General features: G+C 49.9%; 4 protein-coding genes across 10 annotated transcripts in view; 3 read left to right on the plus strand and 1 right to left on the minus strand.

The window, feature by feature from the left end:
- The first annotated feature begins 4,259 nt into the window (after positions 1 to 4,259).
- On the plus strand, positions 4,260 to 9,184 carry LOC122371123 (ankyrin repeat and SOCS box protein 1-like). Of its 4 annotated transcripts, none has more exons than XM_043347231.1 (6): positions 4,260 to 4,307; positions 5,602 to 5,811; positions 7,264 to 7,384; positions 7,651 to 7,965; positions 8,449 to 8,579; positions 8,849 to 9,184. In XM_043347231.1, the coding sequence occupies exons 2-6, from the start codon at positions 5,628 to 5,630 to the stop codon at positions 9,016 to 9,018; spliced, it is 921 nt and encodes a 306-aa protein (XP_043203166.1). In that variant the 5' UTR covers positions 4,260 to 4,307; positions 5,602 to 5,627; the 3' UTR covers positions 9,019 to 9,184. The 4 variants fall into 4 exon arrangements, with proteins under 4 accessions (XP_043203166.1, XP_043203168.1, XP_043203165.1 ...); XM_043347233.1 differs by lacking the exon at positions 4,260 to 4,307 and adding an exon at positions 4,343 to 4,390; XM_043347230.1 differs by lacking the exon at positions 4,260 to 4,307 and adding an exon at positions 4,534 to 4,678.
- A 2,464-nt stretch (positions 9,185 to 11,648) lies between these two features.
- LOC122371127 (ankyrin repeat domain-containing protein 29-like) lies at positions 11,649 to 32,376 on the plus strand. Its single transcript, XM_043347240.1, has 9 exons — positions 11,649 to 11,729; positions 20,231 to 20,341; positions 22,291 to 22,389; positions 28,368 to 28,466; positions 28,891 to 28,989; positions 29,369 to 29,463; positions 30,814 to 30,916; positions 31,201 to 31,296; positions 31,621 to 32,376. The coding sequence occupies exons 1-9, from the start codon at positions 11,718 to 11,720 to the stop codon at positions 31,795 to 31,797; spliced, it is 891 nt and encodes a 296-aa protein (XP_043203175.1). The 5' UTR covers positions 11,649 to 11,717; the 3' UTR covers positions 31,798 to 32,376.
- Positions 32,377 to 32,415: 39 nt separating this feature from the next.
- LOC122371126 (casein kinase II subunit alpha) lies at positions 32,416 to 48,600 on the minus strand. Of its 3 annotated transcripts, none has more exons than XM_043347238.1 (8): positions 48,326 to 48,600; positions 45,108 to 45,413; positions 44,561 to 44,672; positions 44,075 to 44,287; positions 42,827 to 43,021; positions 41,324 to 41,526; positions 39,410 to 39,558; positions 32,416 to 33,431 (listed from the first exon to the last, which is right to left on the minus strand). In XM_043347238.1, the coding sequence occupies exons 2-8, from the start codon at positions 45,200 to 45,202 to the stop codon at positions 33,259 to 33,261; spliced, it is 1,140 nt and encodes a 379-aa protein (XP_043203173.1). In that variant the 5' UTR covers positions 45,203 to 45,413; positions 48,326 to 48,600; the 3' UTR covers positions 32,416 to 33,258. The 3 variants fall into 3 exon arrangements, with proteins under 3 accessions (XP_043203173.1, XP_043203172.1, XP_043203174.1); XM_043347237.1 differs by having other exon boundaries at positions 45,108 to 45,373; positions 48,326 to 48,476; XM_043347239.1 differs by lacking the exon at positions 48,326 to 48,600 and adding an exon at positions 46,889 to 47,154.
- A 13,156-nt stretch (positions 48,601 to 61,756) lies between these two features.
- Positions 61,757 to 70,311, plus strand: part of LOC122371129 (neither inactivation nor afterpotential protein C-like) — a 36,147-nt gene continuing 27,592 nt past the window's right edge. For both annotated transcript variants that reach the window (XR_006254669.1, XM_043347242.1), the window contains exons 1-10: positions 61,757 to 61,937; positions 62,466 to 62,643; positions 63,002 to 63,174; positions 63,472 to 63,576; positions 63,937 to 64,036; positions 64,848 to 64,988; positions 65,451 to 65,598; positions 65,938 to 66,121; positions 66,690 to 66,875; positions 67,259 to 67,447. Coding sequence is in view for 1 of the 2 variants with exons in the window: in XM_043347242.1 (XP_043203177.1) it covers positions 62,517 to 62,643; positions 63,002 to 63,174; positions 63,472 to 63,576; positions 63,937 to 64,036; positions 64,848 to 64,988; positions 65,451 to 65,598; positions 65,938 to 66,121; positions 66,690 to 66,875; positions 67,259 to 67,447 (1,353 nt within the window). In the remaining variant the exon portion in view is untranslated. The remainder of the gene's footprint in view (positions 61,938 to 62,465; positions 62,644 to 63,001; positions 63,175 to 63,471; positions 63,577 to 63,936; positions 64,037 to 64,847; positions 64,989 to 65,450; positions 65,599 to 65,937; positions 66,122 to 66,689; positions 66,876 to 67,258; positions 67,448 to 70,311) is intronic.

A 70,311-nucleotide genomic window follows, 5' to 3' on the forward strand; every position in this document is an offset into this window, starting at 1 on the left:
AACACTACCATATGTACATGGAATAATATGATACCAAACAATAGTGCAACCATTCTGGACAACAAAAGTGTATGATAAAATTAATTTAGAATACTTTGGCAGCATGATTTACGAGCACAGGCAGGTGTTACCTACCAGCCTTCTCAATGCTCGTAAAACCAACATTGTAGTTTTGATTTTACCTTACATGATAACACACTTGGCTGCAATGGCACATTTAATTTAACACTGTGAAAAGACCAGTTATAACCACTTCACAAGCACAATTGCACCTCATGCCGACATCCTTTTCCTAAGACAGTCAGCAGCATCTTTCGTCAAAACTGGAAGATCAATCCCCTTTCAACTGTTAACATCAAAAATATTTCTTCATGGTGTGATCTCCTATGGAAAACTTGCGGGAAAAGAATTAATGTCAATTGTCAGCTCTTCAAATTTCTTTGGACTTAAACTTGCAGTACCATATCAGTCCCACGCACAAGGGGGAAAAGCTCAAATTATTGAGCGCTCAAAATATTGAGCGTGTGACGTCAGAGGCTTCCATAGGCGTAATGCTGAGGGCTCAAAAAATTGAGCCGTTTCAGGAACACGTTTTGCAAAAGCAACTCGCAACACCTAGGGAGAAATGGCAACACCCTAGGAGAATCACTAATGGTGCAAAACAGATTAGGCTTTCATATTTTTCACTGCTCAAGCTTCAATGATTGGGGGAACACCACTTTATAGGTCGAAATCTTACGGCATACCAGGATGACTTAAAAACAGGCCAATATTTATGTCGAAATAAAAGTTATTTTTTGTCCATTCACGTTTTTTACTAGGGTTCTGTTGGAAAGAGCATTTTTCATACTACCCAAAATGATTGCGATTCAATTTCACATTACCCATATCGGAGAATATTTTTCATTTGGCGGCGCCGTTTGTTTATTTCGTCGCGACGTCTCCGGTCGCGTGGTTGTCGTCGTCCTTGTGTTGAAGGTAAGTTTTTATCGTTTTAGTTGTACTTAGATGTTAAAAGGTACACTGAAAAGTTTGAATATGCTGTAATTTTAAATTTGGAAACACGTAAACGTCAATCAAATCACGTTTTCCTCGATTTGCGTGCAGATAAGTAACTGTCGACGAAAGTGGCGCCATCCGATATGATGTTTTGAAGGAAGGAGACACAACATATTTACGTGAAAATTTTTGTTTTTTAGTGGTCTAAGTGCTTCAAAGAGGCTGTGAATGTTTTCTTCACACAATTTTTCATTAGTTATGACGAGGTAAAAGGTAGTTTCAGTCTTAACTTTCATATAATTGACATTAAAACATATGATAGTCCACTGCCATCAGTGATTGAGTACCTTGATATTTGGCATTTCTTATTAATTTGAATGTATTCTCTATCCATATGTCCTGATAGTAAGTGACAATACTCTGCCAATATGTTTCCATAGTTTTCACATTCATTTTCCAGTCCTTTACATAACATCACAATTTATAATCAACAAAACTCAACTCCTTCATTACTTCACAACACTGACAGCATGACAGACTGACAGTCAACTATTGTGTGGGTGAATGCTGAAACAGGATAGCCACTTTGCTAACTGGCTCGCTCATATGATCCTTTATATCATTTCCATCTGAAGGATCGGAGTCAACGGAAAAGGAAGGCCACTTTCAAGCCTCAAGGTCTAGGCCGCCAGACGCCAGTCGGCAGTCACCACCAAATTTATAATAGATTAATTCATTATTATACTTTGAGACCCTTAGGTCACTGCATCAGCATCACATTTTCAGTTTCAATATAGTAAAGGTTTTTATTTGTATGATGTGAAATATTTTCCTGAATCAGAATTTAATTATCCCTAGGTACCTGGTAGAGGTTTTGGATTTAATGCTCATTGTTGGTGTGCAGTCAGGATTTTTTGACAGGTCCAGATAGGGAATCCTGAGCAATTTTATAGTAAAGTGGTCTCCTTATAATCACCACACATTTTATCAAAAGCATTTGCAGAATTCATTCAATGAAGAATTTTATCAATGTTCACCCATTTCTTAGACGACCTAGGCTGCATCTTTTTTTAGTTCCTGTTGTATGACATAGTTTCCGTTTTGTTCCACTGCATAAAGAAAAAATCGTTTGAGATCACCAAACAGCTTTTCTTTTTCTGGCAGGTCTGCACAACCAAGCGGTCGCTGGCGAGGACGTCGGCCGTCCCTGTGGGTAAGGTCATCTGCTCAGCCTTTGTGGAGATCAGCAAGACGTCACCAAGATGAAGACTTCGCTGGAGCAGAAGCCACTGACCCGTGTCCGATCGGGCAGGTCATGCTCGACGGCACGAGCCACAACTCGAACGACTCGGTGACATCAACAACATGGTGGAGCAGGTGAATGAGTTTGGCGACGTGTTGTGCGACTGCAAGAAGGGTTGTCTGCGTGTTCTGGCCGGCGGAGCGGCGACGCTGCGCAGTCTGTGCTGGCGGTGAGCAGCTGGCCGTGGTGACCGCGCGCGCCCACATGCGCCGACAACCTGTGCGGCTTCGACGGCCCGGGACAGCCCGATGCCGCCCACTATGCGACGCCGACCGCGCACTGTCTGCACGGCCACATGGAGGTGTGCCCGCGCCTTTTGCCCGCACGCCGCTACCTCGCAGCTGGTCTGCAACCACGCCGTCGCCGCCTGTAGCCCGATAACAAAACGGCTGTCTGATAATGCCGCTTGTTCTTTGTGATGTTGCTACTGTGATCGTTGCTACTGCTGGTCTGAGACTCGATGTTTCCATTCGTCCTTTACATGTTAAGGATTTGATAATGATAAGCTTAGTCCGAGCTTAGGTTGTTTATATCATTTGTTATATGGCATATTTTGGATCAAAGCAGTACGACACTGCCTCCTGCTTTTGTGATGTATGCTGGCAAGACGCAGGTTCCGGTCGCAGGTCACCCGGACCCGGTTCCAATGTGGTTGGGCTGGCATGCGATAATGTGATGTTGTTTTGCTCGTCTCTGTGTTCCACACTTGATGTTTGTGAATCTAACCCACATTGTATACTGTATAGTATTTTTGTTTGTTTGCGGCCGATGGCCTTGTAAGTTGTAACCGTGGCAATACAGTTTTTCCTGCTATAATTCTCCAATATTCAAGCGTGGGTGGATATCTTTCTGTATTCACGTATTCCCTTCTCCCAGTACAGTCAGAGAATATCAATTACAGTATTCATACGGATTATTCAAGCCTTGTATAATTATTTGAGGTGTGCCGAATCCGAAAGACCGATAAAACTACTAGCGGAAATGTGACATGATGCCATGGGTTTGTGAAAAGTTTAGGTACCACGTAGCATTCAACTTCCTGCATTTCTGTTTCAACTCAGTTTAACGTATTTCAACGAACATAACATCAAAAATGGCAGCCAGTACCGGCTTCACCTGTCACGGAGAACGCTCAAAAAATTGAGTGTAGATGCTGGCCGGCACTCAATTTTTTGAGCGCCAGCTGACTGCCGTCTGTCGTGGCGCTCAATTTATTGAGTATCGCGGTCCCGAACGACAAGTGGCGCTCAAAAAGTTGAGCGTCTTTAGGGCATTTTCTTTCCAAAAACACCGATATAAATTATCACGGCGAGTGTTCGAGAAGAAACCTTGTTGCTCTCTCTTGCCATTGATACCTTATTTGGATACGATATTTGCCGTAGTGTGACGCTAAAGGCATTGTAAAATACCATCGTTTCGCCTATTCCTTCATAATGGGGCCCGCTCAATTTTTTGAGCGCTCAATTTTTTGAGCTTTTCCCCCTTGTGCGTGGGACTGATATCCAGTTTGCTTTGATATTTTGTTTTTCATTCCATGTTGAAGTTGAACACCAAGCTCCAGATATAGCAGGCAGCTTGATCATCTTCGGCCTTGGTATAATATCAGTCCAAGTTCCAGTGGTGGGTATCTTCTAATATTCAAATTAAAATGAAAAGCAATAGGCTTTCTCAGCGCCGACGACGGATTTCACGTTGATAAAAAAGGGAGCTCAAGGTCAGCAAAACTCGGGTTCAAGGAATGGCGGGCGTTGAAATGACTGCTGACGTCATCAACAAACCGCTAATGGTTAAGAGATAGGGACTAAGCTGGTCCCACCCTGCAAGTAAAGGGAAGAAATTTCTTGAACACCATAAAGCTGCGGGGGTTGCGACCAGGATAAATGGTGGTTTCTGAGCCTGGCCGCAAACTTGGCTATGTCAACTCAAAACTTATGTTAAGGTGGGATGGTCCCTTTAATTGTAGTTGAGTAGGTCGTACACAAAATCCATTTTGAGTTAAATCAAGGTAGTGGTAGGTATTGCTATATAAAAACACTGAGAAAAATATTCCTGCCTGAGTAGCAGGATCAGCTATTTTTAACTTATCAGGTGGTGATTGGGGGATCTATTTTTAACGCTGGTGGCAAAATAGGATCAACATTTAAGCTTATGTTTGAGACTGATTTCCTGGCTTTAAAAGCATTTTGATTTTATTTTTACTAGTGTATGATAATAGTTGATGAATTCTCTTTCTCTTGATACCATTCAGTGCCGGTCACAGAAGTGTTGCCTTGCTGCGTAAGGGCTGATAAAAGATCACACTTATGGGGTATTTCTTCAACTTGGAGCAGGATCATTAAATTAAATAGAATGCTCTAATTCTAGCTTATTTCCTTGGTAAGTCGCCAACTGATAACCTGCTGCAGTGCTTAGGATCTGATAAGATTTTTTCCAGACCGGCTCAAAATCCCATGAGGTCCCAGCCTTAATATTGATCTGTATCTCAAATACTGATTTCATGAGTGATGGCCAATGCTACTGAATATTTCAAGACCTAAGCACTTTGACTTAGCACAATGCATTTTAGTGGCCCTGTTTATCAGCATACTTGTTTCCGGCTTCTGCCATGTTCGAAATTTCCCATTACTAGAGTTTTGTTGCCTCTTACCGGTGAGCAGCATGCTCTTCTCCAAAGGGAGGTGGAGAAGTGCCAACTAGATGTCGGCAAACTGATTATACAGCATTGTTGTCGGCAAACTGATTATACAGCCAGCAAACAGTGATCCAGGTTTTTGCCACCAGAAATGTGATAATCTATCTAGACTGTCCATCCAGCTATGAAAGAGGTTTATGGTGTGCACCATGTGCAGTGAACAATGCATAGGTACCTACCTATAGAATGGATTGTGGCACAGTGTGGATTCTGTGTCTTTAGACACTTCTCACTGGCTAGTGCAGGCCACAGCCCACAGGGTTGTACTGTCACAGCATGCTGTGCTCAGCAAGGGTAAATCATGAAACCTGCTTGTGAAGTTTTTTATACTTACCCTTGCATAACTATTTTACTTGTTGCAATGTTTGCTCTATGAAGGCCATGCACAAATTTGGAGGCAATGGAATGAAGTGTTATTATTTATTAATAACTATAGGTAACTTTAAACCATTTTCTACTTTGGTATTTGATTATAAGGAGGCCATTGAAAAGTGTTGAACTGATTTGTATTTAACTTATTTTCCCCACATAAATTGGGATTTCTAGTTTGCTTGAGGTGGACAGTTGCACTGGGCTGTCACATCACGGATCCTGTGTCTGCCCGCAGTCTAAACCAGCCACTGCTTGTGCACAATGGACCTCTCCAGTCTGCTGCTGGACGAAGATGAGCCGGCCGAGGACATCGGGCTGCACCAGGCGGCCTACGCCGGGGACGCGGCCGAGCTGCGGCGGCTGCTGCAGCTGCCGCACTACCGGTCGGCCATCAACCGGCGGCTGCGGCTGCTGGGCGTCACGCCGCTCCGGCTGGCCGTCTCCGGTGGGTGCAGGCAGCGCGAGCTCGGAATGGTCGCTAATGGGTGCGGGGTGGGGTCGAGTTGTCTGTGGTGCAGGACGATCTCAGATTGTCTCAGGTGGAATTATCATTTTCAGTCTTGGTCCCAGAGAATAAAATCTGAGCGCAGAACAACAACTGGCTGGGCTAACTAGCAACCGGCCGCAAAACCATGCTTCTGCACATAGGTGGGCATCGTTAATCAAAAAGTTAGTTTCGTTAATCGTTAATCCGTTAACTAAAAAGTTAGTTCTGTTAAACGATAATCCGTTAATTCACAACAAAAGTAACGGAAGTTACTAAAGTCCGTTAATCGTTAATATTTTACACGGTAATAACCAATATGACAATGCTTGTGCATTTTTCTGAGGACAACTCGACCAACCTACGCTAACGGCTAGGCGCCACTCACTTGTCGTAGCGCGGTTCTGCTCTCGAAGACCTGCCAACAATTGCGCCTGCTCGATGACGGCACGAATAAGATATACCACATAGAGAAGTCTGTGGATATACCTATTTATAAATATAATACATGGTGATGATATGTGTGATGCGAGTTGCGACCGATTTCAACCTGCGTTACCGACGATTCAGCTCGCCTGACAAACAGCTCTCTGCTCTACCCTTTCTCTCCGCCTCTCAGCCAGGCAGCGTTCCAATGACAGGCGTGTGCATCACAATTTGCAACGTATATTGCCGCAACACACTGAATACCAGAGATGAGGCGCACACAAACAGCTCAAGAGGCGCACTCAAGTAACTTGTGTTCTTGTGTTCGCAGCCAGAAAGGAAAAACTTCGCCGCATGCAGGTTTCATACACACCAGCAACTTTACAGTAAACTTTTTGCTTCGAAATAAAAGTAACGATTAACGGATTAACGGACTTAATTTTAACGATTAACGGAGCCGAAAAGTAACGGAACTAAAACGGTCCGGTACACGTGGAAAAAATTAGCGAGTCCGTTAATCGTTAACCCAAAATTTAGTTCCGTTAATTAACGGATTAGCGATTTAACGGACTTGCCCACCTATGCTTCTGCATATATAAGATATATGTATTGACAAGTAATCGTTTTTTATCGCAAACTGGAAAAGCTTCGTAGAATCTTAGTTTCAGAGAATATTATTGCAGGAGAGTGTAAGTTCTTTTTCGCCCATTAGAGACCATGAAAGCGCAATCAGTGTTTCCAACGCCCAGCGGCGTCACCGGGCGCTGGGCAGACATTCTGCTTGTACTGGATGCTTCTTAGTATAATGGAAGTCGAATTGTGATGCCTTTATGTGGGTGCTGCTTGGTTTCAGTGTATCGCTTGTTGTAATATCCCTCAGAAGGCGTTGTGTGATGGTGAGGATCTCCGTTCTGTCATGTTATGCGATACACGTCGGATTTGCGCGCAGCCGACAGGTAGCTCTCACGGGTGTGTCTTTGCGCGCAGGCGACTCGCTCGAGTGCGTCTGCTGCCTGCTGGAGCACGGAGCTGAGGTGGATCTGACGGACATGAAGGGTCAGACGCCGCTCTTCGTGGCCGTCAAGGACCAGCACCTCGAGTGCGCCAGGTAGGTAGGTCCACATCGCGGCTCTGCAGCCGGTCACGATCACACCATCCGCTACCGTACAGAGCTTTATATTTTGTGGTATATCTACAGATTCTTGTATGCAAGCTGGATTATCATTGATGATTGAACTCACCCAATGATAACGCAAATTTTCTCGTTTTTTTTTCCAGCTGATATTGCTAAAGAACTGATGAACCTACATATCGGCAGTTGTCCTCCTGCCGATGAGCCGTGTGACGGCCAGTTCACCCTGTGTGCTCTCGCAGACTTCTGCTGCGGCGCGGCGCCTGTCCGGACGGCTCGGCTGACAACCTGTCCACGCCGCTGGGCCAGTGCTGCCAGTCGGGCTGGCTGCCGGGCGTGCAGCTGCTGCTGGCGGCCGGCGCGGACCCGGAGCGCGGCCTGCTGCGCGGCGGCCCGGTGCCGGCGCTGCCGCTGCACACGGCCGCCGTCTACCACCACCTGGACTGCTTCCTGGCCCTCCTGCTGGCCGGCAGCCAGGCCGACCCGGCACGGCGCCCGCGTGTGCCCGCCGACGCCGTCAGCAGGGTGTCGCTGCCGCACGCGCTGCTCAGACACAGGTCAGTCGCCGTGACCGCCAGAGTGGCACGCTCGCTGAGGAGGGTCGAATGTGACCCGCAGGCGGCCCAGCCCTTACAGACGGTCAGTCAATATACCTGCTAGGGCTAACGTGACCTCTGTGCAGACATCTGTGAAAATGATGCGATTTGTCTAGCATATTGGTTTGTCAGTGACCAGTGTTGAGCACACGGGACTCTAAGTGATTAACTGATAACTGATAAGATAAGTGGAACACGAATCTCTCATGCCTCAACTTCAATGGGCCTTTGTTCCGATGCATAGCTGAAAGTGGTTGGAGCCTGTTTCTCACCAGTCCTCTATGTGTGTCCGCTAAATTCCGTCTGTGATTGATTGTTTGCTTTGTCTGTTCACTATTATTGTTCGATCCGCTGACCCCTACCTATCTGCTGTGTCTGTCCTACAGGGGTTCTGTGGAATTTACCGAGCCGCTAACCCCAGTCTGTTGTCTGTCTCTCCGGCAGGTGCTCTGTGGAGTTTATCGAGCTTCTGTACGAGTTTGGCGGTAACCTGTGGCAGCTCAACGGCCGCGGCCTGCTCGCCTGGGAGGTCGAGCCAGACAGTCTGCTCGTCAAACCGCTCAAACAGCTAGCAGGTAGGGTACACGAGCCGATCTCTGCCCTGCTACAAACCCCTCGGGTTTTAAGAATGCTAGCTCAGGGTATCTGCCACTTGTGATGTAGCGTCCACCTTTGCTACTTGATGTTTAAGACATGCTACGACGTTGCTTTTCTGGCATCAGTCTGTTGGACTGGCCTTGTTTACTGTCAGTTGTAGGCCCCATGCTCCCCGTTCCCACTGTGTGCTGCCACTGCCAAGTGCCGGCCGTCGGGTACCGGTCCATGACCCTGCCCCGGTCCTCAGGTACGCCGCACTCTCTACAGAACCTGTGCCGACTCCGCGTACGCCGCTGGCTAGGCCGGCGCCGGCTGCCGCTGCTGGCCCGCCTGCCGCTGCCGCCGGCAGTCATCAGCTACCTCATCTACTCGGATACCATCCGACTCGTCAAGTTCGGCACCTTCCGCTTCAGCTAGGTGACAGTCCGCCGCCGTTTGGCAAGCGTTACGACTTCAGAAAGCTTCCTCCTGTGGTGTGACAATAGACTGTGTGGGAATGTGCAATGCTGATAGCTGCGCAGTGGAACTACTAGTCGTGACTTGCAACGCAGTCTGACGCACGGCTGAGGACTGCTGCCGAGATCTGAATAGGGGAGAGTGGGGCAAAGCGGCCACCCGGGGCAAAGCGGCCATCCATCGTTTTAGCCCTCCACAGCTGGCGTCAGTTCCAATTTATGATTTCCAATTATACTTCTCTTTGCGGTCGTTCGAATGAGCCAGACCGGGGTTTCAGGCCCATCGCCATTGTTCTGTGAAACACGGAAAAGCATTTCTTGCCAGGTTACCAATTATGTTTACAATTTTTAAATGTTATTTTATTCCATAACCGTTTGGAATTTTTATAAGCGTTTTTGTCCATGCATTGCGTGGTTATCGTACATGCCTTCTACCAATTTTAATGCTTTTTACCCCACTAATAGCTGAGCTGGAATATTTTTGTCTCGGACGGTATGCGCGGGGCAAAGTGGCCGGGGCAAAGTGGCCAGCCCCCAATTGGTCATAAGTTGTTTCCATCTGGATAAAAACATTATTTATATTCAAATGTGTCGTCATGCATTCATCTTGGCCACTTTTCGGTTACATGAGTTACCAAATTATGCAATTAAATGTTTTTCCAAGAAAATTCTTTCTTTGTTTAGCAATAGGTGGGAAGATAACAAAGTAAACATCCATCTTCCCTTAAACATTGTCACCATCAAATACCCTAGTCGTGCATGAGGCAACTATTCTGTTTCTCATATCGGGACTTGAGAAGTCGCCAGTGGCCGCTTTGCCTCAGGGATGGGGCAAAGTGGCCAATATGCTATAGGTTTAAAGTTTTGTCAATATCTCCCATATGTGAACGCCTTTGGAAATGAAACGCAGTTGGAATAAAAGACAATTTAATAGGGATCACATTGGTATAGAAAGAATCTTTCCAAGTTTAAAAATCAAGCGTCGGCATCGTTAGAAACGTTAGGGTGGCCGCTTTGCCCCACTCTCCCCTATTGGTAAAGACGCAGCGTGCGTTCTAGCGTGCTGTGGTGTGTGGCTCTGTCGTTGGATTTGCAGTGTCTCGGCTCTGTTACAGGCTGATTTGTGTTGCTGTGTTGAGACGCCGAGTGATGTCCATCGAGACACATCTTGAACCGCTTTTGGCGCCCAGCCGAGTTTGCCGGGATTGTGGCAGTCTGGTGCCTACAGGAATGTCCCATAGCCCCAATGAAACCCTGACCCAGCTGATATCCGTGCCTTCCAATCCCAAGAAGTGTTAATCACTGCTCGTGGTTTGATAACTACAATTGAGAGCTATTACCACAGACTGAATTGTGCTATATTGAGCTACCATTGCCGTCTTCCTGCAACGACTTTATGGAAAATACTTTATGCTTCAGGATTTTCTCGAGCTACGTGTTATCAGGATAGCCAGTCTTTCATCGGTCAATTGTTGATTGTTGTTGAGATTTTGTGACATATTTTAATTCGGCAGCTGAGATAGAATATTAGAGCGAAAAGGTGCTATGCGGAGCTTTATGCGCAACATTTATTGCAAAGTCTGTGAGGGTTTGAGCGTGCAAGCACCCTGTTATAGGAAGCGTTTGGTACCCGAATTAACCTGTAGCTTGCTATTTAGACCAGTGTAATGGCCAGTAGTTATGACTAAGCGGAGAGCTGTTGTTGAGCGAACTGTTATCGAAGTTGAAATGTTGCCAACAGATAGTCATACAAGAGACGATTGTTTTGCGGTTCATAGTGTACGGCTCGTCCCCGATATGGATGCTGCTCGAAACTTTACAGTGATATATAAACGTCATTGCTGTCTAAACTTCAGTGCATCTTTATTTTAATTTGAATATCGTTTTTGATGCCGCCACCTTGGGTTGCCGTATATGGGTGCTGTCGCGCTCTCTTTTCCGGCCTGTTCTTCCGTGACGTTCTCGCTCCTGTTTTGCGAGCCTGCCCGTCTGCTGGCTCTACCCCCGCCACAGACTGATCTGGAGTGAATTGTGTGCCCTGCTTATGTCGAAAAATAATGGTAATTCTCTAGCGATCACCCCAGTCATGTATTGTTCGTGTGACGGAAATACATGGGCTGATGGACAGCTAGAGCAAGCTTATTTGGACAGATTGTTGGATAAGTGTTCGAGGACTGGCCACAGCTGAGTATAATGGAATGATGGAAATTGTGCTGTTTATCGATTTTTATCTCGGATGTCAGTAGTACGATCTAGAAACAAACGAGCTTGTCTAAATTACGGCTGAAGATTGTAGCCAGCGTCTTCATCTTTTGATAACGCTGTCGAACTGTCGATTTGAACAAGTTAGTCTGCGTTAGGTATACAGTAAACCTTGATAAGAGGTGCCAACTGCCAGTCCCTATTGAATGTGGACGTGGTATATGTCTTTTCATAAAGAAAGGATGAGCGAGTCAGACGGTGCCGATGACGCTGATGCCAGAGAGCGGGACAGTCGCGCCAGGTGTCGCTGCCGTCGCCGACTCCGGGCCGGAGGTGGGACGGTGCCGGTGTGGGGCCGCAGGGTCGGGAGCAACTGACGGTATCAGACGCGCTCCAGCCGGTCCTGTAGACGGTGTGGTGACGGTGATACTCGGGAGACGGACAACGACGACGGACGGCATGTCGGTAAAGGTGAGGGACCTGCGTGCTGGATGCTGCAGCTGACGGCTGGACAGTACCAGTTATCATTCCATTTGTTTTGCCGTGTTTTGTAGATAAGTTGGCCTGTTTCGTTGTTGTTGGTGTTGTTTTGTTTGTTTTATTTTATTACCAAAACTTTACCAAATTTATGGCTTTTCGGATGACTTTTCTCTCAACCAAAGCTCATCGTATTTCTGTCATCAGATTTTAACCCTCGCCCTGGCAGAGGGGGGGGGGGTCGATGCGACCCCCCCCTAAGGTTTTTCGAAGATAGCGTAAAAACGGCGGCGCGCAGCGCCGCCAAATTTGGCACAGCCTATGGGGCAACCTTTTTACATATGACCTGAAAATTTCAGGTCCGGGTGACCTTGGGTCAGGTCACCAGGTCAGAAAAACCGGTACAAGGTCATGGTCAAATTTCAAATTTCTTTTCGCATCTGTCCAACTCACAGTTTTGAACTGATTTCCTTCAAACTTTCAGGATGTGCTAAGTTCACCGAGTTGTATAACATATAGTTCGGGTTTTTTGAGGTCACTGACCTGAGGTCAGTTAGAGGTCATTACGTCGTAATGTTAAGTCTATGGGAAAATACTAAATTCGGAAAATACTGGAGATATCCGCTTCGTTCTGTCACTTTTGTGCTTTGAAACCACAGTACTTAACAGCAGGTCACTTGGTGCCTCTTTGTTTGGTGTACTTATCCATGGGTCAGGTCAAATGAGGTCAACTGAGGTCAAATTACGTTTTTGCCAATAACTTGGCACATAATGACGCTAGAGCTTAAAAAATGGTATCATTGTGTTCCTGGTGATCAGCCGAATCGAATGATATGCGATATGACGCAATTTGGTTAACTTGAACTTAATTTATTAATTTAAGTTTACTTAAAATTTAAGAAAAACTTTAAGTACACTTAAGCAAGCTAAAAAGTATATCATTCGACGCGCCTTGACGTGCTGAGTTCACTGGTGCTTTCCTTTTTGCTCTATCTTAATTAGATCAAAAGTTATAAGCGAAAAACTTTTGACCTGTTTTTAGCGAAATTTTTACATTTATACCCCCCAAAACCCCCCTAAATATTGACCTAGAGCAACCAAATTTGCACAGGGGCGAGAACTCCAGGGGGCCCACCTACCTACCAAATTTGGTGTTTCTAGGTGCCATAGGAGCCAATCGCGAGGGGGGGTCGTATCGACCCCCCCCCCCTGCCAGGCCGTGTTATGAAAAATGCCCTGGCGAGGGTTAACTACAAGTTTGACGTCTTGCCGACTAATAAGCTACAAATAAAGATGACCTCACGGTCACTGGACGAACGGTCAAGGGCCATGAGAAAGACGCTCAAGTCAATCTCCTGCCTCGCCTGTCGACGTATTAATAAAGAGGTCACACATCCGAGTGAAGGAGGTGTCCTGAGTCACATTCGGTCGCTCCCGTTCGCTGCCCATATTTATGATGTGACTACGGGTCAGCCGTCCACCCCGCCCCGTCATACAGCGGGGCTGGAAAGGAAACGGGATGATACGGAATGAACTGAGAGGCCGGGCGAGTGAGAACATGGAGGAAGACGGACCGATGAGATGACGTCGGACCGGGGAAGATTGAGACGGCCCGAGGAGATGAAGACCGAAGACGTCCGGATGGGAGACACAGAGACCAAAGATACGAAGATCAGAGACGGACTGTTGGAGACGGATGGTCCTGACGGGTGGCCCGTCACGCAGACGGTCGTATAAGGCGAGGGAAATCATGGAAACGGGCGGCGGTAGAATCGGCGCTGAACTACGGTCAGTCATGTCAGCAGCGGTGGACGACCCCGTTTCAACGAGGATTAGGAAAAATGTAACAATTAATCATCAAACGACAAACGACAGAGGTGCGCAGTGCATCAAATCACCATTCAACTAATTTTTATCCCAGGCTGTCCTCGCTGCTGTTCCCCCTTGGACGTCAGATAACTGACTCTCTCTATCCCCATTCCCCAGAGCCAGCCCGTCCTTCATTGACCCGTGTTCTCCTGTGTTCGCCATTGTTTCCGAACGATACGTGCTCCGACTAGCCTGCAACTCCAATCGGGCCGTTTGAAAGTTCTTCTGTAGCCTCAGCCACAGTTTCATTGACCCTTGTTCTCCTCTGTTCGCTACTGTTACAGAATGACAGCCGCTCGGACCTGCGGCTTCACCACATGGTTTGACAGTTCACTCTCTCTATCCCAGCCCAGGTCCGTCCTTTGCTAACCCCTATAGTCTCTGTTCTCTGTTGTTGCAGAAGGACGGCCAAGCCGACCTGCAGCTCCACCGGACAGTCCATCCAGCCCCACAATCCTCCAATTCGCTAACCGCTGTTCTCCTCTGTCCACCGTTGTTTCAGAGGGACACCCAAAGTCAAAGTCAAAGTCATTTATTAGAATTCTTCCACGGGGTGGGTATTAAGAATCCGGTCAGGAATGTGACATGGTGACATAAGAGCTAAATGAGACCCAATTAAAAATATATGATACTGATCACGGGCGTAGGAACGTCATGAAAAGTGGGTGGGCCAACCTGTCAAGGGGCCTCCTATTCCAGGGGGCCTCCTATTTTCAGGGGCCTCCAACTTTTGCCTCGTCCTGCTGGCTGCTTTCAAGAATGACCTCCAAATCTAGCTTCTGAGATCGGGCAGATGTACCCAGGGGCGTAATCGCTTAAGCGAACAGTGCGGAAAGTCCGCACCATTTTTAAAACTTATTCCCCCTCCGATTTTTTTTAAAGAATCTTTTTGCCGCAAACGGCGCATGACCCCTGAAAACCATTTCACAAATGTCTTCCTCGTTTCCCAGGTGCCCCCATTAGCTTCATAGGCGCCCTCTCTGGCATATAAGCGCCCTATGTATAGTCATCAGCTAGGCATCCCTATATGTCCCACAGTCGCCCCGTTGTCGCATACAATGAGCGCTTATCATAGGCGTCTCTCTTTTATGGACACTTGAAGGCGCCTCTCTTTGTCATGCCGACGCCCCCTGTTTCTTATGAATGCACCCCATGGCATTGGTCAATTGCAATTTGCAGACCTCTATTGCATGTGGACGCCCATATATGTAGGCCTCAGAGGCACCCCTCTTTCGCATTGAGGCGCCCCTATGGGCTTCATAGGCGCCCCTCTATTGCACGTCCCTACTGTCTCAAAACCGCTCCCCTTTGGCATGCAGACGCCCATCTTTCGACGGAGGAGCCGCTGTGGTTCTTATCTTAGAGACGGCATGTTGCTCCCAGACGCAGATGGGGCTCTCGGAGTCGACAGTGTGGGACCTTCAGTCGCTGATGGGTGTCCGCCAGATGTGGACCCTCAGAGACGCCGGTATGGGGCCCTCAGAGATGCCGGTATGTGGCCCTTAGAGACACCGGTGTGGAACCCTTAGATACTTCAGTGTGAAGCCCTTACAATTGCTGGTGTGGAGCTATGAATGCGCTGGCTTAAATCCCTCAGAGGCTGGTACATGGACATTAAAGCTCAGCGAGAGCTTGTGTGGTGCCTTCAGTGGCCTTGTGGAGCCGTTAGACATCAACATGGTGCTCTCAGGAGCCGGTGAGTCCTCAGAGTCACCGGTGTGGGGCCTTCAGAGCTCCGAGATACTGGTGTGGTGCCCTCAGAGGTGTCGGTGTGGGTCCTTCAGATGTACCTATATGTAGAGCCTTGAGATGCACAGGTGTGGTGGCCCACAGAGGCGCCGGTGTGGGGCCTCCAGAGCCACCGATATAGGGCCCTAAGAGACACTAGTATGACCCTCAAAGGCGCCGCTGTGTGGCGCTCATAAACACTGGTGTGAAGCCATCACAGGCGGGTGGAGCCGTTAGAGGCCGGAAAGGGCCCTTAGATGCCTACAAGGAGCCTTCAGAAGCCGGCGTGGCACCCTTATGGGGATAATCGTGTCTACTTAGGAGGACTTGAGGTGCTCTCATAAGCTCTGTGGGGCCCTACCGAGCCGAAATATGGCCACGGCCAGTTGCCGCCGCATGGCTCTTCGGACTATCATTCTCAGGGGCCTCATATGCCTAGTTTGAATAGAAGGGCCTCTCAGACAATCAGTCTCATGGGCCTCCTCTGGCTAGTATAAATAGAAGGGCCTGTTAGACCATCAATCCTAGGGGCCTCTTCTGGTTAGTATAAATAGAAGAGCCTCTCAGAACATTAATCTCAGGGGGCTCCTGTGGACAGTATAAATAAAAGGACCTCTCAGACCATCAGTCTCGGGGGCCTCCCTAGAAAAGTGTAAATGTGGATAGAGGGCCCCCTCAGATTCATTAGGAGTGGACCTCTCTGAATATCAGTCTCAGGGGCCTCTTGTGGCCAGTATGAATATAAGAGCCTCTCAGACCATCGGTCTCAGGGGCCTCTTCTGACTAGTTTGGATAGAGGGCCCTCCTAGACCACCGGTTTCAGGGGCCTCCAGTGGCCAGTTATATGAACAGAAGGGCCTCACAGCCATCAGCCTCGGGGGCCTCTTCTGACTGGTGTGAATATGAGGGCCTCTCATACCATCAGTCTCAGGGGCCTCCTCTGCCTAGTGTGAATATAAGGGCTTCCCAGGCCATCAGTCTCAGGGGACTCTTCTGACTGGTGCCGGATTGAGGGACCTCCCAGACCGAAAGTTTTGGGGGTCTCCTGTGGCCAGTATGAATAGAAGGGCCTCTCAGTCCATCAGTCTCATGGGCCTCTTCTGCCTAGTGTGATTATAAGGGCCTCTCAGGTCATCAGTCTCAGGGGCCTCCTGTGACTACAGTGTAGATGGATATGCCTCCCAGACCATCAGTCTCAGGGGCCTCTTCTGACTATTGAGGATAGAGGGGCCTCCTCTGACTAGTGAGGGTAGGGGGCCTCGGCTAGGCCGCCAGTGTCAGGGGCCTATTCTGACTAGTGTGGATGGAGGGGCCTCCCAGACCACCAGTCTCAGACCTCTGACTAGTGTGGATAGAGGGGCCTCCCAGACCGCCAGTGTCAGGGGCCTCCCCAGACCAGTGTGGATATTGGGGCCTCCTCAGATCCACTAGGGCCTCTCACTTCTCAGGCCATCAGTCTCAGGGGCTTCGACTGACAAGTATGAACAGAGGGCCCCCTTGGATCCATCACGGCCCCTTGGAGTCCGTGCGTGGGGATTCGTGGAACTTATTTTTACCGAGTTTGTTTATTCTGGAAGGTGACGACGTCCTCTCAAATCGAGACGAGGGGCCTCGAGTAAAAAGTGGGTGGGCCAAAACACATGGTTGGCCCCCCCACCTCGAAAAGTGGGTGGGCACTTGCCCACCTGGCCCCCCCTGTTCCTACGCCTATGATACTGATACAATGGCAAAAGCAACGTTAAAACACATCAACGATTACATTAAAACACTCGCGAACGCATCATCCGCATGTAGGAAGTTGACATCAGCAGGTTGACATTCTAAAATCAGGTGCCTGTGGCGGTGTCCTTCGCATTCCACGATGCTGCCGCTCTATATGCAAACTCCCGCTGAGTTCTTGCGAGCCGCCACTTCGGGAGCTGCAACTTTCCGGCTGCTACCGCGCGAGTGTCACGTGACGACACTTTGGCCCGGCGGGTGAACATGGCCGACATCGCTGGGGGACATTGGTCATTATACAGGGCTCTCTGGACGTGAACATGATCATGGCGGCGCAGCATCACATCCATCCTCTCCCAACCAAGCGACTCCAACGCCGGCGATATATGCTCGGACCGTCGCGTCCCGGTCACAAGTCTGGCGGCGAAGTTCATCGTCTTTTGGACGCGCTGCATTTGACACTTGGCGGCTCCTCCCCAGACGGACAGGCAATACTGAATGTGTGGGAACACGTGGGCTTGGACTAGGAGTTTAAGGACGTCAGGTGTGAGGTGGTGCCGGATTTTGTGGAGGGATGCGAGGATGGAGTTGCAGCGACGCACAACCATGGTTATGTGGGGATCCCACGTCAGGTGTCGGTCGAGCAGCACACCCAAAATTTTGACGGTCTGACTTGGCCGAATGTCGTTACCGGAGAGTGAGACGTAGAATGACTCAGTCTTTTTTAGAGTTTGCTGGGTTCCGATGAGAGTGATAAAGGTTTTGTTTTGGTTCATTTTTAGACTGTTGGCCTGGAACCACAGCTGGAGATCGAAGATTGACTGCTCGACACGACATCTGAGCTGAGAGAGATCTGGGGTTGTTGGAAGTGAGTGGTCGAGGAGTTGGGTGTCGTCTGCGTAGGAGAGGAGTCGGCCATGGGTGAGGAAACAGGGAAGGTCGTTGATGAGGATGAGGAAGAGGATTGGGCCGAGGATGGACCCCTGGGCCACGCCATGGGTCAGCGGGAGGGGATCGGAGGAGCCGCCGGTCACTACCTGTCTCCGATCGTGCAGGTAGCTCCTGAACCACATCGAGCTCACACCATACCACTCCAGTTTGTCCAGGAGGACGCCGTGGTCAACGCTGTCGAACGCCTTGCTGAGGTCAAGCGTCGTCAGCGACGCGACTCGTCCAGCGTCGATCTGCGTTGATATCCAGTGGACAGCGTCGAGCACGGCGTCCTCCGTGGAATGACACGGACGATACGCGTACTGGTGCGGAGACAAAACATTGTTTTTCACAAGATAAGACACAAGTTGGCGAGAAACGACCTTTTCCATGATCTTGGATAGTGCAGACAAAATGGAGATGGGCCTGTAGTTGCTGGGGTCTGAGGTGTCGCCAGATTTGTGGACGGGGATGACGCGGGCGAGTTTCCAAGCGGATGGGAAGACGGAGGAAGAGATGGAGTGATTGATGATGTGAAGAAGATGGGGTCCTATCACAGCAAAACTACGCACAATCGCGAATAGCGGCACGCCGTCCACGCCGACGGCGCGCGAGGAGCTCATGGAGCTGATAGTCTCAGACAGCTCCGGCAGGGTGACAGGCCCCAGCACTAAGGCGGAGGCACACACACAGGGCGGGCGAGGCCCCACGTCAGCGCCTCCGGAGCGAGCGACATCAGCCGCGACGCGAGGGCCGACCGACGCGAAATGAGCGTTGAATTCGTCGGCCCGTCGAGTGACGTCATCAGCGCTGCTGGCTGGAGCGGCGCCTGCAGGGCGGAGAGCAAAGCTCTTGATCCGGCTCCAGAAACCTCGCCGGTCCGTCAGCAGGTCGTTGCAGAGGAACGCCCCTTAGCACGGGCGAGAAGACCCTTCAGTCTGTTGCGACTGAGCTGGTACTCCCGCCGCGCCTCCGCTGAACGGCTCGGCCGCCAGGTGTGCCGGGCGGTGTCGCGCTCCTCTATCGCGGTGTCGATGTCAGGATTGTCCCTGAGCCACGGACAGTCCGGGCGGCGTCGGGACACGGTGACAACTGGACACAGTTCGTCGACCGCCACACTCCAGACACCCATGAACGCCTCCAGCTTCCCGTCCACAGCTGCTGTGCTGTAGAGCCGCTCCCAGTCGGCGGTCAGGAGACGGAGACAGAAGGCGTCCCAGTTCATCCGTCGCCACGGCCTGGTGGTGACGGGAGCTGGGCGCGGGCGGCGCTGGCGGCCGACTGGGGCGCTGAAGATGACAGGCTGGTGGTCTGCAACAGGCTCAGGGAGCACTCTGGCAGATGACTGGAGGTCAGTCAGGTTGGTCAAAATCAGGTCGAGCAGCGTGGGAGTCGGGTGGACGTGAGTCGGCTCCTCCACCAGCTGCATGAGGTTGACGTCGTTTATGATGCGTTTGAAGTCTCGGGTTCCTGGCTTCAAGTCGTCCAGCATGTCGAAATTAAAATCCCCGAGCACGACTAATGGTTTGCCAGTGGCAGTGGCCGCACGGAGCTGCTCCTCTATCAGCTCGAGCCCCCTGGCGGTGGATGAGCCGGGTGGCCGGTAAATGGCACCTACGATCACTGTCCTCCGGCCTGGGCCGGTGACGGAGAGCCACAGGGACTCCACTGCTGGGTCTGCGCCGCCAATGTCCAGCTTGTTCAACCTGAACTGCTCCCTGGTCAGGATAGCCACTCCTCCTCCACGGGGGGCTCTCGAGCGCGGCGGGCCGGTGCGGTCACATCTGCTGATTGTGTAGCCAGGGAAGACGAGCACGCGGCTGGAGATGTCAGGACGGAGCCAGGATTCCGAGACACACAGTATGTCCAGTTTCTGCTGTTCTAGTAGTAGGTTAATCTCGTCGAGTCGGGGAGCGAGTGACCTGGCGTTGATGTGTCCGAAGTTGTAGAATCGGTGCGCTGGCAGCGGAGTGACGCCGGCGGCCGCGGGCCTAAGACGACGAGTCTGTGGCAGGCTCCTTCGAGGCGGAGTTATCAGCACTCTAGTCCTCGACTCCGCGGAAACGGCCCTGACTTGGCGATGATGACGCACAGCCGCGGGGAGGCTGCGATAGATATTCGCTCCATCGGTCGCGCTGGAGAGCAGACGTGACACCCGCTCGGATCTGCAGCTCCACCGGGCCGTTTGACAGCTCACTCTCTCTATACCCAACACCAGCTCGTCCCTCATTGACCCGCTGTTGTTACAGAAGGACAGCCGCTCGGAGCTGCACCTCCACCGAGCCGCCATCACCGGTGACGTCACGCGGTGTCAGGCCGTGCTGGACGCCGGCCTCGTCCACGTCGATTGCGCCGACATGGTGAGTGAATTATACATTCAGGCATGAAATTACGTGCATTATTGTTTCAGCACATAATTTGTAGCCGTATATTGTTGAGATTAATATTTGGCCACTTAGCCTCGACCGCGCTTCGCCGATTTCTGCATTCGAGGCTGTCTCGAATGAATATTTTGTGGGAGATCAGACACATTTGAATGCTATTGTTTAAAGTATTTTTACACATTTTAATAAATGAATAAAATACATTGCGTAACGATGTGGGATTTCGGGCGGGGTCATTGAACGAACTGTTAGTGTGCTGTTTGGACTGTGCTAGGCCGGCGGACTAGGTATCCGCATGGTGTCCGATCAGAGACCGGAGAAGGCCCAGGGAAGGTCGGGAGCCGGGAGCCGGGAGCCGCCGTGTGTGGTGGCCGTCACGGCTTCCGAGCGCCGTGGGAGCGGCCCACAGACTCCCACGGCCCCGAGCGGACGGACGACTCAGCGGCTCAGAGCAGCTCTGACTCTGAGCGACTCAGCTCAGATCGCCTCGGAGTCGGAGCGACTCAGCCGAGATCGGCGCATAGAGGACCGAGAGAGACTCGGAACAACTCAACGGAACAACATTTAGATCCGATAAATCGGAACAACGATTTAGCGAACCGCGGTGGCCGGTATCCTGTCTTTATTGCGTATACCTACGTTTATATGGTATTTTGACCGCCTGGCCCGGAGGACAATTGTACCAGGAAGGCGGGGCAGAATAGACGGAGAACAGTGCAGCGTTATAGATAGCGAAGATTTTTGTGCATTGAGTGTTGATTGCAGAGCGGGCGTATGCCTTTCAGTGAAGTGACATGCATAATTAAGCTCATAAGAAAAATAGGCCGGCTGAAGAAGTTGCCAATGTTGCACGTCCCATGCAACAGTGGCGCACGACGGTGACCTGAATCCAGCGTGACATTGCTTCCAAATATATATTTTATACCAGTCATGCTGCTCATGCTGCATGGTTGTTGCGGCTGAAGAGCTCATTCCACCAGTTTCCCAGCCTTCATACCCGTGTGATTGGAGGTTGCGAATTTCCCTGGAGTGGTAACAGGGCCATCCGGGTAGTGGCTGTAGGTAAGTAAGAAACACGCAATACAAATAGGAAACATCTGCTGCGGCAGCCCGCCGACTCCTTCGCTTGCTGCAGTAACCGCAAGCTGGCACGTGTGAGATCGACAGCGTGTCGGTAAGGTGCGGTATAAATCAGCTGCTGCCGGAATACACGGTCACGGTTACGCTGTCTCGTTACACGGCAGCCGTTCATGCCCCGTGCGCCTTGTTTTGTGTATAAGTCGATGCCGGGTCAGTGAGACCGTCCATAGGGGTAGAATATCTGCCAAAGGTCCGTCCCTGCCCAGCGTTCATTCGTCCCTGCGTACCGGCACCTACAGCTGCAACTGGGCTCCCAGTGGCACCATATGTCGATATAATGCACTTCCCAGCTTCCCAAGAAGCGGTGACTTTGAGCTCCTCGCCGTGCGTTTCCAGCTCGGCCCCACGCTGGGAGCTCGTCCGGGGCTGTTTTTCTTTTCTGTTCCTGTTTGTGCCCGGTGATAGCTGAGTTCCGGTGTGACGCCGGTGGTCGGTCGGCCGGCGGTGCCCGCGGGGCTTCCCAGCAGGTCCGCACGGTCCGCCTCAGACGACCGTGTGGGAACGGGCGGGCCTGCTGCGTGTCTCAGCCATCTGCCGTCCCGACCGGACCTCTGGTGTGCCGTCTTTTGTCATCATCTGGGTTCCATTCCTGGCTGTTAAGGCCTGCCCGCGGTGCCCAATCCTCCACACTAGCTGCTGATGTATCCTCTCAGCCAGTGCCAGTGACCTCTGGTTCTGAACTACGCTTCAGTATTTTACGGTTCGCCATCCATCTGTCCAGCACAGTCCGTAACCCGTTGGTCCGTCCGTTGGAGTCTGACCGAGCCCACTGCTCTGACCGACAGGAGGGCACCACGCCTCTGCTACTGGCGGCCGCTAACGGACACCTGGCCTGCGTCAAGGAGCTGCTGCGACGGGGCGCCGACCCCGACAGACGACGACAGGTGAGACTGAGACGGACAGTCGGTCCCGACAGATGGAATAGAATTACGAAACATCGCAACTGACCGGCAATGGGCCCTCGACAGGCGAGAGACACACCGGGCAGTCGGCCCCAAACAGGTGATAAAAAAGGCACCGGACAGGATTTCGACAGATGAGATAGACACATCACAACTGACCGGCAAAGGCCCTCGACAGGTGCCAGAGCCGCCACACGGCCAGCCTCGATAGACACCAAACAGGTGGCTGAAGCGCGCGGTTCGGCGCGGCCCGTCGGCACTTCCCACGGCGCCGGACCGACGAGAAAGCGTGGCCCGATTACCATGACAGTGCCTTTCCAGGGTGCCGGAAGACGCGTGAATGTGGAAACCGTCTCGGGCACTAATCCACATACCGTGGGTATCCGTCCCGGGGTCGGACCACGGACTACGCGTGCATATCCCAGTGACACACATGTTTCCGCAAACATTGCGCGTTGCGCCTTCCACGGCTCGGCGCCTTCCTATTTGTGCCTGCGCTCTGTATATAGAGCGCAGGCACAAAACGCACACAGTCGATCAAACACGTTATAGCAATACAGAGCGCGATTTGTGAGTCGACCAGCGCCGACTGTCTGTGATTGCGGCGTCATACGCCCATCGGATTTCCGCGGGCGGCGCTCAGCGCGATCCGGCCACTTTTGGCCGTTAGTTCAGCCCCGCGGCGGACGGCGGACGGCGCACAATAGACGTCCGCACACCGCCGGCAGTTTAGGCGCTGACCGCCGTCTCGGCTCATTTGTCAAATACCGGAAACACACAGCTCTGTCGGTGCGTTTCCAGAATCCAGAAGCTGTATTTTTTCTGTTATAAAACATGCTCGTATGCGGTGTGAAACACAGCTACTGCTTTTCCAGCTCGGATTTAATCAGACATTGTTGTTTTGACGGGATTATGGGTTAATCTGCCTTATGACAGTGTCAAATACGAGTCTTCCAACGGCTACGGCCTAGGTACTCGTACGTACACTCGGGGGCAGATTGATGTTCTACAACTCTTCTTCCACCGGGTTCCTATGGCTCAGCATTGGCAGCAGCCGCCTGGTACCGGTAGACTGTGCCGCTTCACTTACTTGTCAAGCGGCACAGCCTACCCACCCGTATGACACCGGTCTGGGTCGGTGGCTGGAAAGTGATGTGGGCCGCCTGTGACGTCAGCGCAGCGGTGAGGGCCTAGCCCGGAGGCATGGCTCGGGTCGGCGCGGCGCGGCGGCTGGCGAGGGCTGGGGAGTGATGTGGGGTGGGAGCACGGACATCGCGCGGCTGAGCGAGTGTAGAACTTTCGCGTCTCAAGGCGCCAATTATTCTACCTAACAATTGTGCTAAAGCAGTTGTTAAAATGTCCTATCCCCAAGACAGCGCCTATCATCATACTTGCAATGCACATTACGACACACTTAAGCGTGGCAATGGGACAGCCGATAGAACTTATGTCACTCGTGCATCGAGGTGCGGAGCTATATTTTGTATAACATGTATTAGTAGCCACGCCGATTGTGGATTGCTCTTGATCGTCAATACATACATACATACATACATAGTATTAAGGCCTTGATTGAGCAGATTGGTGTCTATTGTTTGGCACGGCAATCGTCCAGAGACGTGGGAGCTGGGGGTTATGAGTAGTGCCGCAGCCAACGCCCCAATTTAAAGCCAGTACATAGCGGCGGAACACCTTCAAGTAAGGGGGGGGGCACTGCCGACTTTTGGTCCCATTCTTTCCATGCAACGCCCATAGGGCTAATGTTAAAATGCCAAAATCAAAGGGGGGCACGGTGCCCCGGTGCCCTCCCCGTTCCGCCTCCTACGTTTAAAGCGATTATTATTGTTGCTCTAATATGTGGTCGCAGCCCCCAATAGCAAACCGTTCCAACTAGGAGCCAAAAAGTCGGCCACCCAGGGGGGTTCGAACCGGGCTTCTCCCACCGACCAATTCACGACACGAGCGTTCATCCACTGAGCTACCGAGAATGGCCCTCGTCTACACAAAACAAAATGACATTCACCCGCTTACCACCAATGACAGTATTGTGACATTTGATCGCGTTTGACCGCGGCGGGTGGTCGCTGGTTTCGGCAGCTCAGTGGATACACGCTAGCGTCGTAGGGTGACCGGTTGGAGAAACCCGGTTCGAACCGTTCCAGGTGCGCGAATTATTTGTTCCTAGATGGAACGGTTTGCTATTGGTGGCTGCGACCACACATTAGAGGAACAGTAAGAGTTGCTTATAGGTAGTGTGCCACCTTTGAAAGATTTCCCATTTTATTTTTCCTAGGATAAGAAGCTTCTGTTTTTACCTAATATCGCAAAAAAATCAAAAATGGGCCTGGAATAGTGCCCTTTTCGCCTAAAAGTTTATCGGTTTTTAGATATGTATAACAACTGTAGTGGGCTCACCTGCAAACAGGCGTCGGCAACAATCGCGATTGCGGCGCACATGTGACAATAAGCAAAGGTCATTATAGTGTTACGACCATACGACGTACGGGAATGAGTTATCAGCTCTCTAATCGTAGACAACACAATGTCGAGCCTTAAACTGTAAGCCTGTATTGGTATTGTTTCTTTTATTTGGCTGTCGAACATTATTTATGGTTTGAAATATGATTTTATGTAAAATAATTGATATGAAAAAGCCGTCTGATAAGTTATGACCCCATTTCACCACACGCAAGTGGCAGAAATGACAATGATCAGCTGACACATTTTTCTTGGCCGAAGTCAGAGCGCGCAGCCCGACGCACCACCACCGCACCACAAAGTATGAGCAGAAGCCGCGCCCAAAGCCAGGGCCCCGGTAACGTGAGGTAGCCGAGTCGGGGCAGCGTGCGCTGACCCAAGCCGGGGCCGCAGCTTTGGGCGCGGTCTACCGCATCCCCGCGGGCAGCCCCGGGCTATCACATGACACCGGGAGGACGCGCGGCTCCGGCTTGGGTCAGCGCACGCTGCCCTGACTCGGCTACCTCACGTTACCGGGGCCCTGGCTTTGGGCGCGGTCTACCGCACCACCTAACAGGCGTGTTCGAAACCGCAGGAGCTGATGATGAACGAGTTTATCGAAACTTGATTGGATGAGCATATCGGTAATAGCGATTTCAGTGTGTGCATTTATTGTTCATAGTGGTGTGAAATGTGGTTGGGGTACGACCGACAACCCGTCGGGGCGAATTTCGCACTGGGGTACTCAAAATTTGAAGAATTTAAGACGTTTCCATGAGTTTTGAAGGTATGGCTAAGTTCTAAAAATCCGGTTCTCCTTATCTGGGCCATTAACTCCATACGGTCCAGGAAAGCTGGCAGTTGGCACACTACCTTTAAAGTTGGGACGCCGCGCTATCCAAAAACCCCAGTTCCCACGTCTCTGGACGATTGCTGTGCGAAATAATAGACACCAATGAGCTCAATCAAGGCCTTAATACTTATCTGTTAAAAACAATGTAGCTCCGCAACTCGATGCACGTGTGATATAAATTCTATCGGCTGTCCCAATGCCACGTTTAAGTGTGTCGTAATGTGCATGGCAAGCATGATGATAGGCGCTATCTTGGGGATAGGACATTTTAACAACTGCTTTAGCACAATTGTTAGGTAGAATAATTGGCGCCTTGAGACGCGAAAGTTAACTACACTCGCTCAGCCGCGCGATGGTCCGTGCTCCCACCCCGCCTCGCTCCCCACTTCCCCAGCCCTCGCCAGCCGCCGCGCCGCGCCAACCCGAGCCATGCCTCCGGGCTGCCCTCACCGCTGCGCTGACGTCACAGGCGGCCCACATCGCCTTCCAGCCACCGACCCAGACCGGTGGCATACGGTGTGGGTAGGCTGTGCCGCTTGACAAGTAAGTGAAGCGGCACAGTCTACCGGCACAGGCTGTGCCGCTTGACAAGTAAGTGAAGCGGCACAGTCTACCGGTACCAGGCGGCTGCTGCCAATGCTGAGCCATAGGAACCCGGTGGATAAAGAGTTGTGGAACATCAATCTGCCCCCGAGTGTACCAGTTTGTATGATACCAAATGGATGTTTGTTTTGTCTAGAGACGGAGGAGGTTGCACTGTTGTTTCGTCGAGAGACGGAGACGTCGCCGGTGTTGCATTTGCCGGACACCCTATGTTTGTTGTTTTATCGGTAGACGGAGACAGTTTTGCTGTATGTACTATGTAGCCTGTACATGGGCGCCGCCACCGGGGGGGACGGGGGGACGCGTCCCCCCCACTCTCAGAATGGAAGGGGGACGTCCCCCCCAAACTCATTACGGAGCGAGCGAAGCGAGCGTAGTCTTTCGTAGGTTAACGGAAATTTCTGAGCATGCCGTGGTCACGCTTTTGCTAGGCTTAGTTATATCTCAGCAACCACTTGACCGATTTAGGTACATGCGGTAATTTTTGTAGGGTAGCACTAGATTCATTCCTTCTAACGAGCATCGGGCTATTCCCGATGCATGTGAGTGACCCCATATGCACGTGCCACGTGAAAAACGAAGAGGTGTCAGTTTTGTAACAATTTCAATATCTCGGCAACTACTGGGCCGATTGCCCTGAAAGTTGGCATGTAGGTAGGTATACCCACTAGGCAATTCATATCCATGTGCCACAGTTGGGGTGCTGCTGCACGTGCGCACATGCAGGGGTCGATTCCAGATCTCGAGAACGGCTGAACCGATTGTGCTGAAATCTACACCAATCCGACCTCGAAGTCAAAATCCGAACATTTTCGAAGACTTCAACTCCGACTCTGGCCAAAACTGGCCAAAACAGTCAACTCCGACTGATTCCCGCTCCGACCCCACACTTCTGCAGCCACGCTACACTAAATTTCCAGCTTCTAAGAAATAAGCTATACGGTTGACAGGACCACAAAACTTTGAGGCGACTTGACTACTTGACTTGGTTTTCCTGACCTAAGGTTTTCTGGTACCTATCAAGCTTGCTACACGGTCTGCAAAATTCGTACTTTGGAGCAGTTTTGTCTGTTTTTTTTTTGCCAATTTTCGCGGCGCTTCGCGCCGATTCGTGCACAAACCAAAAAGAGAGATTTGTGACTATACAAGTACAACGCCCCCTCCCCACGCGGGTATGCAATATGCATTACCTATGCAATATGCATTATCGATCATATTAGTGGCAATTATACCGTGATAGAACACGAGGCTTTGCCGTGTCAAACTGAATCGGACATCAGATGTGTATATAGGTAGGTACTCGGTGGGAATGCGGTCTTAGCCAATACTTTAAGGAAATACCCATGGGTGTCCATTTCCGCCAAGTCGGGGGTGCCCAAGCTCTCCAAATTCCCCGCCGGCTCGGCCGACTTGGCTTTGGAGCCTCAACAGACCGCGCGGGTCAAGGTCACCGCTAGGGCGGCGGCGGATTTGCTGCGCCCGGGCACCCCCAACTCGGTAGAAATCGACACCTATGTACCTAAACTACTTTCCTCAAACCCAGGGCTGCGGAGTCGGAGTCGGAGTCGGAGTCGGTCGGAGTCGACAGTTGTGACCGGAGTCGGAGTCGGAGTCGATTTTAGAAACCCGAGCCGGAGTCGGAGTCGGAGTCACCGAAAATCTGTCGACGTTGGGCCGTGATCGTTGGGCCATAAAAGCTCATGCATTGTTCTCGTCTCAGCTCAAGCTACAAAACCGTTATTTCAGTTCAAAACCCTATGTTAAAAGTGGCATATTTGCTCAAAACGTTGAATGCATCCGACCGAAAAAGCCACGGTAAGAATGTCTACTTTTGGGTTTTCAGTCGGTCAGTCCGTCCCCCCCAGTCAAAAATCCGTGGCGGCGCCCCTGAGCCTGTAGGATGTTTGTTGTTTTGTCGGTAGAACGGGAACGGTTGTGCTGCATGTTTGTTGTTTTGTCGGTAGAACGGGAACGGTTGTACTGCACTTGTTGTTTTGTTGGTAGACGAGGGCGGTTTTTCATTGTTTGTTTGTTGTTTTGTCGACAGACGGGGGCGACACCGGTGTTTTTCGCGGCGCAGGCCGGTCACGTGGAGGTGCTGAGGGCTCTGCTGCGGCACGGTGGAAGGCCCGACACACCCACCACGGTGAGAGGGAGAGGCAGGGCAGAGAGAGAGGGACGCCCACTACGGTTAGATGTGGAGGACAGAGAGGGAGACAGAGAGGGTTACAGCCGGCTCAACACGCCAACTATGGTTGGATAGGATACAGGGGGTCATTGACGAAGGGAGGGGGACAGATGGGTACGGACAGAGGGAGAGACAGAAATTACGGTCAGAGGGGGCACCGGGACCTTTGTAGACCCTCCATAGTCCGTAGACCTCTGTATACCGCCATGACATACATAGGTTTACGGAGGGGCAGACAGACGGGACAGAGAAGGGACAGACAGAGGGAAGGTGTTGAGCTGGCCAGGTCACCTTCTGCTGCTAGTTCAGTGCCAACGTCCACCCTCAGACGTATAACCAATGTATGTAAATTTGAACGCGCCGAGCCTTGTGTTGCCCACAGGACGGCGCCACTGCGCTGCTGGTGGCCAGTCAGGGCGGCCACACGGTCTGTGTTCGCGAGCTGCTGCAGGCGGGAGCTGCCGTCAGCGCCCGGATGAAGGTGGGGCTCGGAACGGCCCACGCCGGGCGGTACACACACAGAGGGCGGGTCAACACTCACCCACGGCAGGGTGGAACGGCTGGTGATGAATCAGATAACACGCCGCACGGGCATTGTTTTACGGGTCCACGAACGGGAGGCTCAAAATAAATCCAACGGAATGCGCACTGCAGTCATGGGTATTGTGATAATGGGGAGTCCATCAGCGTTTTATAAAATAACCCATCCATTGTTAGCTTCTTCCTGCGATGGCCAGCAGCTCAACCAAAGTAACGTTAGTTACGCTAATTAAAACAAGTTTAGGATGGAACGATGATCACCACGTCATGAGTGGTGATATATTTTTTAGAGGGTGAATCACTCGAGTGTTTGCCTCCAGGACCGCTCGACGGCGCTGTTCCTGGCAGCTCAGAACGGTCACCACGAGGTGGCAGCACTGCTGACAGACGCCGGAGCTGACCCCGACCAGGCCAGGTGAGAGGACGGATCCGGATCAGACGGTAGAAGAGATATTCAGCCAGGACACAGGGCAGGTGGCAGAACAGACCCTCCACTAGGCCGGGTCGAGCAGACCTGGCCAGACCATTGAGAACAGCCTTTCAGCCGCGTCAAGCGGCGGAACAGAACCTCATCTGGGTAAGGTAAACGAACAGACCCCCAGGCACATGTCGGCGACGGGATGAGATGCTGATTGGGACAAACCATCAGTCGGGCCCGGCGGAACACACTATGGAGATTATACCCGACCCCCACCGGACACGATTTGGTAGCCGAGGTCTGTGACGTCAGCCGGGCGTGAAGTTTTCCCTTCACCATAGGCTTCACACACAAACCGGCCGAAGTTCTATATAATACTGAACGAGGCCGGTGTAAATAAATTTTCAAGACCGAGGTCCTTACTGGATTTTTGAACGAGGCCGAAGGCCGAGTTCAAAAATCAGTAAGGACTGAGGTCTTGAAAATTTATCACCGGCCGAGTTTGGTATGTATTTTACTGTATGCCAACGATAAATTTATTTTCTGGACCGAAGCTCTTAGCCGACTTAGGAACGAGACCATCCCAAAATGTTGGCTTAAGTGCATTCTGGTAATGCATTTTTGACCGTGGTCAATTTGCTTACACCAGTTATTACCACACCCCTCTGGCTAATGTATTTGAATAGGCCAGGCATACAGTAAATGCCAGGATAGCCCGGCTTGAAAGTGCAAAAATGATTAAATTTTGCCCTCAATAGATTCATTGCTTCATTTTATAACTAAAAACGTCCGTTATTAGGACTCAATGAAGGTAAAAAGTACTCAAAATCGAAGTTCAAGAAGATGCTGTCCGAGCACAATCTGGTAACATCACGTGACCTCTTTTAAGCAGAATGTATATAATTCAAGGATGTTATTACACGATTGCTGCCTAAAACATCATAAATAATACGCTTGTAACATTTATTGCTTCTGTTTAAGTCATAACATTGCAAAACGCAAAGTTTGTCATGGAAGTCACGTGACCAAAGGTATAGCAGGGGTTGGGACAAGCACTCAAAGGATTTCAAGTTTTTTAATTAAATTATATAAGTTTCATGATGAAATTGATAGAATGTATTTTTTCCGAATGAAATACAAATTTTCGTATGTAAAATATTTTTCTTATGGGCGAATTTCTCCATATAAGAAATGTCAGTGACGTCACCAGGGCTTTACGTGGGCTTTACTCAAAACATCGGACCTACCTGTTTCTTATAGGTATCTTGATTATACCCCCCGATACGGCCATGCACGGGTGGACCGGCTCGTGCCCCACCTCTCGACTGACCCGGTGCGTCATTACAGGGTGGACGGGGCCACTCCGCTGTGGATCGCCGCCCAGCTGGGCCACAGCCGGGTGGTGGAACACCTGCTGAGAGCAGGGGCCGCCGTCGACAGTCCCCGACACGTGAGTGTCAACAGACCGGCAGTCGGCGCAGACCCGACACACGTAGCCTAGCAGTCAGAATTGAGCAGTCCTCTTCTCGATTGGCCCACGCACAATTGAATCTTCAATGTTTCTTAGCATGCATATTGCATACCTTAACAGGTTACAGGGTCGCGTTACCGCATAGTCAGGCATGCGGGCGCTTTGCTTACAGATATTTCCATTCCACTGAAGTTACCATCCTTCCTTCAACATTACCCTGAGCCATCGGTGACCATCTCCGTGACAATCTGTTTCCTTCACAGGACGGGGCCACAGCGCTGTTCAAGGCGGCCCACAAAGGTCACGAGGAGGTGGTGCGCGCGCTGCTGCCGCACTCCCCTTGCCTATCAGTTTTACCGGTAAGGACCTGCTATACACAATACACATTACACAGGGGCCCACGCCATCCGGAGTGGCGTCCCCGGTTGGCACGAGCTGACGACAAACGTCGGTCTAGTTATTATCCAGATTACGAGATGAAACGAAAGTTCGTCTTTTTCCACGGTACCATTTTCTATAAACGACGGACACAAACGTCAACACGCATGCATCGGCCTTACTACCTCGCATTTCTAATCGGGGCTTCGGCTCAATCCATTCTGCCTCTGATTTGTGGTACGCATACTCCGAGATTGTCGTGCTTAATCCAGGGAAACTGACCACTACTCATCCCCTCCCCACAGAACGGCGAGTCGGCGCTACACGCGGCAGCCATGTTCGGTCACACGACCTGCGCCGAGCTTCTAGTCTCAGCCGGGAGCAGGATCGAACTGCGGAACGCCGAGGGCCTGACGCCCGGCGAGCTGGCGCTCCAAGCCGGCTACGAACGGCTGGCCACGGCGCTCGAGCGGCGCCGGTGAGCGGCTTTCAGTGAAACAACATGCTAAAAGTTACAGGGGTGTGGCCATCGCCTGACCGAGCCGCCTGCCTCGAATTTGACCGTTGTGGACAACTAAGTAATGCGGGCGTGGCACACTGTCGCCTGTCGGACCCATATATTATGGAGCCATTAGGTGTCTTCGTCTGTAAGCTTCATGCTGTTAATGGTGTTAACTGAAGCCTCAGACATGGCGTCGGTACGCACTCGTGTGACATTTGCTTCAACTGGGGCGTTTACCTGTCCGACGGGTGTTAGCAATTGTCCGCGCTCTCTCGGGCTCCATCGGCATCGACCGGAGCGCCGCCTACTGGCCCGTAGGACGCGGACACAGGTCACGCGCAATGCTGACGGAATGAGCAGTTCTAGCCGCCGTGAAGCGAGTTTGGGTTCAGTCAGTCCTCAGACCTGCCCGGAACGCTACGGGGAAGTACCGGAGCGGCGGAAAACGTTCAGTTCGCAATAGACTAGCAGTGTTACGGTCAGAGAACCGCTAAGAATCCCATGGTGTGCGGGAGGAATGTGTGCGTGAAACTGTGACCACTTCCGCTGTTTGTTACTTGTTCAGCGGTCTATTCCCCTGTTCGAGCAATACAAGTGATGACGTTCACCGAGACTGCCTTCATTGACCAGCATTGACAACAAAAGTACAACTCCGCACGGTATTCGAATTCAATGTAAAAACAAGCTAAAGACCAGACTGGATTCGTACGGTCGCACGTCCAGCCAACTGTTCGCTCGCGCGTCGCGGGTCGACCAAATTCATCGCTGGGTCGGCCCCCCGTACCGGGCGCCGATGAGTAGAAATTCTAGCGCTACCAGACGATTGACAGCTCCGTGAACTCCTAACACGCTCCGTAATTCCATAACCACAGTCGGAAACCACCAACACGACCTGCAGCTCGCGTCCGGCTCGTCCGAGCCGGGTCCGGCGCTCGGCCGGCCGCCCGGGGCTGAACAGAGCGCCGCACAACACCGCACAGTCTCGGCACAGTCGGCCGTCATAGTCCACTTTATTCAATGCCGTGTACACGTGTCAGCGGCTCGCTCCCTGGCCGGTGGCGTCGACGGCAGCGGACGCGCGCGGAGACGGCCGGCGCCGCAGCCGGCGCCCTGGTCCCGTCCCTCATCGCTCGCTCCCTCTCTCTCGCGCGCGCTCGCTACTCTGTCACGTTCACTTGGCGCCGCACGCGCTCAGGGCCGGTCGCACCCTGCCGTCTCCATGGATTAGCTGCTGCCGACGCCCGGGACACTTTTCAACAAAACCGATGGAAAATGTTAAATATTTGCAAACATGTACAGTCTGACGGCGGCGTCGGCCGCTGCGGCGCGGTCGCCGCGCGAGGCGCGCGCTCCGGTCGGGTGGTCGGAGCGCGTCAGGTCCGAGCGGCTCGCGTGCGCGCGCGCGGGCGCGGGCGTCCCGGCGGACGGCCCGGGGCGCCACTCACTGGTTGCTGGTGGCGGCGGTGAGCGGCGGCGCGCCGGGCGATACGATCGGCGAGCTGGGCATGCCGCCGCCGACGGCGTCGGCCACCAGCGCGCCCGACACGGCGCCCGTCATCGGCGTCGGCGAGGACGACATCGACTGCTGGCGCGCAGAGTTCTTCACGATCGGGTCTGCGGGTGGAGGCGGCAGGGCGCGTCAGATCGCAGATATAACACAGCACGACACAGCAACCAATGGCAACGGATTCCCTCAGCACGTCCAGCAGACATGCCACACGAATTAGGCAAACACTTCACATACACATCATCGTCGTTTGGGACAGTTATTAACAAAATTTAGTCGCTCAGGTGATCATATTTCATACAGAACGATTTTGATGTAGCAAATATTCCAAGAAAGGCATAGTACGGCAGGAAAATGAACAAATGAGTCACAAACCTCCCCCATTCAGCGACATAATGGCCCGGAAACTGTCAGTTTTCCTTCTAATGGAAGGAGTGCCCTCCTCTACGACACGTGTAAGTGCCTTCCAGTTAGGCCACGAGGCAGTTTAACGAAATTACGACGGAAAGGCGATTAGCCATGGATAGACAGGATGTCCCGTTTCAAGAAGGCAACGAGGAAGGTACAGGGACCCGCAGTTGCTTCTGTACACACTAGTATTTCAGCGTATTCTTTGCCTGTGACACCGTTGGAGGCGAATTGGGAAATGATTGTGTGCTTATTAAAACCATCATCTGAAAGGCTTTAAACTGATGTGCTGCTCTCCTAATTCAGTGAACTTTTTATGGCTATATCAGCAAAACATTGTTTTCAGCGCTTTTTCCTGCCCCATTCCTTCTAAAACCTGGAACCGCTTATTCCATTTACTCCTGCCATCTGACGATGGTCGTGCTGACTACCAGTTCCGGCGCTAGTTACTGCTCCAGTTTTGCACCCGGCACAAACTCAGGCGGCACCGGGCCGTGGCTCGACCATGGGGAGGGTCGGACCGAGCCGACTGCCTGGGGCGCGGTTAGATCGGACGCCGTGCTGGGGAAGGGGACGGGAGTGAGGGGGAGGGGAGGAGGTGATCACGTGGTCCGTCCAAGCTCGCAGACGGCCTGTCCTGCGCCCAGCCATGTTCCGTGATCCAAAATGGCACGAGAGCTGTGGAATGCGTGGAGGAGACGCTTCGAAAGCGAACTTCAGCGGCACTAATTTGCCATATTCTGTGGAGATAAATGAATATTATCTTATTGCAGAAAAAATTGTATGCCTAAGCTGTATAGTGTATAAGCTGTATCTTTTTATAAAGTTGTAAATAGGATTATTTTTAGGGACTTATGGTCTCGTATACACAGTGAATTGTGTTACATTAAGCCGTTTCGCTGTTATGGTTACTAACTGAAGAGTTATCCTTTTTTCTCACAGGGAATGACAATACAATAACAATACGAATAAAACCAGACGTTTCGCACAAAAAAGTGCCTCTGTCAGTGGCAAGAAATAAGTAATTAGGCATACATGTTTTCTTTCGATAAAATCGATGAAGTAGTTATAGTCCGTTTTTCTTAAGTTCGACCCTCACTGTAATCATCTCTTTGAACACAGCACGAGAATTGCTAGCTGAATTACTTAGAAAACTGGCTGGCGCACATTGATTTCACAGACGATTAATTTCACTCAAAAATATTTCTTCCTGGCTCTTATTTCCCAGACTCCTAGCTCGTATTTGTCTTTATATACAACCCCACAAGGATAGACATTTGGTCAGAAATTATAACTGAACTGATCATTAGATCGCACGGCGTTTAACAGAACGGTATATCATCGGTGTTTAAAACTTATTTGGAAAATATTATTAATGTCTGCAGTACAATGTGCGCTAACCAGTTTTCTAAGTAATTCAGCTAGCAATTCTCGTGCTATGTTCAAAAAGATGTTTACAGTGAGGGTCGAACTTAGAAAAAACGAACTATATCTTTATTTTCTAAGATATATTTTCAGCAGTTTTTTAAGCACATCATGGAAGCTTATAAACATTTGTGTATTTTATCGGCAACCCGGCTGGCCAGACTGAGACGGTGCCGCATATAGTTCTCATCGATGTTAAACCTATACACTTATTTTTCTCCACTGACGAAGGCACGTTGTTGTCCGAAACGTTTGGTTTTATTCGCATTGTTTTTATATTGTCATTGTCCGTGAGAAAAACATACTCACATTGACTGGTCTCAGTTCATGTAGAAATTGTTGCATATTCATCAACACAGATAAAATGAATATTACCCCTCACTACACATATAAGTAGAGGTAGACCGCGCCCCCTGTTTTTCACCAATAAATCGCGATTCGCGGCAAAGCGAAGGATTGCGACGATTCTTTGGTGCCCTGGAGTTGATCAAATTTACAACTTCCCGGAAAATTAAATAGCCCTGATAATTTTTGCATCTTGTCTGATAATTTTAAATCCCTGAACCAAATTACCTTTAACCTGTGATTATTTTTCCCAAGATCATGTCAGGCCAGAATAGCAATTGAAAGTCAGCGCACATCTTCTGTGTGTTTCCATAGTCGTTTCGTAATTAGCAACGTGACAACATGTGAAATATACTATCTAATGTTTGTCTCATTGATTGTTGTGGGTGCCAAGGTCACGTGAAACTCAGGGTTAAGGTCATTTACTTGAAATGATATCGGTTAACTTCCTTAAATTCACACCTTTTTACTGTGGTTTTTAGGAAGTGTTGGTTTGAAATTTAGCACTCATTTTAGCATTTGAAAACTGGCATACTTAGGTATCAGTTATAGTGCCTATGCAATATGTTGCAAGGCTGTAAGTGCTGGTTAACATTCTATGGATAGGTGGCAGAACGCCTAATGGGTGATCTGGCGTAAGCCGTCCTACCCCAAATGCTTTGATACATCATCTTTGATCAAAGCAAGTGCAAATTCGGATTCAGAAGCAAGCCAAGTCCCAGCAAACTTCACTTGTAGAAATTCTAGCAGGACCCATTTTTACGTGCTTTTGGGTTATTAACCTGATCTAGGAGGTCAACCAGTGACCTAGGAACTCAGCATTGACCAGGATATAAAAATAATTGGCTTTCTCTCGTCAGCGATGACCAGGACCCTCAAATCATCGGATTTCTCTCGTCACGAGCAGCTCGCTCTTTTTTATTTTTCAGCGAAGCTCTGGCTATTTTTATCAAGGGCCGAATGGCTGAGGGTTTCTACGCCCCTCCGCTACATGTAAGACGCTGGAAAGAAATGCCTAAGTGGGTGAGGGTTAAATATCGATTGTTTTTTAAGTGCCGAAGCCCGAAGCACTTTAATTTACTTCGATAGCAGTTTTTAAGACCAACGAGCTCGAATACTATAACTTCTTGAACAATCTAAGCACCACATAAGATGAATCGTAAGAGAAGCGGCTCAAGATTAAGGAGCTATGAGACACTTAATAAAAACGGCATAGATTAGAAACTGCACCTAACTTGCACTGGTTTTTAAACCTTTTCGTTGCAGACTGGTAGATTAAATTTTAGGATTGATTTCAGCTGATGCTCAAATGGAGCTATTCATTCGTTCATTCATGCGACCATCCAATTCCATTCATAAAAGAAGCCAGTGACAAAATTGTTCATTTTAGATAAGTGTGAAATACAAACTCAATAAAAGTTAAATGATATGGCAAATTTGACAGCTTTTATAATGAACAGACAAAAACTTTAACAAATCAAAGTTGAGAGCCCCAAATAGGGGAGAGTGAGGGCATTTTTTAGGCCATCACAGTATTTGTCAACAATTGTTTGGGGGGCTAGGGAGGGTGGTTACTGGCTCATAATCTGTCCCCCCCCCCAAAAAAAAAGAAAAGAAAAAGAAAACGAAACCGATCATCCGCGAAAAGAACTATTGAGCTCGAACCAAGGTGACGAATCGATTTATAGGTATGCAGGATGGCTAACGATGCCACTTTTTGACTTCTTGTGTCAAATAAATTCCATCATCTGGATAGCACGTCAACATTCTATGACATTTTGTAACAAACGTATACTATTTGGCGCGACTAGCCTCATAAATGTTCTGAAACTAAAACCGTTTCTTCGCAATTAACTTGAACCACGTCATCCCAGCTTATGCACGACAAACATAAAATAATGCTTCAGGATCACTGGCCTGAATTCCAATTTAAAGTTTACTCAAAACCGGTGTGGCCGAGGCACTCTTCGCTACATCTCGTGACGGCCACCATTGTATTGCATTTTTCGGTAAGCTATAAGTTAATAAGGAAAGGATTGGTGAGTGGGTTGAAAACAGCCCTCACCCTCCACCCCCCCCCCCCCCCCCCTCCTTCTTCTGGAAACATAAGTAAGCGAAAGATCTGGCGATGGTTTATCCGCCTCCTCTGCCGCCGCGCTGCGAGGCTTCGATTCGTTCGGTATGTGGCTTCCTGGGCGGTGCTCCCCGGAGGCAAGGTGAAAGGTCATGGCCTGTATCAGAAATTTATACGCTGCTGAATATGTTTTATAGTTCTTCCAAGGCCTTGGACACCGTTTTATTATATCGGATAAGCATTGCACTTACTTGCCAATCAATACATCTAAAGAAAACTTGATCATAATCTTAAACTGCGGCAATTGTAGTTCTGCTTACGGTTGCCTCTTTATGATACGGGCCACCACCACCTCCACTGCGCTGGAGCTCTGACGTTCTACCCCTCCCCGCTACGGACCGGCCCTCGGGCTAGGTGTGTTAGTACTGAGCGCAAACCTGTAGTAGTCACGTGACTTTCATTCACGTAGCGGGAACAGAAGCTATAGGCGATACCAAGGACGGGCTCTGGGGAGGCAGCCGGCGCGGAAAAATAGCACGATTGTAGTTTTGGAAGAATATCTGTTGTGGTAAGAGGAATTATACAAAACATACGTCCTAGGAGCAAACATGTGTTATTCCTCCATACTTTGCACTACATTTCCTTTCTCCAATGACCAGCACTTAGCAAATAATAGTGCAATTCTAAATTGGTAATATATGTGTACAGTAGCAACTGCGGGTCCCTGTACCATTCTGAAAACACATGTAGCTATAAACTACCGAACTATGCGCATCGTCCAAGCTTTCAGGCTGCTTTCTGCAGTGCGACATCCTCACGATCGTCTCTATTCGCGAGCCGGTGCCAGCCCGTCTAACGGGACAGACAGTCGCCCACGTCACCTCCACACGAGGCCATTCAGGTGAGTATGACGTCAGCGATCCGATGACGTCACCTGCGGCGTCACCGACGCGTCTGACGAGCCGTGAGCGGCAGAGCCGGCGGTCGGCCGAGCGGCGCGATCAGTCGCCGATAGCGCTGTACATTCCTACAGGCCGTGACGGGCGCCGTCGGAGGCCGGTCGTCGATAGCGGCGATAGTGCGGGCGAACCGGCGGCCGCATCGTCCGCTACCGAGCCGCCCGGCGACAGGCAGCACGCGATCATATACCCCAGTCGCTGCATATGGGGGCTGGCTATTCGCAATTCCGTTGACAGACTTTTCGACTAGTGCATGGCGAGCCGGTCGCCACACACGGTGACCATTTCAGACCGCCCGCGCCGCGCTGATAGAATTCAATGGAGCATAGCTGTCACGGTGTCACTCAGTCCCCGTCTGTACGGCGGCCCAGTGCCCGCGATCGGTTAGGTGTCTGAAGAGCCCGTCCTCACGGCCATTGCCACGGCAACACGGTTCGACGCCGTGTAAAAATACCGGCCGGGCGGGCCCACTTTCCTGTGGCTTCTGCCGGCCGTCAGTGTTTTCCTCCTTTCATTGTTGTAGAGCGACTGGTCCGCCGGGTGTCGTGGCACCCCGGCGCAGCGAACTAACCGGCCGGGGTAACCGTCGGCTAGTGTAGCTCACACCGTATAGAGAACGGAGTTCTTTCAGCCCCCCCCCCCACCCCCCATTCCACTTCAACAGGAGTCTAACGGGCCACTCCAAGTTACACACATAGGTAGACAGACAGACCGAGACAGGCTTAAGGATGGATCTTGACAGGACAGACGGACGGACGGACGGACGGACGAGCGGACGGACGAGCGGGCGGGCGGGCACACCTACACAGTACACAGCCAGACACACATATTGACGACAGAGAGACTGACAGACAGACAGATGGGCGCGACTCACAGAAGTACTGGTGCTCCATGGCCTCTCGGGCCGTCAGCCGCTCCTGGTGGTCGTAGCGCAGCAGCTTGTCCAGGAAGTCGAGCGCCTCGGCTGACACCAGGTGCTGGTTCTCGCCGTGAACGAACCGCTCCCAGCGCTTACGGGAATGTCTGGAAACGGAGTAACGAGACGTCAGTCATAGAAAATAACAGCAAACCGAGCTGACACAAACGTACACAAGCTCAAATGGAGATAGCATAGGAGGCACAGTGGATTCGAGGTTGAACACGAGGAGATAAGTCATGGCAGGTCAGTAATAATTTCGCTCCTCGTCCCACCTGCTGCGTCCACAAGCGTCAGAAAACGGAACAACACTCAGCCTGCTTCAAAGGCCAGCCAAAATCCCACCCGCAAGACTAACGGTCAGCCAACCCAAGAGCAGACAGGCAGTCGTCCCAAAGACCCCTGGACAGCCCGCCCCAAGGACCAACGATCAGCCGTCAGCCCACCCCAGGAACCAACAGTCAGTCGACCCAAGAACCGACGAACTCCAACGGAATCCGTTGATCTCCGACTCTAGAACAAACGGACGGTCCGCCCGCAGGACCAACGGACAGTCGGTCCCAAGGACAAGGACGCCGCCGGGAAGATGTCGGCGGGCGGAGGAAATGTAGTAGTTTCCGCGAGCCGACATGCAGGCCGCTGCCGCCGCACCCCCGAATTCGCCGGGAGCCGGGGCTGGTCAGAATACACGAGAACGGACGGGCCAGTGCGAACGGCCACGGGACAGCGAGCCAGAATCGGACCGGGAAGCATATCATACAGTAGTGTGTTAGGGAAACACTGCCATGAAACATATCATTTTTATGGTGGTATGGGTATTGACCGTGCGAATTACGGTCATTGTCGCCTATCTTATCGCAGTGATTCATCGCAATCCCTCCCACATAAAATTAACGCCCCGTCGTGTTGCATTGCCTGATACAGCACTACTTGTCCCGAGATGTACTGCAGCCAACAGACTGCTCCGGACGTGGTTGTTATCTGAGGACGGGACGTGGTGGCCACATAGTGGACCAGGCTTCCTTTCAGAACAGACTGGAGATCATACAGACAGAAGTAATCGCCGAGCTAACCAGCGTAAATCGGGCAAAGGGAGTCATGCTTAGAAGCGCGGGTTGGCATCAGACCGGCATGAATGGCCAGCTGTTTTGTTTAAAAAATGCAACACGCAATGAACACCTTCAAACAAACACCCTATCATCCGCACACATATCAAACTCGATAGTAATTCCCAGCTCGACGATGCAACAGACAAGAGCATACCTCAACAACGCTTTGCACACATCGTCACATCAACAGCTCTCAGTTGTTATCCCTCAACACTATCAGAGGACCACAGTGCCGATAGTCGCCAAAGTGCCATGACGACCACAAAGATAGCCCGGGGCTGATAACGGTCCCACCGCGCAGCTGAGCCCGGCCGGCCGCGCCCGTAGAGTAGTGGATGGGACGGGGCGCAAGGGCTGCACACCGCCCACCCACCACCACCCTCGCCGGGCACGTAATCCGCCTACCTCACGGAGAGCCGGCGGCTCAGCCGGCCAGTGATGTCACACCGCACCGGGCCGAGTGTGGTTGGATGAACTGGCCGGCCGGGCATCACAGGGTGAACAAACCAGAGCGGTTTGAAAATACAAACGGCGACAGAACGAACATGACACTGCAATGCGCGGTATGGTGTGTTGGAATACCTTTGGAATTCAAAGATAATCTGCAGTTGAACAGGCTGAAAATATAACAGCTTATTCAAATGTTATAGAAAGTGGGCGTTCAATTGAAGCTATCATCGCACAGACAGGGAGCGCTCTGGATGCGGGCATAACCCCTCCCCTGAAGAGTCCCCTCCACACACACCCACAGCCGGTGACGGACCTGCCGAGTATGTCGTTGAAGCGCGGGTCGAGCTCGATCTGGTACTTGTCCAGGTACTCGAAGAGCTCCTCGGTGCCCAGCACCTTGGCTATCCGCACCAGTTGGTCGTAGTTGTCGTGGCCGTGGAAGAACGGCTCCTTCCGGAATATCATCGAGGCCAGCATGCAGCCCAGCGACCACAGGTCCAGAGAGTAGTCGTACATCTGCCGGGGAACGGGGGGCGTCAGCAGTGTAGCCAAATTGGTGATGTTGCGGGGAAAGTCACCCCCAATGAAAAGTTTAATGACATCCTCAGAAATTTTAAAATTACATCATCACGACCTTTTTGTTATGAAAGCATGCCTAGTGTAGGAATAAATGTTCCAATGTACGATTCGCACCGTCATAGTCGTACTGTCGCGCTTGCAATGTTTTTTTTTTTACATCTTTAATGACAATATTTGGAGTTTTTTTTTTTTTTACTTTCCACCAGGGCTTGACGTCAGGTATAGTTTTTCTACATTACTTGTAAAAACTGCACCTAAAATGAGGCTGAAGACGAGTGTTTTTTAATAGTGACATCCTCATACGACTTTTTTATACATCCTCCCCCTAAAGCTAAACCAATTTGGCCACACTGGGCGTCAGTCAGTTGCAGCAGACGGCAGTTCCGCGGTGCAAAATCATTCAGTTCAAAATAGTTGTTAAAATTGTTAGGTCAAACTAGCTTCACATCCCGGGCTCCAGCTGCTATTGAGTCGAAACATGCTCGCCTTACGTCTCTTTTGAATAAAAGAAACATGTATCTATCTACTTACAATAAATACCATGGCAGATTAAACATTGTTTATCTAAAACTACGATAAGAAGTGCTGGGTTTCTACTCGACCTTCAGGCCGTCTTGTTATGATATCTCGATACCCGGGAAGCAGATCACTAGGGCTCGGATTCCCACTACTCCCGCTACCTCAGCTGTATTTTTTTTTTTCAGCCCGCGTGCATGCGATCCGGTTACTATAATCACCCACCCACGTCCCGCTACAGACCGGCCCATGGCAGAGCCAGATGATCATACTGACCGCCCGACTCTACAGCTATTGTTTGTATTTTTGTGAGCCACACGTCTCAAGGTCAGAGAACCGACGATGATAGGACATGAGTACCGAGCACAATCGGATATCACCATTCCTCTCATTCGTTTTGAGCCTTAGAGGGTTAGATCAGTACACATAGAGGGCAAGTGACAGACAACAGACATAGAGGCAGATAACAGACAGACAGACAAACAGGCGAACAGTTACAAGACGATTTACCGACCCTGAAGCCACTTCCGAGATGACATGCATTTTATCATCGACTACTCATTCAATTACGATTCCCATGTTCCAAGGAGCAAGTACCTAATGTCAATGTAGAAATGTGTAAAAGAGCCATAAATAAGTGCAAATACAGAGTAAACCCCATCTAAGTCGCCTCCGATACTCATACCCCCCTATCGTGTGGGCGCGGCACTGCCGAACGCACCTGGTAATCGACCAGCAGCTCGGGGCCCTTGAAGTAGCGCGACGCCACGCGCACGTTGTACTCCTGTCCGGGATGGTAGAACTCGGCCAGGCCCCAGTCGATCAGCCGCAGCTTGCGGTTCTCGTGGTCGATCATGACGTTGTGCGGTTTGACGTCTCGGTGCATGATGCCCATACTGTGACAGTAGTCGAGCGCCTGCGGGTAACATGAGCACTCAATGGTCAGAGGATGCACGGCGCAGAGTGCGGGGACGTGGGGACTCCCCTACCCACACACAACACGATAAGGGAAGTCCCTCCTAGGCATACAACGCAGGATAAGACGGAATACGGGGGATGTCCAACCATCGCAGAAACAAGGCCCTGCGGGCTGCACTGCAACATAAAACATATCCCTCGTATCTAGCTGGAGGATGTTTAGAGAAGTATCGCTGTGCATATCCAAGGACGCCGCCGCACTGTGCAGCCCTCTGACCGGACGGCGGGTAAAACCGGACAGAGTTGGCGACATCGGCCGGGACCCGGTCGGTGACGACGGGTCGGGTCCGTCTACCCCAGCCGACACGCACAGCGGCGCACGCACCCATTAGGACGGCCAACGCCGCACAATGGGACGTTGCATCACGTGACCTTGACGAAGTGGTGAGCCTCCACCGGGCGGGCACATGCGGGGCGGCCCGTCCGAATTGGCCGGGCGGCGGCCTTGAGATGGTGCCGCCGAGCCGGGTCGGTCGGTCGGAGTCCGTGAGGCGGGTCAGGGTAGAAGTAACGGACGGCTTGTGCCCCGGTTAATCCGGCAGATTGCATATACTGATCAGGAGAGAATGACCAATGCCACCCTAAACCGACCGGCATCGAGGTAAGTATTCAACCGTCAAGCAATGGATCCGACGGGGGTGGTGGGAGTTTTGTTAAACTTCTGTTTTTTTTGTTGTTGTTTTTTTAGATGACTTGGTAAAACATACATCACACTTTCGACCGATTCTAACCATATCGATAAGTATTGCTTTTTGATCAAGCAAAATACGAATTGAGCATACTTGTCTGAAATTCGAAGCATGAACATAATTGCATCGAAAAGCAGCAAATCGCAGGGGACGACAAAAAGGGAATTCTGACCATGCATGTTTGCATAATACTCCAAACACCTGTGGAGCCTAAGGACATCACACTAGACAATCCTGCACCACTGAGCCGCCGCCCATTCTCAGCATTTCTCGCCCACGGCCGTCAGCCAGGTCCGCCTCACCTTGAGCAGCTCGTAGAGGTAGTACCGGATGTCATAGTCGTTGAGCGTCTGGTACAGCTGCTTGAAGTCTGTGTTGTTGACATACTCGAAAATGAGCGCCGGCGTCCGTGACACGGGGTCTTTGACCACCGCCTGTAGGCTGATCACATTCGTGCCGCCGCGCAGGTTCTCCAGGATCTTGATCTCTCGTTTGATCTTCTTCTTTTTCACCGGCTGTGGAGGAGGGCGAGGGGGAGGTTGTCAAACAGCTGTGGACGACCGTGGTGAGGCAGGGGAAACGGGGAGGGGGAGGCACCGGACAGTCGTGGCAGGGGAGTAATGTTAGATCACCGGCAAACACAATCAGTTGCGATGTTTCACTGAATTAAATGAGATATGATACATACACTTGAATATCAATTGATTGCAATATCATTATGTGTGAAAAAACATCAGTTCTAACAAGAACCATGGTGAAGTTCATCAGCTGCTTCACAGTACACTCACCTTCAATATTTTTACCACACATTTTTCATTATTGGTTATGTTGATGGCTTCGAACACTTCACTATATTTGCCCCTACCTAACTTGCGAACTAACTGATAATCATCCTGTTGCCTGAAAAAAAAGAAAGAAAATGACATGTTAACATGGCAAACACATTTTGATGATCTCCAATTCATTCAAAATCTGTGCTTGTGGTATTAATGAGCAAATTGGGCAGTAAGATTTTCAAGCCTCAAAAGAAACGCAAAACACCGCTGGCATGAGATCTCTATCTTGCAATACAATGAGTCGAAACAAAATCGGATCAAAGCAGCCCTGTTGGCGACATGGACACAGAGGATGAAATAAAAATCAGAACCCCCAGTACAAGTTGCTGCCTTATGCATGCGAGCCTAAGGGCTGTGCTAACAACTTGTGAGCGACAGTTGTCCACAAATAACAGCCGTGACAAAAGGTTGAATGTCCCCTGACAAGTATCTGGGAGAGAGGAAGTCGACGCCCAAACACCCCAGTTGCCCACGCGCCGGCGCCCCAGTCGCCACTCACCCCCAGTTGACCACGTGCGACTCGTAGTCCCAGTACTCGCGCGGCCGGTGAGAGTTCACGTCGGCATAGACGCGCGCGCGACTGACGAGCGGCATGGCCGTCGGCCGGGTCAGCAGCGGGCAGGGGTCACCGCCGGCGGACGGCGGGCAGGCCACCGGACGGGCCGGCGGCCGACCGGCACTGGGCGGCGGCGGCGCGCGCGCGCGCGGACACCCGGCGACGCTGAGCAGGGGCGCGAGCCGCCAGACACCGGCGAGAGTCACCAGCTGCCGGCAGGGTGCCGTCACAGCTGACCGAATGGTGCGGCTGAGAAACAAAACATCACACGTCATCACAACAGGCACACAACAGTGAACAGGCAAACCAAAAGATCTTTCGATTTCATAGCAGCACACTAACTTATACTGATGTGCAAAGGCAACATGTAAATGATTACATTAGATCAGAGGTCATTACGTCAGGTGACAGGTCAGAGGTCACCCAAACATAATTAGTCCCTATTGCCTTTGCACGACAGAATGGTCTTTATACAGCTTGCACATTTTTAGAAGCTATGCATATGAATAAATACAGGAATATATATAAATCAATTACACATGTCTATAAAAAACACTTGAAATGTTGCATATTAATGCACTTACAGGTTTTTAAACAAATATTTTTAGATCATATCAACTGCCATGGCATATATGATAACCCTAATCACAATAATACATTATTCATGGTTGGTACAAAGCGCACTGAAAAGTGAACCAAGATCATGACACTGCTCTTTTCTGCTACTTCCATTGACTACTGAAGTTGTTGTTGCACAGGGATTAGTGTGCAACAGGTTGGCACGTTCTAACAAGCATAGAAAAATAAAAGCTTTAGTTATTACATCAGCGATCTGAGCCTGCTCCAGTTTCCAACTAGAATATTTCAGCGATTTTGTGATTGCTGAAATTAGGTTGGTTGGTCATCTTAGTTTATACTGCCAATGGAAATTTTGCTAATAATCAAATACATGAGAGATCCTGGGGAAATCTGAGACAATATATTGGATTCAAATACAGGTTCAAACCTTTCCCGAGTGAGAAAAGAATGCATACTCAAATCTGTCCAAAATACAGAAAAGAGGCACCAACGATCCCAAACCATGGCCAAGGCTTGTGAGTCAACAATTCACCAGTTAAAGCTTCTTCGGAGCCCTTTACCAGTACTTTTTTTGACAAATCTAGTGGAATCTAGGTTAGGTTAGATAAGCTGTGAATGGAAGTAGGATGGAACTTCGAATTATAGAACAAAGCAAGCTGAATAGCCATGAGCTGAGCTGACATGATGAATGTCCTGGTTGCATAGTGTTTTGAACTTTTGGAAGTTGGAACCACTAGACATGCATATATTTCTGGAGGCCAATAACTGAACCATCAATTACAATTCACATGAAGGTAACCAAATTTTAAGGTAACTGTGCATAAAAGTGGTAAATGTGTTTGAAATCATGGTCAGCAGCAAGTTGAATTCACACAAAAGAACTCATAATGCCAGATAATTGTATAACAAGTTAATTAATATGATCCACTGGGCATATGTTTTGAGTAATGTCTGGTCCATATAATTGGATGAGGATGTTTTCACCACACTAGGCAGGGTTTGTCAAGAACCAAAGGATGAGTACCTACTAAGTACTAAATCAGAGGGACTGATGGCAGTCGGCCCATTGGAGTTGACGACTAGGAATGCTTGCAAAATGACCAACAGGCAAACAGTCTTATGGAGAAGAAGGAAAAGCCCCTTACCAACAAAATCAGGTTGCATAGGTAGTTTGCATCTCTAGAAGTGTCTCTTTTGGCCAGATTTCCTCCTTTGGCTGAGGCCAGTTTTGAATGTCATCTTAACACACCATTCTATTTTTAATAATCAGCTGCCCATGAGAGTCTCAAGCATGGGTAGGTAAACCTTAGACATTTGAATGAAAATAAATATCATGCTCAACAAAGCATGCAACAGGGCAGCCTTATGGACAGCATTGCTTTTTTCGAAGAACCCAAAGAGTACCTAATAGCTGAAATTGGAAATGCATGAATCAGTTTCATTTCATTTCTTTTCCACAGTTAAACCCAATGGTGAAATAGAACCACAAATTGCTTTCAAGGTGCTTCAGGTCCTGCCAAAGCCCCTTAAAATGATCCATGTAAAATGGCATATTTTATACCACTGGGTGATTAGTTAGTCTGCAATTTTAGCTCAGCGCTTAACTAGCTTTTTCTCAAGTTAAAATACAGCATGGTTGAAATTATTGTATTGGTGGCAAAGGCATTCCATGCAATCATAAAGGGTTTGTAGGTACTTTATAGTCATAACTTGAAATTTACAGCTTGTTTGTATCCTAAAATAATTTTGTTAAGCTCTATACTATGCATAATATAAGTACTAAGTACGCATATTCTTCACATTGAAGCATAGGTACTTTCAAACAAAATGGCAAATCAATCGAGCCAAAAGTGAGCTTATAAAAGCTTTCCTATCTTTCCATCTCACAATTCAAGTCCATATAAATGTCGGCACTGCAAATGATTTACAATACGATGTTCAACTGAGACCAAACATGTTATGTATAATGACATGGAAGAATAGGTCCTATTTAAGACACTTTTCCAACAAGAAATCAGAGACAATGCAAAAACAAAGCAATATTAATGATGGAACCATTTTGAGAAATGTATAATTTTGGTGGTATTTTGTGTAAAGATGATCCAAGCAGTTGACCATTGCAAAACAGACCAAAGATTTAACCACACCCAGCAAAATAAGGATCACATGAAGTTTAGCAGGCATGTAAAACGGGCTAAATGGGAGATGTAGAAGATGATATCGTGGGTAGATACATTGGCAGAGGAGAAATCAAACTGAAATTTTGCTTTGCATGGATGTCCAAAATTTGCAAACAAAAATCAAAAAATCTACAAAAAAATTGACATTAAGTAGGCATATACGGCGCACAAAAATAATTTGTGCAAATTCAAGTCAGTCTTGGTGGAAACAAGTAGGATATGTGAATACAGACACAACAAAAAGCCAGCTTTATTCAAATAAAAAGTATCGCACCCTTGCAATAAATGTATGCCTATCAATTTCGGCAAAAACGGCGCGAAAGCTGCATTCCGGAAGCAATGCTCTACTTTCCCTTGCAAGCTTATTTTCCGCACACATTGATTTCAAAAGCTCAAATTTACCTATTTTCAAGCAGATGTTGAAGAATGTAGTGCGCCTGAACCCCGAGGGAACATGAAAACGCTCCCTTCTGGCCCGAGGCCCGGCGCCCAAACACGCACGCATCAGCAAGATGGCTGAAAGATGGACAGTGTATTTTGAGGATTTTCTGTGAGACCTTTTATTTGTTTTTAAGAAAAGATTACTTTTTAAAATATGAAATTATTGTAACATGTCCGCAAAACACCTCGCTTTCAATACTCAACACAAATTTATAATATAAGGCAAAACGGCGTGATATCCGGCAAAAAAGGAATAGGCTACTAAATTCAAACATCTCGAAATCTCCAAAAAAAAGTTTGCTTTTCATCGCAATTATATCATAAAAACAAACAGTCTATTTATGAAGTAAACGAAACAAATAATAAAAGCAAATTAGAAGCACATTACAATAAAAGCTTGAGAACAATGGACTGCTACCCATGATGACCGACAAACTGTCAGCGGTCATGCCAGTTCACGCGTCAAGAGCTAAGAGCATGAGCAATGAGCATCGTCAAGATACGACTGCAGTGCCACTGTCCGTGGTCCGTCAATGCTGCGGACCCACCCCTTCTAATCCCTTTCTCCCTCCCCTGGGGTCACTGGTGGATCCGGGGGGGAAGGGGGCAACGGGGCCATGCCTATGCCCCCCCAAAGCTTGAAAGCCGGGGGCAGCATATCTTATGCCCCCCCCCCCTAAAAAAACACTTGAAGAAAAATAAAATCAAAGTGAGAAGGTTGCGTAGTAGATACAAACTAGAACCAGCGGCATGATTCAATAGCGTAGAAAAACTACCGCGTCTACTATTTAGCTACATAAGTCTGTGAGCTTGATAGAACCACGGTGACTATGATAAAAGTGTCATCACATGTAGGTATTGTAGGCAGGGCTGCGGAGTCGATGGATGGATTTTAGGGTGACTCCGACTCCGACTCCGACTCCTGCTTCGAAAATCGACTCCGACTCCGACTCCAACTCCGACTGCGACTCCTGACGGTTCTATTAACCCTCGCCGGACCTATTGGTTTTCTACATACGCGCCGGCCGAGGGGGAGGGGGCGGGTACGACCCCCCTCGCCGTTTCGCCCCTGGTGGAGCTAGCGCGTCGCGGAAAAAACGAGCGTGTGCGCCGTTACGAGACGCAGATATTGGTACCCGATTTTAAGGTCCTAGGTCAACCGGTGACCTCTGAGGTCAGATCAAGTGCCCCAGGGTACGGGTTCAGTTTTCGGTGAATAACTTCGCAAAAAACGGCCGCAGAGCCGCGATTTTGGCACCATCGTGTTCGCCTCGCTCGGGAGCGTCGAATGACATAGTTTTTGTTCGGGTCAGGTCAACTTAGGGTGTTGACCTCAGGTCAAGGTCAGGTCAGCACCCCCAGGTCACGAAGTTGGTTGAAAGAGGTCATGTCGCATATCATTCGATTCGGCAGGTCTTCCTGAGTCCATTGGTGGCTTTCTCGACTCGCTAGCTCAATTTGATCGGGAGTTATTGACGAAAAACTAATATGACCTTGATGACGTCATAAATGACGTCACGGAAGGTCAACATTGCAAAAGTGACGCATCTAACCTTGCAAGGAGTGCATCAAATCACGATTCTGTGTGCTTGAGATAGTTGGAGATCGTTCCCGGCGCCAGAATAGCAGTTTTCATTTTTCCTCATTAACTTATAATGGTGAGGTCACGAAAATGACCTGACCTCATATGACCTTTAGGAAAAATCCGAGATATACAAGTTGTGAGACTCATAATGGATACTAGATCCTGCAAGTTTCATTTCCCTGTGACATCTCCTCTGGCAGTGAGGGCGTTGCGAAGTTGCGACATCTGAAGACCGTGCAGAGGTTCACTTATGACGTCATAGGTCAGTGACCTGACCTGACCCAAAAATGAAGTTGGTGTCAAAAGATGCGGCTTGGATAAAAGGTCAGGTATGCCAAGTTTCAGCTCTCTATCGCCAGCGTGTTCGGAGCTATCGCGAAAAAAACCCTATGGGGGGCGGCACCCGCCCCCCCTCGGCCGGCGAGGGTTAACCCGCGCATGACTAGGGTATTTTCCATAACGCGAGTGACTGGGGGGGGGGGGCTCTCCAGAGCCCCCCTCCGATCTCCGAAACTACTGGGCCGATCGTAAAAATTCAAACGGCGTCTGATAGCCCTGGAAAAACTGTCGAGCGAAACCTATTTTCATTGACCTCGAGGTCACTGATGACGTCACAGGTCAGGTCAAAGTAAAAAATATCGACATTTGTGCTAGTTCACAATTTAGGCTCTGACCGCCGGACCGCCGGTCCGAGCAGGCTCATTTTTGGTTTACGCACTCCTTGACGGATGCCTTAGATACCCTGAGGGTACCAAACTTTTACTTCGAATTTTTAAGGTCAAGGCCAGGTCATCCTAGGTCACGAAAATAGTATATCATGTATCGGTCACGTGACGCATGTTTTATGGTCCATTTTACTCGTAGATTTCGAAAATAGTGTCGTCTGTGTCATTTGAGGTCATTGTCAGCTGAATTTACCGGAGGTCAGGACCAGCCGTCAGGTCACTTTCACGTCAGAAAAGGTCAAATTTTGAAAATGATTTTTTTTCAACAAAAAAAGATCCCTATCAGATGCAGTTTGAGCTCAGGAACACGATGATGCCATTTATATTGCTGTACGACGTCAAAAACGTACTGTAAAATGGATTTGAAAAACATAAAATTGTAAAATTTTGACAATAATGCGAATAATTTAGCTATTTTTTAAGACATTGGGATAAAACTTGCATAGGTGGCTCATCAGTGTGTGTTCTATCACATATATTCCGGTTTTTGCGAAAAGTCAAAAACTTTTTGAAAAAATCAAAAAATATATTTTTTGCAATTGTAAATACATGTTTTTCAAAATTTTCAAAATTTCGAAAATTCGAGATAACAGTTTGATAGCTACGTGTATTTGTAGTCCACTCATGCAAAGAAAATGGATCTAGCTTTAAAACTGAGCTCTTGAGAGCGTTTGCCGTATTTCAGTATTTTGCATGAAAATCGGCCGACATGACGTCACTCTGACGTCATTTTCGGCCAAACTATGGTAGCTAGAAAGTTAAAATTTTAACAAAAGGTGTCAAATTGATGCCTCTGAGGGTACCGCAAGTTTCGTGTTGATCCGTCAAACTGTTTAGAAAATATTGCTGAAAACGGGAGGGGCTCTGTAGAGCCCCCCCCCCCCCCCCCCAGTCATGCGCGGGTTAAAATCCATATCATGATATTGAAGTTCATAACGGAGATGTTTTATCTTGCCTGAAACGATACCTTGCGCGTTCCAAGGCTTTGCGTTGCAAATATGCATAAAACAATACTCAGAATTAGTAAGCAGGTTCTGGGGAATTCACAGTCTTCTGCTTCTTTCTCTGAAAACGTTCGTCCAAAACAGCAACATGGCCTTTTCGGACAAAATCTCATTTCGAGCGCAATATCGTCAATCAGACAGGTGCAGTGCATGACGTGGAGACATGCAGCGTTAATTCCGACTCCGGAGTCGGAGTCGGTAAGATTTTGGCGACTCCGACTCCGAGCAGAACTGTCGACTCCGACCGACTCCAACTCCGACTCCGACTCCCGCAGCCCTGCTTGTGGTGTCTTGATGCATACCTAGGTATCAATTGAAATGTGACAAACTTGCTCTTGCTCTGGCAGCCTGACCTGACATCAGACACGACCCGGCAATTTTTCATTCACGGAATATGCGCCACAAATTTTTAGGAACACTCACTGAGTTTGCGTTGAAAACTTGTTTTGTTTGGTAATTGTACAGGAAACATATCAGGGACCTTTTTGCCCCTTCCCGCGAATAACGGTAAAAGACTTATTTCGGTCAGAGCTCAGAGGCCAATCGGGCTCTAAGGGGTCAATCGGGTCGTCACTTATTTCTTAACCCGCGCCCCACCGGGGGGGGGGGGGTATTCATAGCCCCCTCCCGTTTTTCTGCAATAACTCCGAAACCGCTTAACGTATCGACGCGAACCTTTCCGTACGTTCGGCTGCATCAATTTGACACCTTGTGTCAAAATATGAACTTCATAGCTACCATAGGTCGGCCGGAAACGACGTCAGAAAGACGTCATGTTCGGCCGATTTCGACGCAAAACATTGAACCACGGCAATCGCTCCCAAGACCTCAATTTTTAAGCTAGATCCCATTTCTTTGCATGAGAGGACTCAGATTAGACTGCGCTATCAAACAGTTATCTCGGAGTTTCAAAATTTTGAAAATTTTGAAAATTATTAATAATAAAATTCAAAAATAATATTTTTATACATTTGTTTTAAAAGCTTTTTGACTTTTCGAAAAAAAAAACGAAATATATGTAATAGAACACATACTTATGACTTACTCTAGCAAGTTTTATCTAAATATCCTCAAAAATCGCCAAGTTATACGCAATATTGCAAAAAATTCACAATTATAAATTTTTCAAATCAATTCTGCAGTAGGTAGGGGAAGTTGGGGCAATGCCGGAGTTGGGGCAAAGCCGAAATTCGAGATATTTCGAAAACCGTAAGACATGGATGCCACCTGTCAGTGATGCTCTGAAGCTTAAGTGACTACAATTATCGCATGTTTGTTACGAGTCGTCATTCGGAATACTTCGACTGTGAGGGCGCCAAGAGCGTTTTCAAGGTACGTTTCCCTTGTACTACATGCGCCTTTGAAGCTGCATTTCTTACTCATTATGCTACCGTTTGTCTGGCCAATTCGGTCAAGTAATCTTTAGCATGTCTTTGCATAAGTGTGCTGCCTATTTGAAATTTATACAGCACGTTGAAAAGTTATGGGCCTGCAAATGAAAGTATGGCAGGCTGGGGTAATGCCGAAAACGTGCGATTACGCACGTGTTAAAAGCACGCTACGTGGACTTTACTGCTGTAGAATAGCAACGCGTATTTTTAGTCACACAAATTACACTTTCAACCGACACAACGGCCTGTTACCTATAAGGAATGATTTACCTGGCATGTTCTTACTATATCACACAATTATAACTTCCAGTGTGCACCGCGTCCTCAAGCTCTTAACCCGCGCCCCGCTGGGCTATTCAGCCATACGCGCCCTGCTGGGGGGGGGGGCAGATTCTGCCCCCCCTGTCTAACTTCCGAACCGATGGTCGTAGAAAGACGGGGAAAACGGCAATCGAAAGCTCTCAACAAGGCGGATCTTAAGAGCCCAAATTTTTTTGCTTAAGTAGGTCAGAGGTCAGGTCAAGGTCAGGTCAAGGGTACAAAATGCAAGTTTCTACAGTATCGGCCTTGCACCGTAGTTGCCGAAGAATGGACTGAGACTGATTGCCCAAAACGTGTTCTTAGACTACCAAGACAATATTCGTTGCACACAATGTCATTCAAAGGTCAAGGTCAAGGTCAGGTCAGGTCAGGTCAGGTCACCAAAAACAAAATATAGAAAAGGGCATGTGCGACACATGTTTTATGGGTCATTTTACTCATGGAATTCAATAGGCACACTCAATAAGTGATATGGACCACCTCTGGATGAATTTCAGGTCGAGGTCAGGTCAAGGTCAGGTCAAGTGAGGTCAAATTTTGAAGTTGGTTGTTAGGGCCTAAAAAGGTGTCTATCCGATGCAGTTTTTCACGGCGAATCGAATGGTGCTATTTTTGTTTCCGTACGAGGTCTAGAACTTCCAAAAAAATCATTTTTCAAAATTTTTGTGTGTCGTGACGTCATAAAATTTTGAATAACTCCCACATTTTTGAACCGATTCTTCTAAAAATTGGTACGTAGGTGCACATAGACCACTTCTTTGACATATATTCCGGTTTTTTCGATAAACTCAAAATTTTGGATTTTATAAATATTTTCCCAAAAAAGTCAGTTTTTTGGAAAAATTTTGGCCAAAATCCAAAATTTTCAAAAAACCGAGATAGCCATTTGATAGACAAGGTAGAATCACGTATAACCTTTTTGTTACGTCTTGATTCCTTTAAAAATGAAGATGTTAGCGGCGTTTGAAATTTTGCCGTTTTTGAGGCGAAAATGGCGAACATGACGTCACTAAAACGTCAATTTCTCAAACAATTTCCGACGGATTTCGCTCAAATTTTCAGGGAACGTGTCAAATTGAAGTATGATAAGGTACTGAAAGTTTGACGTCGCTGGCGTAACGCGTTTAGAAGTTATTGGCGAAAAACGGGAGGGGGGGGCAGATTCTGCCCCCCCCCAGCGGGGCGCGGGTTAAAACACGTGTGAGCTTTGATCAATTCTGGATAAAGTTTGAGATAAAATGGCAAAACATCAATGTCGGCATTCCCCGTAGATCATTTCTCCCATTTTCGGCTTTCCCCGCAGTCCGGGGCAACGCCGAAAAAGTCACTTCTTTGATATTTTTAGTTTGTGCGCTTAACGGTATGCGAATTCATCAAATGCGCCTGGTATGTATGAAAGGCAAAAGACTGGCCTCTCGAATGACGCCAACAAGAATAGCTTATGTTGTCTACCTTGCGTGCTACGGGCGTCAGAAAAAAAGTCTTCGGCGTTCCCCCAACTTCCCCTACGCATTTGACATCGTACACCAATAGGTATATGTAAATAGCACCATCGGTTCCTGGGCTCAAACTGCATCAATTAGACACCTTTTTTGTTGAAAATTATAACGTTAAAATTTGACTTTTTTGCCCTGAAAGTGACCTGACCTAAGCTAAATTCAACTGAAAATGACCTCGAATGACACAAACGACATCAAATTCGAAGTATATGGCCTAAATGGATCATAAAACATGTGTCACGTGACCGACGCATGATATAATATTTCCGTGACCTGTGATGACCTGACCCTGACCTGAAAATCAAGGTACAAGTTTGGTACCCTCAGGGTATCTAAAGCATCTGTTCACGAGTTTGTAGGTATACCTACCAAAAATGAGCCTGATCTGACTTGTAAGACGGCGGCCAGAACCCAAAATGTGAACACTGAACAAGCCAAAATACTAATGATTTTTACTTTGACATGACCTGTGACGTCATCGGTGACCTCGAGGTCAATGAAATTAGGTTTCGTTCGACAGTTTTTCCGGGGCTATCAGACGCCGTTCAAATTTTGACGATCAGTCCAGTAGTTTCGGAGTTAGGAGGGGGGGGGACTATGAAGAGCCCCCCCCCCCAGTGGGGGGCGTTATCCCTCGCCCGCACATGCCATTTTCCCATCCTAGAACGCACATGGGGGGGGGGGGTTGCCACCCCCCCCTCCGCGCCATTTCGTTCCTGTTGGAGATAGAGCTTAGCGGTAAAGTCCAAAAAGATTCTTTGGGAAGAGACGAATCCAATGATACCCAGTTTTACCTTCTCAGGTCAGTCATTGACCTTCCAGGTCAGGTCAAATTAAAAAATGTTGCTGTTTTGGGTCACCGTTGGATATCAAGTGCGCTGCTTATCATATACCGATGACGATGCCGTTTTCTGGTGCCAAGCCAGCTAGAACCTCTTAGTCACACTACCCGACCAGGTTTTTGCTGCTGAGGTCGTTTCAGGTCAAGTTAGGTCAAGGTCAATTATATGTGTTTGTATGTCTGTGTGTGTCTGTGTGTATACTGATGTGTGCACCGATTGTTTATGTGTCCATATTACATGAAATCATGATCTGAGAAGCTTTTACCAACAATGCATTAAAAAAAATAACAAAAAAATAAATTCCGCTTGCCTAAAACGCAATTATCTTAGATGACCTAGGTTGACCTTGACCCTGACCTTGACATCTGTACATCGTCGAACAACATGTTCCATGATAGGTGGGAGGTAAGACTGACAAAAAAGGCCGAAATCAAGGTGTCAAAAGCTCACAAGGCCCATAGCCAACGCAAGATGTTGAGAATTTGCCATTTGGGTCATGACATGACCTGCAAAACAAGGTCATATCTCCGAAACCAAAAAACACCGAAACTTGAAATTTTCAGTGAACATCAAGAAAGGATAGAAGAGCAACTATACGAAAAATCAGCCTCCTAGCTCTAAAAATGTTGAGTGCAGTGCAGAAAGACTACCTGGGGGGGGGGGTGGCAACCCCCCCCCCATGTGCGGGCGAGGGTTATACGCAGACCCCAGTGGGGCGCGGGTTAAAAGGGTCCTTACGGCATCCAAGGGCCAATTCCGGCTTTTGAGTGCACCACATCGGCATTTGATGCTACGACAGTTGTTGAAATCTGAATATAGGTATGTTACATTACAGGCGGTATGAAAATTATGTCCGTTTGCAAACAGCCGGGCCCAGTCAGGCCCTATGAAACAGCTTGAGAACACCGGCCGTGTGCAAACCATGACCTGAAATGTTGATGTGACCCTAAGAAGTTTTTATCGTAAAAAACCAATAGTTTCTGAGTTATAGGCCGCCAAACATAGGGCTGCAGCGCGAACTCCAAGAATTGCTCGAGGCTATATCTCGGAAACCGTTGTTCGAAGAAAAAAATCCTTGCCACAGCTGGCTTCCCCGCCCATCACAACCCATTAGACCAATTTTAAGCAAAAAATAAAATATGAGGGTGCAGGGCACTTGTCGATTTGTCGTGGAACGCCCCCACTGATGTAGTCGTCATAGGGCGACAGGGGCCTGAACTTATATGAAAATGCGATTGGCATTGTGGCCATATACCTTGTGACCAGACAGTGTGCATGAATCCGAGTGATGGATCAATGATCTCAGTGGATCTCGAAGCAAAGTACAGGTTGGGATCTACCTGGGATCCCACCGGATCCGGCGTGGAAAATATATCTTGGATCTATGATCTCATATGATCTAACGATAAATTAACCCTCGCCCATGTAGGGGGGGGTTGGTGCAACCCCCCCTGAGGTTTTTCGGAAATAGTGCAAAAACGGCGGCGCGCAGCGCCGCCAAATTTTGGGTACCTTATGGGGCAAACCTTGCGCATCTTTTGGTAAAAAAAATTCGACCGGGTCATGTCAGGTCACGGAGTTATGACGTCACAAAGGGAACAGCCTCCGGCCGGATTTTCACAAACTGAGTGCCAACGCCCGAGGTTTCCTGCCGGTGGTACGGACATCGGTCGATGGATCGTGATGAAACTTCCCATGCATGTTGGGGCAAGTATTGGCTATCATATGGTATAAGAAACTTGACCGGGTCAGGTCAGGTCACGGAGCTATGACGTCACAAGAGGAACAGCGTCCGGTACTATTTTTGAAAAGCGCCCGAACCACTATTTTGCTAATTCTTGTCACCTCAATGGGAATATGCAGCAATATTAGCTTCTATAGGGAGCAAATGGACCTTCCAAATCCAAAAATACAATCAGATTTCAAAAATTTAAATTTTGATTTTTCGAATTTCTGCCGCCGACTGTGACCTTGCCGACTTCCGGCGCTCCCAACGCGCCATTTTTAGAGCTAGGGAAACGAAATACATACCAAACGATAGAGAATTGATCAAGGAACACGATAGTGAAGGTTTCAAGTCGATATCTCCCACCGTTTTGCCGCAATCGCCGCGGAAAGTTGAAAAAAGTATATTTTTCCGAAAATTTGACCTTTGACCGGTCAAAAGTAGGTCAAATGTTGACCTAGGACCAAAAAATAAACCACCAATCGCGAGATCTCGTTGAGAGCAATCCGTTGGTTTTTTCCGCTAAGCTCTACGACGCTCCGTTTTCAAACGCCAAGGGGGGGGGGGGTCGCACCAGCCCCCCCCTGCATGGGCGAAGATGGCAGATCGCCGTTTACGGGCGAGGGTTAAGAAAATGGATCATGATCTGAGTGGATCCCACCATGCACCATATTTGAAACCATGTTTTAAAGGCTTTCTATGCCAATTAGCAGTGGTGGGGACTTCGATAACTCCCATCGATGACGATTCTCGAAGTCGTTATCGACGATAACGTTTTATCAAGGTTATCGTTATTGATTATCGTTATCGAAGTAGCGTTATCGAAGTCCCCGTTCCGGTCGATCGATAACGATAACATCATCAAATAGACGCGGGCGTATTAAATAGTTCACCTTCAACATGGGGTTTTAAACTGAGATAGCAAGCACTGAAAAAATGCTATTTGGAATGTCTTTCGGTCCAACAAGCTCTGTCGCCAAAGACATTCGAGCTTTGGTTTGCACGTTTGTTTGTTTGTTTGTACGACAAAAATAACATTTTCACTATTCTAAGCCCTCCTTTTTGTGTAAGCAACTGGGTAATAATGGTGTTGTATGAGCGAATGGGCTAAATATTCATTAGAAGCTTATTCCTGTCAAATATTTTATCCTTTCGATTTCTTTCTTTTTTAAGTTAACGTTATCGTTATCGAGTTATTGAAGTGACCGATTTAGTCATCGAGTTATCGTTGTCGAAGTCGCTGACCTCGAAAGAGGTTATCGAATTATCGTTATCGTAGTCCCGGTCAAGTTACGAGTGCCCACCACTGCCAATTAGTGACACAAAACTATGGATTATGACTTGCGATCACAGCCGTTGGGTGGCTAGAGCTGGGGCCGAGTCACAAGTAGAGTTAGATGAATTCACCCATAACCACCTTCTTTCGTCTACCCAACACGGATTCCGCCCCCGACACTCCACTGAGACTGCACTGCTGTCAGTCACAGATAGCATCCTTGCCGCCACCGATAGGGGTGAGATCTCAATGCTATGCCTCATAGACCTTAGCAAATGTTTTGACGTCATTGACCATGAACTCCTTGTCAAAAAGCTCCAAATCTACGGCATTGAGACCTCCTGGTTTTCCGCTTATCTTCAGGGACACACGCAGAGTGTATCCCTGAAAGACAAAACCGGCCGTAAGATAACCTCTCGACCGCTCCCAAACACCGTAGGAGTTTTCCAGGGTTCGGCTCTGGGTCCCCTCCTCTTCACTATATTCTCCAACGACCTCTCACTATTTGCCGGAGACGCCACCGCTTATCAGTACGCAGACGACACCCAGATATTGGTGAGCGGCCCACGCAACGACATCAGGAGTCTCATCTCGCGCATGGAGGCATCGCTAGAGTCACTTAACGCATGGTTCTGCGCACACGCCCTGAAAGTCAACGCTTCTAAAACTCAACTGATGGTATTCGGTAGCCGACAAAACCTACGTAACCTGCCTCGCTTCAAAATCTCTTTCCGCGACGCTGAGCTCCTGCCGTGCGCGCAGGTGGGAAACCTGGGTGTTGTATTCGACGGCGCACTCACCTGGGAAGCACACGTGGCCGAGCTGAGCCGTCGCTGCACGGGCGTACTGATCGGCCTCTCCCACGCACGACACTGCCTCCCAGACGGTATCCTCAAAACGATCGTGACTGCACTCGTCATCTCGCGCGTCCAGTACTGCCTCACTGTATATGGAAACGGCTCCCAGAAAAACTTCGACCGACTCCAAAAAAATTCTAAACTTTGCAGCACGAGTCATATTCGGCCGCCGGAAATTCGATCACGTCTCTGGCCTCCGCGATTCACTCGGATGGATGCCTCCGAATGCTATGGCCGATGTTAAAACCATGGTAACTGCGCAGAAAATAATAAGCAACGACGAGCCCGAAGCACTAGCTGCCATCTTCACGAATAACAGTGACGCGCGAGAGAGATCCACACGACATGACCTTTTCCACCTTCCACGCTCGCGGCTCGAGACTGGCAAGCGACGGTTCGCCTACCGGGCCGCGGCGCTACTCAACAGTCTGCCTCCCGGTGTCATCGAACAGCGCCCCGCCCAATTCGCCCGTGCGGCCAAGGCTGCAGTCTGTCCGGCGATGACGACCGCCCGACGATGACCCGTGTCAGGGGAAGGAGGTGCGACATCCGTGTGCGGTGTGCTGTCTTGAATCGTCCGTTTGTATATAGAGAGAGCGAATGTCCAGCGTTTGAATCTGTATGCCTGTGTTTCTTGCCCCCGCATGTTTTTGTTTGTGCCCGACTCAGACTCTGGACTGTAATCGTCACGCCCCGCGTGGATTGTCCATGAAGGTAATACAATACAATACAATACAAAATCATTAAACCAGTAAAACGCCTTTTGGGCCTTTTGGGCTAAGAACGAGCGAGCGAGATAGTGAGCCCTGCACGTGCGGAAGGGCGAGAGGGTACTTCCAGTGGGCTTGTGCAAAGCACCCTTCTAACCGGTCACTAGCGGTGTGCCAAATTTTAACGCAATCGGCCCGGACGTTCCTTAGATCTGGAAGCGGCATTCTGCACGTGCGCACGTGCAAACGGGGTCCAAAATGACTTTTGCACGGCACCCTACTAACCTGTCCCCAACCGTGTACCAAATTTGAGCGCAATCGGCCCAGCCGTTCTCGAGATCTAGAAACGCCCCCTGCACGTGCGCACGTGCAGTAGCACCCTAACCGCAACACATGGGAATGCATTGCCTGGTGGGTGCCTACCTGTATGCCAAGTTTCAGCGAAATCACCCCAGAAATTACCGAGTTACTGAAATGGGAACAAATTTGGCACCTCTTCTTTTTGTATTTTGCACGTGCAGTGGGGGTCACTCACATAGATCAAGAGTATCCGCCCTTTGGTAGAAGGGATGCAGCTACCCTATAAAAATTACCGCAAGACAATCGCTCAAGCCGCTGCTGAGATATGGGCCTCTCAAAATCATTACTTTTGCAAAACTGCTTGAACACCCTTGACTTTTCACGTGGCACGTGCCACGACGGTCACTGAGATGTATCAAAAGTAGTCAATTACGGGGTAGAAGGGATGGGGCTACCCAGCAAAAAAGACCGCAGGCCAATCGGTCTAGCGGTTGCTGAGATATAAGCCTCTCAAAAGCGTTACAGGCCGGGCCGGGCCGGGCCGGGCCGCTCATACTGAGATTTTCCCGTTATATTGAAAAGACTTCGCTTCGCTCGCTGCGCTCGCTCGCTCGTAAACAGAACGTTTGTGAATTGAAACAAGTGCTTTTTGGGATATATGTACATATTGACAAAAAGTAAGTGAGGATCTTTGATCTCACTGGATCTCAAGCAACAGATGAGACTCGGATCTGTGTTCCCTACGGATCTCTCGATAAATTACAGAGCTGGATCTATGATCCCGTCAGATCCGAGATCAGGATCAGTTGGGATCAGATCCCAGATCCATTTTCTCGGATCCATGCACATATCTGCTAGTGACTATCAAATACCTGCGTCATACAACTGATTTTCAACTGAATGAGGGAGAGCATAAAAAAGGCATAACTTCCGTGTCTGTCTACACTCGGACACGTCACAGGTGACAGAAGTGTACCACTGCCTGATCAGAGTCGGCAGTGGGCAGGCGGCGGTCTTCCAGGCGAATCACTGCGAGTGGCGCCCAGTTGCGGCTCAGCGCCGATGGGTGGCTTCGCTAACAAGCTCAAAGGCTTAGTGTGCCACGGAAGCCCCAGCCGAGCAGGCGGCAGACGGAGCCGGCGGCCGGCAGAGGCGTTCCGGCGTCGGCAGTCACGGGTCGCCGCAGGAGACGCGCCCCTCGGGTCAGTGAGAGCGGCTCAGACCGCCCGCTGCTGCCGGCCACTGCAGGGGAGAGGAGAGATCTGACGGACTGCTGCAGGCGACCGGAGACTGCTGCTCGCCACCTGTCTCTGCAGTGTCCAGGGCAACTGCTGTAGGTGAGGATTGAGGAACACACACAAACGTATTACACAATCCTACATACGTCCACAATGAAATCGTCGACGCCTTTGTGTATCTGTGCTATGTAACAAGGTCTAACCGAAGTGCTCAGTGGAAGCTGCAAAATGATCCAAAACGATCTTTATTTCCCGCCCGCACAACACTATTTCTCCGCCCTCCCGGAGGTCTGTGAAAGTAGGACGACGAAAGATTCCTCCGACGCGTATGGTGGGAAGTGGCAGCTCCTTGCGCTACGCTCCGTATAAAGTAAATGGCCTTTTGTATTTCCGGTACAGAAAATAACTCTACCAGCTGTATTGTATTCATGTGCGCTATTGCCTAAACAATTGATCTTGACCACAAAGAAGAAGCATATAGTTTCAATTTGGTCTTCGGATGGTTATTGGAAGTATCGATACGTTCGCTTAAAAGTTGGATTAAATGCAAAGAGGGATTCAGCATCAATTCATCATGTCAATCAATGCGTTAGGCCAGTATCGAGCGTCTGCGTCCTGTTGTTCCAGCGACCCGTCTCGGCCTGCGCCTGTGACCGCACGGCAGCCCCACCAGCCGCCATGTCTACTGTCGGGTGCTACCTGCGCGTGGAAGAGCTGGCTCAGCCCGATGGACTTTACCAGCTGGGCGACAGAATCGCCGAGGGGACCTACGGAGAGATCTTCGCGGCCACCGAGAACAGCTCAGGTGCTGTGGCCCCGCCACTGTTCAATAATAATGTGCGATCAATAACAATTATTGCGATTCATCGGGGCAATCAATATACCTACCGTCGGTTAAAAGGTCGTCATTGTATGCATTTATTTGCAGTACATAGATAGGCATTGTCCATTTTCGAAGCATTTTTATCGCTGGATTTTGCTCCGTTCCGTGGATAAACAAGCGAATATATGTTATCGTAATTTAGTGAGAAGCATAGCAAATGTTGATCATATAGAGCGCATGACATAATTAGAAAGACCAATTGACTCTGTCAGAATGTCAACTCGGGTAAGAAGGGAAGCACCAAATATTTTGTTCATGTCTGCCATTCTATCTATTTCAGGTACCAAGGTGGCCATCAAGATAGTGGACAACACGGAGGAGACTTTCCCTGACATTGAGGAGGAGTACCGAATTTTGAAGGACCTCTCGGTTCACCAGAACATTCCCAAACTGCACGGCATTTTCAAAAAGACCTCGAGCAGCGGCGTCGAACAGATATGGATGGTCATGGAGGTAAGAGCAGCGAGGTCGTAACTCGTAAGACTAAGAATATCATGCATAAAAGGCTCATCACTATCTCCTAGTGTTAAAAAAGCATAACAAATATGCATATAAATATGTATCGACTATCGGAACAGTAAATATCGGCATTCAAAGCATCTAAACCAGGATTAAAACAAGAATATGTATGCGATTGCATTGGGCATTGGTGTTACTCATGCATCGCACTATAATCCTATAATGTTGGAATAATGCTGTTTCATTCGCCGGTTTCCGCTGTGACATCGGTCACCGGTGCTTGCGTTCCAGTACTGCTCGGGCGGGTCGGTAACGGACCTGGTGAAGCGTCTGAAGGAGAGCGGACACGTCATGAAGGAGGACCACATCGCCTTCATTCTCCACCACACCGTCCAGGTCAGAGCAGCGGTGACTAATGCGCAAGTCAAAAGAAACGTGTGTCCTTACGATTCATGTTTGAACTGCGCTCATCACGCGTCTGCAGTGCACCAATAATAACGTAAACCAAAAAAGGTGCCTTCGTGTGGTGACTTCATACCAACATATATGTATAACTTCTCTTTAAACTGAATAGAGTTAAAAACAATGTATGTACCTATCCTATAAAACAACGATGAATTAATTCCCCGCCCTCTGAAAAGTAAAATAAATTTACGCTAAGCCCTGTCGAGATGATATCGATCAAAGCACCAGAATAAGCACCAGCATGTTGTCCGTGAAACTGTGAGCACGTGACTCTCGTCTCTATGACCTCAGGCCGCCTGCCACCTGCACCGGAACCACGTGATACACCGCGACATCAAGGGGCAGAACATCCTGATGGCCCAGAACGGCGAGATCAAGCTCGTCGACTTCGGTGGGTGGCGACCATATTGCGGGTTTCCGCGGTTTTACATTTAAAAATTAAACATTGATCAATATATTTTGTCCCATTAATTACAACGATAGTTCGCTAAAAGTAACATTGATATAAAGTAACATTAACATGAACATTGAACAGGGAGCATTCACAAGCGCCATTACTAACAACTAATCCAGGTCTTCCAGCATATGGAAGAAATCGTCAGTGTAATAATCCTTTATTTTTTTTCTTTGTAGGGTTTCCTATATCCCAATAACGCCCATCGTATTGCCCGAGATCGTGAAGCCCCGTGAACCCGTCCCCGCATTTTACCTACCATTTTCCAGGTACGTAAGCAATCCCCCGCTGTTTTCTTGGAGTGCTTATAACGTTATGACGTGCTCGTGCCCGAGCGAGCAATAGTTAATTGCATTAACATTCTTGATTACTTGGGTATACCAGCCGCCAGATCGGGTACCTCATAAGTCATACCTACTGGAGAGTGGGGATAGATAAATAATTGGTGGCTACGTGCGCACACGTGTACTTATGTGCATTATATAAGCGTTTCCATTTACGTATACAACACCTGACCGACTAGTTGCTATCCAAAATAAAACCTTGCCCGCGCATCGCTTCCTGCCTCCTGTATGGCATGCCACCATCCCGGGCACTGTTGGCCATATCGTGTGCTTCCTGCCACTTGTGTGCAGTCAGCAGTGTGCTGTCCCTGAACCTGTTCACAATCTCCTCTACCCGGGGTACGCTAATTGACATGGCCCCGATACCCTGTCTTTCCCTGACCTCCATGTCAACCTCCGGACAGGCATATCGCGTCACCTGCCGTCCACGATGGCTCGTCGGGGCACCTCGATTGGCACACCCTACTGGATGGCTCCGGAGGTGATCTTGTGTGACCAGCAGCACGGCGCCGAGTACGACATCCGCGCTGACGTCTGGTCGCTCGGTACGTCACCGAACCCCGGCCGCGAGCGAGCCCGAACGACACGGACCGTACGGCAATCCAGCTGCGTTATAACTGTTGACACTTCCGGTTTTGTCAGATGGATGGTACTATTGGTCTAAAGATAAGGGCCCAGGCGACCTATAGTTCGGATGCGGTAGTATCCTCACCCTCGCCGCAACTCGAGTGGGGTGGCGCTGGGTAGGAGGAGGGGTGCACTCGGCCCGAGCTGTGGCGACTGGCGAGGGTAATAGTATTCACCGCATCAAAACTACAGGTCGCCTGAGCCCTTATCTTGAGACCAATAGTATGTACATACATCAGGTGATCTATAAGAAGCCGGTTCGTTGTAATACGTGCCTAGGCTTTGTGCTCAATTGCGAGTGAAGTTTTCCGTAGCACCAAACACAACAGCGAACCCAGCCGCTGAAGCCATATACTGACGCCAACTTCCGCTCGCCGCAGGGATCACTGCCATCGAGTTGGGTGACGGCGTGCCGCCGCTGGCCAGTGTGCACCCCGTGCGGGCCATGTTCCAGATCACCCGTAACCCACCGCCTACACTGGCAAAGCCCACCGAATGGAGCCAGGCCTACCTGGACTTCATCGCGGAGTAAGTCAGCGGCGCCGCCATAGTCTGACCGCATGGGGAAGAGGCTGCGCGCAGACAGGTTGAACTAAAATGACAATCTGGATACCTAAACGCACAATATGAATGACTAACTAAATGGTGCTTGATATGTCGTCGGTCCAGTTCGAGAGCGATCTTGTGCGTTCCTGGAGAAACCTCATGCTACTCAGAAATACTCGGAAGGGAGACTTAACTGGTGGATGACTTTATTTTACATAAAGGTGGGAACAATTTAGTACAAAGTCGCTTCTCTGAGTTATATGCAAGTTGATACAAAACTACACCGTCGCTGTTGTCACGTCTGGCCCGGCCCTCCATCAGGTGTCTGGAGAAGAACGACGAGAGTCGTCCTCTGATGGAGGAGGTGGCCACCCACCCGTTCCTGACCAGGCTCGAGCCGCGACTGGCCGCTATCAGGGACGAGCTGGCCCAGCTACTGGCCGACAGCGGGCCGGCAGAGACCGTCCAGCCGGCCCAGGTCACCTCCAAGGCTGGATACCTGAGGGTATGTTAGTGTGGGAGACATTGCCCGAACCCAGTCTGTTTACCGTCCCCAGCCGGCTCAGGTTACTTCCAGAGCCGACTACCTGCGGGTATGTCAGTGAACACATCCCCTCAGAGTCTTTCACTGTCCCGGGGCGGCACAGGCTATCTCCAGGGCTGGATACCTGCGAGTCAGTTAAAAGAACATCGGTGACCATTCCCTCTAAGTATGTGTCCTATGGGCGATGTCACATCCTCTTGGGTGTTTGTCGACTATCCCTGGGTGGTCCAGGTCACCTCCATGGCAGGGTACCTGTGGGTCATTGACGGCTGACATCGATGAAGTCGTGACGGCATGGATGAGTGTCCGCACAAGGTCAATGAACCTCCTCTCGTCACCTTCCGTGCCTCTCATTTCATGCATTTTTCCCAATACGGGTCGGCCTGGGTGAAGGGATTCAGACTGGGTTATCAAAATGGTAAGCAAAGTTATCCAGTAGGAGAACTGACTTCATCGCGCTGCCTCGCCAGACGCATCCCCACTCCAATTCGCTGAAGGTCCTGCCCTGACGCCCCACTGCCATATCCAGACGCGGCCGCACTCCAAGTCACTGGAGATCCTGCAGGACGACCTCGCGGCCCTGGAGGACGTCACCGACGACACTATCCTAAACCTGCTGGAGAAGCGGTTCCACCGCGACATGATCTACACGTTCGTGGCCGACGTGCTGATCGCCGTCAACCCGTACTGCGTGAAGCCGCTCTATGATGCCAAGGTGAGCAAAGAGACTGGCGAATAAACCCAGCGAGCGGACGAGGAGCCAGACTTGTTAAATCGCAGGAAGATTTAGCAGCATGCTGGTTAGGCGACAGAGATCAGCTAGGCCCGTTCTGAACGAGTGAGCAGGAGTTAGAAACACGCCGAAAGAGTTACGCTTGGCTGGAAGCTAGACGATGGGTCTTGTCGTTCCTAACCTAGCTTAACTAAAGAGGCCAGTATCACAAAGGTTGCTGTGCTCTTTCTACGCATCAGCACCTATTCGATCAAGCCCAGTGCCCCGATATTGGTGAAGTCTGGTCACACCAGTGCAACCCATCTGTCTGCCGCCGTTATTGTAGCTGACAGCTATTTCGGCTGTGTCCCGTATTCTCCCCTAAGACACACGCGGCCTACTGTTCTCGTGCGCGCTCCGATAACGCGCCGCACGTGTACGCCGTGGCGGACCGGGCGCACCAGGACATGGCGCACCATCAGCGTGCCCAGACCATCGTCTTCACCGGCGAGACTGGCTCCGGGAAGACGTTCAACGCACGCATGGCGCTGGCGCACCTCTGCCACCTGGGAAAGGTCAGTCAGCCGGTGCTCGGCATGTGGCGGTCGAGAAGTGTCATGTAGTCGTATAGTGTCGACGACAGCGCGGACTCGCACATCGTCAAAGAATCAATATCTTGCCGAACGGCGTAATACATGTTTCCGCTGTTCTGTGCCTCCAGTACCCCACGATGACACACCCACCCACCACCTCCCTCGCCTCTATTCCGATCTGGACAGAGTGTTGCGGGAGCTGAACACACTCAGACTCGATGCTTTACTGTATTATCGGCAGAGGCCCAAACAAGAACCACAGAGCCAACCGCTCGTAACCACGGTCTCCCTGCCTCTCCCGGGCCGCCGACCGCCCAGCCAGCGCCAGCCCTCGACCCCGCCCGAGGGCCACGCGGCAGGGGCGGCGCCGGGCGCGGCCAGCCGGGGAGGCGCCACGGGCGGCGCCAGGCATGCCACAACGGGCGGTCACAGCCGCCCGTAACACCCCTCCCCCCTCACGGAAACAATCATACATTGAACAATGCGACACTTACGACACGCTATTTACATTACAACTATATACACAATCACAGCCTTCACCACCTCCACCACACTCATAGTCCCGCCTGGAACCTTTCAGGTGGTCGCGACACTCGGCCTGATCTGGTCACGTATGACATTGGCGGCAACATTCCCCTCTGAGCGACGCCCACATCACCAGATGGGCCAGCTCTCCCGAGTAAGTGCATTAGCGGCACCTCGAGCAGAACGCCATGCTCGTTACCACAGTCGCTCACGGGATCCACCCCCACGGCCTCACCACGTCCATTTGGACCACTCGGATCCTGAACTGGCCGCAAGTCGGTCCGACGAGGGATGAACTCCTTGAGGTCGTTGTGGTGCACGACGCGTGTCTTGCCGCGGACGTCCTGTATCCGGTAGGTAACTTCCTCCCCCGGTGTGCCTCTTCTCTCGACGATGGTCACCGGTCCTTTAAACGGCAGACCCAGCTTCGGTTTTCCTCCCACAGCGGCAGTGTGGTCTCGTACCCACACCTTCAAGCCCGTTGGGTACGCGGTAAAATTGAGTTTGCTGTCATGGCGAACCGCCATTCGAGCAGCTGATTGGGAGGAGGCTCTCCTCACCTGTGCGAAGACCCGCTTCATGTTCTTCAGCCGTTTGTTCAGGAAGGTTTCAGCTGGTATTGCGACTTCATCGGTTCCGTACATTACATCCAAAGGCAACCGAGGCTCAAAGCCATGGATCATGTAGAAAGGTGTGTGACCGGTGGTTTCGTGGAGGGAAGAATTGTAGGCCATGGCGTATGATCTGGTACTTTCGTCCCAGTCAAGGCCCTGGCTGTCGATGTATTTCGACACCATGTCTTTCAGGGTCCTCATGAAGCGCTCCACCATCCCGTCGCTCTCAGGATGATAAGGCGTTGTTCTAGTCTTGTGGATACCGAGCCTCTGATACAGCTCACGCATCATCAGAGATTCGAATTGAGCGCCCTGATCTGTGTGAAGCCTCTCGGGAACACCAAGCTCCTGAACCCAGTGAAGGAGTGCCTCCATCACCGTTTCTGTCTTCTGATTCGGCATCGGGAAGATTCGTACGAACTTTGAGAAGTAATCCATGATCACGAGCACATATCGGTTGCCTCTTCTCGACACAGGCATCTCCGTGATGTCCATGGCTATTCTCTGGAAGGGTCGTGAGGTAACTTCGGTAACCATCGGTGCTCGTCTTTCGGGTGCCGGTCTGTACCGCCGCTGACACGGCGTGCACGAGGCACAGAAGCTCCGGATGTCCTCATTCATCCCCGGCCAGACGAATCGAGCCTTCACCCGGGCGATGGTCCGTCTGCGACCCATGTGCCCGCTCGATGGATCATCATGCGCCAGTCGGATGATCTCGGCCCGTTCAGTTTGAGGCACCGCCGCCTGGAACTGTCGACCCGAGGCAATGCCGATTACTCCATTCATGACGCGCACCTTGCTCCAGTGTTTTCGCAGCACTCCCCACCCAGCGAACGCTGCAGGCCTTGGCTTCTCCTTCCTCTCGTGTGCTCTTCGGAGAGCCGACAGCGTCGCGTCACTGGCTTGCGCCTGGGCGATTGGAGGGAGGGTCCGTTCTTGGACTGATTGTGACACAGCGACTGATACAGCAGCCGGTTCCTGCGTAAGCCTTGAGAATACAGCAGTTGGAGCTACAAGAGTCACAACCGACTCAGACGAACCGCCTTCCGTCGGCGCGGGCGAGCCGCCCGCTACTGACCCCACCGTCTCCGTTCTATCTCCTCTCTCTGAGACAGAGCGACCGGGACACCACCCCTGGCCTTGGGCTTGACCAGATCGGACCGCAGACGCCATATCTGGTGGTCTGCGAGACAGCGCATCAGCGTTCCCGTGGGCCAGACCGCTGCGGATCCGAACATTGAAGTCGAAAGAACTCAGCTCGATCGCCCATCGACCACGACGTCCTGTGCCGTCTCGCTCTGCTGCGATCGATGTCGGTATGTTTGCCAGCGGCTTGTGGTCGGTCACCACTTCAAATCTGGCACCAACAGTGTACTGACGGAAATGTCTGATGCCATGAACGATCGCCCAGAGTTCCTTATCGTAAGTCGGCCATCTCGTCTGTTGCTTTGTGAGTGCCTTACTCTCATAGGCGATCACCTTTTCCTCATCTCCAATGCGTTCAGCCAGCACCACACCCACAGCAGAGTTGCATGCGTCTGTATACAGGACGAACGTCCCTTCACCTGTTGGCAAAGCCAGTACGGGAGGCGAGGACAGAGTGGACTTCAACAGCTCGAATGCAATGCGCATCGGTTCGGACCACCTGATTCGTCCCTCCTCTACTGCGGCGTCCCTAAGTGGCTTTGTAATCGCGGCATACCCCTG

Source organism: Amphibalanus amphitrite, unplaced genomic scaffold (assembly GCF_019059575.1).
Source record: "Amphibalanus amphitrite isolate SeventyFive unplaced genomic scaffold, NRLGWU_Aamphi_draft 001207F_arrow, whole genome shotgun sequence".
NCBI classification, from domain to species: Eukaryota; Metazoa; Arthropoda; class Thecostraca; order Balanomorpha; family Balanidae; genus Amphibalanus; species Amphibalanus amphitrite.

Excerpts from the sequence above, each read along its gene's own strand:
- LOC122371123 (XM_043347231.1), top strand. The coding sequence starts at position 5,628 with ATGGACCTCTCCAGTCTGCTGCTGGACGAAGATGAGCCGGCCGAGGAC. Across the intron at positions 7,966-8,448 it reads CACGCGCTGCTCAGACACAG|GTGCTCTGTGGAGTTTATCG; the intron begins GTCAGTCGCCGT and ends TCTCTCCGGCAG. Across the intron at positions 8,580-8,848 it reads ACCGCTCAAACAGCTAGCAG|GTACGCCGCACTCTCTACAG; the intron begins GTAGGGTACACG and ends CCCGGTCCTCAG.
- LOC122371127 (XM_043347240.1), top strand. Across the intron at positions 28,990-29,368 it reads CCGTCAGCGCCCGGATGAAG|GACCGCTCGACGGCGCTGTT; the intron begins GTGGGGCTCGGA and ends GTTTGCCTCCAG. Across the intron at positions 31,297-31,620 it reads CTTGCCTATCAGTTTTACCG|AACGGCGAGTCGGCGCTACA; the intron begins GTAAGGACCTGC and ends CCCTCCCCACAG.
- LOC122371126 (XM_043347238.1), bottom strand. The coding sequence starts at position 45,202 with ATGCCGCTCGTCAGTCGCGCGCGCGTCTATGCCGACGTGAACTCTCAC. Across the intron at positions 44,288-44,560 it reads GTGTGGTAAAAATATTGAAG|CCGGTGAAAAAGAAGAAGAT; the intron begins GTGAGTGTACTG and ends CCTCCTCCACAG. Across the intron at positions 41,527-42,826 it reads AGCTGCTGGTCGATTACCAG|ATGTACGACTACTCTCTGGA; the intron begins GTGCGTTCGGCA and ends GTTCCCCGGCAG.